At 31.5% G+C, this 72,089-nt stretch overlaps 5 protein-coding genes and 2 long non-coding RNA genes across 8 annotated transcripts; 2 read left to right on the plus strand and 5 right to left on the minus strand.

Moving 5' to 3' along the window:
• Positions 1-20,841: 20,841 nt before the first annotated feature.
• On the plus strand, positions 20,842-21,468 carry LOC112419069 (uncharacterized). Its single transcript, XR_003009096.2, has 2 exons — positions 20,842-20,961; positions 21,233-21,468. It is a non-coding gene; the product is annotated as an uncharacterized lncRNA (long non-coding RNA).
• A 1,229-nt stretch (positions 21,469-22,697) lies between these two features.
• Positions 22,698-27,383, minus strand: LOC25487375 (eukaryotic translation initiation factor 3 subunit E). The gene is made up of 6 exons (XM_013609287.3): positions 26,882-27,383; positions 24,197-24,424; positions 23,990-24,111; positions 23,638-23,857; positions 23,278-23,558; positions 22,698-23,183 (listed from the first exon to the last, which is right to left on the minus strand). The coding sequence occupies exons 1-6, from the start codon at positions 27,242-27,244 to the stop codon at positions 23,084-23,086; spliced, it is 1,314 nt and encodes a 437-aa protein (XP_013464741.1). The 5' UTR covers positions 27,245-27,383; the 3' UTR covers positions 22,698-23,083.
• Positions 27,384-30,883: 3,500 nt separating this feature from the next.
• LOC112419436 (uncharacterized) lies at positions 30,884-31,342 on the plus strand. Its single transcript, XM_024777119.1, has one exon. The coding sequence runs from the start codon at positions 30,884-30,886 to the stop codon at positions 31,340-31,342; it is 459 nt and encodes a 152-aa protein (XP_024632887.1).
• A 624-nt stretch (positions 31,343-31,966) lies between these two features.
• LOC25487376 (protein POOR HOMOLOGOUS SYNAPSIS 1) lies at positions 31,967-35,245 on the minus strand. 2 transcript variants are annotated; one of them, XM_024776115.2, is made up of 9 exons: positions 34,956-35,245; positions 34,708-34,824; positions 33,907-33,972; positions 33,679-33,782; positions 33,467-33,505; positions 33,049-33,254; positions 32,920-32,966; positions 32,708-32,735; positions 31,967-32,371 (listed from the first exon to the last, which is right to left on the minus strand). In XM_024776115.2, exons 1-9 carry the CDS (start codon positions 35,214-35,216, stop codon positions 32,313-32,315), a joined length of 927 nt encoding a protein of 308 aa, XP_024631883.1. In that variant the 5' UTR covers positions 35,217-35,245; the 3' UTR covers positions 31,967-32,312. The 2 variants fall into 2 exon arrangements, with proteins under 2 accessions (XP_024631883.1, XP_013464742.1); XM_013609288.3 differs by lacking the exon at positions 33,467-33,505.
• Positions 35,246-38,193: 2,948 nt separating this feature from the next.
• On the minus strand, positions 38,194-43,063 carry LOC25487377 (uncharacterized). Its single transcript, XR_003009216.2, has 3 exons — positions 42,752-43,063; positions 40,416-41,274; positions 38,194-39,082 (listed from the first exon to the last, which is right to left on the minus strand). It is a non-coding gene; the product is annotated as an uncharacterized lncRNA (long non-coding RNA).
• An 847-nt stretch (positions 43,064-43,910) lies between these two features.
• On the minus strand, positions 43,911-46,253 carry LOC25487379 (uncharacterized). Its single transcript, XM_013609291.3, has 3 exons — positions 46,099-46,253; positions 44,889-45,094; positions 43,911-44,440 (listed from the first exon to the last, which is right to left on the minus strand). The coding sequence occupies exons 1-3, from the start codon at positions 46,186-46,188 to the stop codon at positions 44,176-44,178; spliced, it is 561 nt and encodes a 186-aa protein (XP_013464745.1). The 5' UTR covers positions 46,189-46,253; the 3' UTR covers positions 43,911-44,175.
• A 6,995-nt stretch (positions 46,254-53,248) lies between these two features.
• On the minus strand, positions 53,249-59,261 carry LOC25487381 (COP1-interacting protein 7). The gene is made up of 8 exons (XM_013609293.3): positions 58,848-59,261; positions 58,588-58,764; positions 57,940-58,043; positions 57,598-57,676; positions 57,366-57,518; positions 57,046-57,275; positions 54,797-56,307; positions 53,249-54,654 (listed from the first exon to the last, which is right to left on the minus strand). The coding sequence occupies exons 1-8, from the start codon at positions 58,904-58,906 to the stop codon at positions 53,680-53,682; spliced, it is 3,288 nt and encodes a 1,095-aa protein (XP_013464747.1). The 5' UTR covers positions 58,907-59,261; the 3' UTR covers positions 53,249-53,679.
• Positions 59,262-72,089: the final 12,828 nt, after the last annotated feature.

Genomic DNA, 72,089 nt, shown 5'->3' on the forward strand with positions numbered 1-72,089 from the left:
ATAAATAGTTAAGTGTATTATTGACAAAATAACGGTTAATGTTGCATTAAACTTTGAAAATAATAAATAAAGAGAATCAATTTCTCTACAATAGAAATTGTTGACTTACAAAAGAAATTGTTGACTCGCCTTTTTTATATAAAAAATAACTTATCTTTATTTTAGTTTTTGGAGTCTTAATATTTCTACTCTTAGGAAAAATGAGGTCTTGATAATCTAAAGTTCAAGTGAGTGATAAATAAACTATAAACAAAAATTATTTTCAAAGATTTCAAATTAGCTATTCTTTAAAGTCGAGCTTTCGAATTTTAGGTTTATTTTTCATTGAAAAAGTTTTGGTTTGGTCCTCTCTCTCATTGTACTTTCCTATTTCTATATTAATGTATATTTAGGTCCATAAACACCTTAGCTAACCCCCTTTTTTACTTTAAAAATTGAAGAATGACTTGTTCTTAACTATTAACCACTTAGGATGTCCTGAAAGCTCACAAGATAAAGAAAACCTCAATGTACAACGAACACCGACAAATGTATTATATTGTTTGGTCATCAGGGAAGCCCAAATGATAATCCACATTGGAACAAAAACAATCACATAAATGAGTTGTACATTGCATTTTAACCCATAACCTTAAGACATCGAATTTATGGGTCCTCTCATTTATATATTTCTCAACCTTCACTTTTCTAAACAATGTGAAACTTCTTACTCACCTCACACTTTCCACAACAAATTTCCCCTCAAGTGTGAGTCATTTCATTCATGCTCCCCCTTATACTTGCATTGTCATTGGCAACTCTCAAGCGAACATGCTGCTTGAACACCTTTGACCATGAAGACTTTCGATACAAGGAGTCGATCGAACCCTTCGTTCATCCATTGACGTTGATATCATTGTTGTGTTGTGAGGGGAGTCTGAAGATAATCTACATTGGACCATGAATAATCACACAAATGAGTTCAATAACATATATATAAATTATCTCATTTATATATTATTCAACCTTCACTTTTTTAAATAATATGAGACTTCTAACTCATTTCACATTTGCCACAAATCTTCGCATCATGGAATAGAATTCGAACTTTTATATTTGTAAAATTTGAGGTGAATCCTTACTTGGCGGCCGAACCAACTAACGTTTACCACATATCATATCTTTTTTATATAGATCATATCAACTCTTTATAGTAACATGATACGAGTATCAACTGCCAAAATAAATGATAGGAGTATCAATATAGTGTCATTGAATGCATCATTATGACAAGCATATTCATGGTACATATGCTCATATGAAGTTGAGTAAAAAAAATAAAATTACTTCTATATATTTTTTTAACGGCAAACTAGTATTGCTTAAGGGAGTAAAATGGATACCTCAGTTAAAGGGGCAAACCACAATGGATAATAGTTAACAACAGGTCACTCGAGGTATAGTTGAAATTTCCTTTCTTCATAATTTAATAATTTATCTATTATTATTCATCCGAACTTTAAATTATTAGAGCTCTTTTTTCTGAAAACCGAACCGCTAAGACTCCAAAGTTACTCCCTACAAGTGCAATTTGAAGGAGAAAAATGAAACACTCATAATACATACACACCCACTCCTAGACTTTGCCAACAACCATTTTCACGAAGTAACCTTAATTTAATTCATTAAACCTGACTCATCTAGAAAGAACTGTGTTTGAAAAAACACAATTGCTCTTTAGGCATTTTTTTTTTTTGGTGTCGGGGATTCGAATTATGCATTATCTCTACCAACTGAGTTAAGTTCACGAGGACTGCTCTTTAAGCATCTAATTAATGATTTCTCTCAGACACCCATCAAATGATAATTAACTATATCATTCGACACTTTTAAGATCGATTGAGATACTTTTTAAACCAATTCATCCAATTTAAAAAATATTCTCAAACAATAACTAACTACCGTTTAACTTTCCTTAAAGTCTAAAAAGCAAATATAAAAAAAATAAAAAAAAATATTCATTAATGAGACTCCTAAATAGCCCACAACATTGAGTGCCAAATAAGGATAAGGTCATTCCCCACTATCCTTTTAGGAGCAAAGGAAGCAAAAATGTGAAACAAGGATACCAAATTCCTAGGCTTGGCCAAGTTTACACCCAACCAATTAAACATTGCATACTAAATCCGCATAAAGAAGGTGCACATGCAAAAAATTAAGATGTATCTCCGATTCTTCATTTGCTGAGCACAAAGCACAATGAGCATTATTTGCGTCCAATAATACTCTCCTCCTCAAAGAGGTTACCTCTAGTTGATAATGCCAATCCATAAGTTAATGTATTTCACTAACAAGTCTATTCATATTTATAATTTTATTGTTTTTTAACCAGAATAATTCATGATATTGATTAAACAAAGAAAAAGTTCATATTGAAGATTAAAATTTAATTTGTTCGTAAGTTTTTATTTTTGACTGTATAAGTAAACACTTAGATTAATTAGCATAAATTGTACATTTTGTACTACTTGATTAATTAATTACTTTACAGATCATCATAACATGGACACATATAATGGAAACAAGTGCAAAAAAAATAAAACTTGTACACATGGGGATATATTCTATTTCTTAAGGCATGGTGGAAGACTACTTATTTCCAAATAGCTGACAATTATTCCTTTCCCTCTTCTCTTTTCTTCATTGCTTCCTCATGCTTCTATACTTTTATTTCACCCCTTATTATTATATAAGAATTTTGATCTCTTTTGTTTGTTGTAAGTTCCCAACCAAAATCGTCATGAAGAACCTTCCCTAGTTCAAAAATTACAAAAGAAAAAACAAAACAAAATCAAACACGGTTGGATACTCGTGTTCATGTTTAAGGGGAAACTACAAAATGATAAAGCATGTATGCAATTTAACATAGAAAAATGCTATTCATCCCGACTTAAATTCAAGTATAACAAGAATTTAATTTCTACGTTTAGTGTATAAATATTTTATATATACATTCAACAATATATTGTCACATATTAGCAAAAAAATAGTATATGTCACATATTAGCAGATGGTAACTTAATGGGACTCAACCTTATACGGCTCTTTTGATTGATGAAGAAATGCAATGAGTCTCTTTTCCTATTTTTATTTTTATATTTAAAAACTACTCTCTCTGTCCCGGATTAATTGGTCATTTGCTCATTTTACACATATTAAGAAAAATGTATAAATAAAAGAGGAAAAAAAATGGTTTTAAGTGCTCTTGTTATGTATTAGTGCATTCTTCACCATCATAAATGCAAAGTGGAATATAATATTGAATTGAGAGTGATGAAAGTAACATTAATTAGAGTTATAATTAGAAAAAAATAATAATTAATATTGTATTGAAAAGTGAAATAGATCAGTTATTTTAGAACAATATTTTTTTTACAAAAGACTTTGTTATTATAGGACAGATGAAGTAATAGTTTGAGTTTTACGTTTTATAAGAAAATTTCATTTTTCTTATAAAAAAAGTGCAGAAAAAGTTATATTATCATTTAAGAATATAAAAGTATGACTACTTGATCATCACTTAAATTTATAAGAGTTTATTATTTTCACATAATTGAACGGGGTGTCCTTGAATTCAACATAATCGACCCACTAAATTACAACTCAATAGCATATGGAAACATGTTGTAGAGAGAGAAAAGCATGTCTTGTTTTTATTTGTTTCTTTCTTGCAAATGAAAGCATTGTCCAAAAAGCATTTTGTGATTCTGTCCATTCCATGGTAAATGGTTAGAACGGAAAAATGAAAAGAAAAGATAAAGAATATTATTGTCCTAATAGTGACATATTCTTTGCATATGTCATGCAATGATTGACTTCATCTTGTAAGTTATAGTCAAACTTAACATTGCATGGCTCACACGTTATGTACATGTTTTTATCCTTTAATTTAGTAATTTACCTCTCTTTTTTTCCCTCCTTCTTTTGGGTGGTGCAAAGTGAAGATGACATGGCATTTTTTTTTTTTATAAAAATTAAAATTAAGTCCTAATGAAATCCAGAACATAATTAGCTAGATATAAGGCTTTGAATCTTCAAAGTCACACTTTCCATTTCATTTTTATACATGGAATTTGACCCGCGTTCACCTAAAAAAATGAATGGAATTTGACCACTTGTAAACAAGATATAACAGGCAATATTTTGTGTTTGGGAGAGTAAACCTTAGGTTTTACTTCTGTATTAAAAACATGTTTCCTCAAAACAAGTTGGCATGCTTGTTTTATTTTATTTTTTTATAATGTCTTGCTTGCTTCTAGTCACTAGAAGCATATGATACACTTCTCCAACACACGGTCACGCTAACTGAAGTTTGTCTCAACCAGGCAAGTGATTCAAATTCTGTATAATGGTGTAACTTTTAGTATAAATTGAGTATCTTTGATGCATTTGCATAAATTAATCCTTGTAGTTGGATAAAAGTATAATGAATGACAAAACTCTCCATCGACATTGTAACGTTAATGCATTTGCATTACTAGGGCTATTTCAAACGTTAGCACGTTGGTTAACATGATAGGATAGTGATAAGATATGATAAAGAGCTAGATAAAACTATGACAGTGACATGAAAAACAATTATCATATCATGTGTGTTTGACACACACGTGATAATTGTTGAAAGTGCCTCAAAATTGAAGTTTGAGAATCTGCCAAAATCGTAGCACAATTTTTGGACCAGATTTGGCACTTCCCATTCGGAAAAAATCGTAGCACGATCTGGCAAAATCATAGTATGATTTTAGGCTGATGCAGAAAAACAGAAACATATTTTCAGCGTGAGATTTGTTCCAATTTGTTAGGGATACTTTTACTATAAATATAAACCTTGTATTAGATGAAAATCAGGTAGAGAGTAGAAAAACATGGTTTAGAAACAAACAACAAACTAGGGTTTATAGAGATTTCTTTTGGCAACAAACATTAGGGTTGGGATTGTTTTGATTCACCTTGAACAAAACACTATTATAATTGAGTCTTTTGGTCATGGGAAGTGATTGAGACTTTAGGAAGAATTAGGTTTGAAGACTAATTCTTCTAACCTTTTGATATATCTTTGTAAAGTTACTCATCATTATAGTGGAACGGATGACTGCTCTCTCCCCCAAGATAGATCGGTATTGGAACAAACTGGGTAAACAAATTTCGTGTGTTATCTCTTTCTTTCTCTTGTTGTTTCTTAGTTTTGCTTGTATTATAATTGTTACCCACGTTGATATTGGTTGCTTGATTAATTTGCTTCACACATCAAGTATTTTATTGGTGTGATCTTCAACAAATTCACAACAATAATAAACAAAATAACAACATTATTTACTACTCCATCATTCCTAAAATAACCGACATAGTTGATCAATTCACACGGTTTTAAAAAATGTTTAAATGAAAGAGAAAAAAGAATACTTTTACAAAATGAATGTTACCATGTATTGGGTAATCACATATTTATAGTAACTGCAACGTGAAAGAAGTTGAATTGAGAGTAATGAAAACATTATTAGTTAGATGATACAATTGAAAAAGATAATGTTATTATATTGAAATTGAAATGTGTCATTTATTTTGGGACAAATTTTTATGCAAATATGTCAATTATTTTGGGATAGAGTGAGTACTTTTTTAGGATAAAATTTACAACGTTTTTGTTTTTCACTATGGCATGATACGATATATATCATGTTTAAATCACAACGCTTGTGAAACAATTAGATATAGCTTCTTGAAATTAATTTGTAATATTTTTAAATTTTATAAATAAAAAAAATACAAAATTTCAATCAAATAATTATATATTTTACATAAGTTTAGAAAAAGTTCATTGACACTATTAAATAAACAATTTAATTATTATTTTTTTTAAAAGTCATGGAGAAATAAATAATGATATTATATATGTCAGATAAGCAAAATAAAAATATATGATATATATTGTATTATTATAAATGGCAAAGACACCTTTACAAAAATCATATTTAATTTGTTAAAAAAATGTAATTCAAATTATTGTAATTTTAATAATAATTTTACTTATAAATAATCTAATTTCAATAAATCAGTTATTAATATATATATTTTATTTGATGTAATTTTTTTATATATGTTATTTATATATCTATATTTTATTTGTTTTCAATTTATATATTTTTAACTATATTTTATAGAGATATAGCACTAATATATTTTCTTATCGCATCCTGCTGGATTTTAATTGAGCTCAGACTCATAATAACAACTTTAACTAGAGAAACGTGATATAATCAAATAATTATAAGTTTTAGGAATTATCATATCATATCCATATTATTATAGTGTCTCAATAAACACCGAATATGGTCAATTTTAGGGTTAACTGATTTTATCTTGTCTGATCAACCAAACAACCTTAAATATTTTTTTTTATAAGAAACATGCCTAAACATTTGATTAAGCTATAAGACATGAATTATCTCATTGCTGATTGTTTTTGGATAATTATGGCGTGATTTGAAAGTTACTATGATTAAATTAGTTCAATTTTTTAGTAGTTAATTGAATTCAAAGTAAATAAGCAATGCATTCTTGCATAAAAATTAATTTGGGTGAGCATAAGGAATACATGGTTAAATATCTCGATGAAGAGATTTGTCATTCATTGAAGTTCTATCGGAATATAATGTTAAATCCCTTAACGAAGAGATTTGTCTTTCATCGCAGTTATATCAAACTTAAATAATTAATCTTGTTTTGTTTGTGAAGAAATTAAACTAACCAATCAAAATTGGCATCAGAGATAATCGAATATGAGACCTTGAAGAGGGTCACACTAGCTCCAAAGACCTAAGCGAACACCACCAAACTTAAATAATTAATTTTTACAGTTGTATGTAGAGGATATCCGATAAAAAAACTAAATAAATAATGCCCTCTTCTCTTAGTATAAAAATTAACTTGTAAATTGTTCAGGTAAGATTCTTAGTGGACCCTTTTACTCATTCATTCCTTTTTAAGAAGGTCTAGTATGAAAAGTCACAAAAAAGTTTTTAGAAATCGTGGTTGGGTCTAACAAATTCCACAAAACCGGTTTGTGAGGTGAGGATTGCCCCTACTTATAAACACATTTTCAGGCCATCTCCTATCCGATGTGGGACTCTTAACACACCACCTCACGACCATCACTATTAGGCTTGGTTCGTGGACATAAATGGTGGGTGGCCTGATAGCGGAAACCTGATAGCAAGTGACCCAATAGATCTTGAAGAGACTTTGATATCATCTTAGAAATCGTGGTTGTGCCTAACATAACGCCACAAAACTGGCTTGTGAGGTGAGGATTACCCCCACTTATAAACACATTTTTCGGACCACCTCTTATCCAATGTAAGACTCTCAACTATTAACCTATTAGGTCATTCATGAATGCAGCAAGACATACAAGATGAAGCCAGGAAACATGAGAAGTGAAGTGAAATTTGTACCAAAAAAAAACGACAAGTGAAATATCACCACCAAACTATATACTTCGTACACAGTTTGAGACAAATTGATTTGTACCCTCTTTAGCATTAATTTAGCTTCTTTCATAACGGAATTTCACACGTTTTTTAACCCACCTGTGTTTTCTTATCTTTTGTTAGTTGAAATTGGGTTGCGTCCAACTCGTATGAAAAGATAATTGTACTAAATATAGTTAAATTAATATATAAAAGTTTTTTTTTTTAAAGAAAAAGCTTAGCCATGTGAGTAGCTACAATATTTTCCAGACTTAGCCAATTGTACGGTAATTGTGTGATGTGGGCACTTTGTACTCAAACATTAATTGTTTAAAGAAATTAAATAGAATTAAAATTATGAAATATGATATATAAAGCAACTATTGAACATTGGGGACCAAAAAGAAAACCAATTACTGCAAAATGAAATTTCTCCTTCCTACTTAGGGGGCATGGACCAAGGAGTTGATTTTAGGGTTTATAGGACAGTAGTAGGGTTTCAAACTTCAAATCATCATTTATAAAACATGATTTCTATCCAGAAGTCCTAGCTCAACTGGCAAAATGCCGAAATTGTTAGGCCAGATGCCATGACTGGGGTTCGAACCCCGATACCTCCACTTGTGTGTGTGAGTTTATAATGGCTTTGCCATTTCGTCTATCTACCAAAAAAAAAAACATGATTTCTTATTTTACAAACAAAAGCTTAGTCCAGGAGAAGGAGTTAAAATCTCACAGATGTGATGAGTCAAAGTTTGAATATGCGATCAAGAGAAGTATTTACATTTAAAATTATACACGAATCAAATAAAGTCATTTCAAGTGTAAGAAACTAATAAAAAAAGGTTTTATTTAGTTATTTAATTTTTTGTACTCCCTCCTTTCAAAATACATGTCCAATTTTTACAATGTGCACTATTCATTTGACTTACTTTGATTATACTTTTTAACTAATGTATAAATACAAATATATGTAAGATGTTGTTTTATTTGTCTCGACAAATATTTTCAAAATATTAAATTTTTATAATTTTTTACTTTAGATAATTAAAGATATTAACGATCAAAATTGTGCATTGACATATGTGAAGTAGTTAACTTGGACATGTATTTTGAAACGGATGGAGTATATCATAGTCGTAAAGACTCATTTTTTGAGTCGAATAAGACACCAACTATGACAAAGTTCTTTCTCAAAAATGTTAACATTGTTACATTACTATCAGAGTTGTTAAGTTGAAAAATACTCAAATCATCTGAATCGCACATTGTTAAACAATTACTTCTTCCGAGTTTACCAACGCAGACACACAAAATATTGTACTAAAGTTTTATGTTTTTCTCTTTTCTCAAAGTGAAATAAATGTAACAATCTTAAAAAGGTAAAATCTTAAACTCAAGAGAGAAAGAGTGAATGCAAACTTTTGCAAGTAAAAATTGAATAGATATAGGTTTGAAAATCAATTGTGATAGAGAGAGCCTGGTGGGGGGTGGCAGAGAAGAGATTAAAAACCAAACAAAAGAGTGAAGAGTAGTGTGTGTTGTGGGCAACAGTACAGGACTTAGGTTACTGTTCTCCCACACTCACATGGTGTATCCAGCCCATATTATGTGTTAATGTTAATTGAAGGTGACACCATTTTTGCTTGCTTCAAAATGCTTATGTGTGTGCCTTTTGGGACCGTTTTATATTAATGTCTCCCACTCCTACTATTGTTTTATTATTTTCTTTCTCTACAACCAATGGCATAATTTTCCAGCCAATATATTTTTATAGAGGTTGGTGGATTTGTGGTCCAAATAATAACAAGCATAAATAGCCAAGATCTACTACAAACTTAGACATGTAGTATAGACGTGGGATAGGAGTGCAAATAAGTCAAGTTGTTAGGAACTTATTCTTTTATTTATTTTTATAAATAATAAATTTGTTAAAGAAGTATAACAATTGAAATTCTAACCATATGCTTGTGGAGGCAATAAGTAAATCTTATTGCAACTAGGTTGGCATCACAACCAAAAACACAACAACAATAAATAAAAGCTTTACTAAAAATAAAAAAACAGAAAACATGGATGCATAAAACCAAATGCATGGAAACTATTTAAACATGTAAGAGGATAGGCCAAAACTATTTCTGAAAAAATCATCAAATAAAGTATGGAATGAGATTGACCCGTAGGCCTATCTACGGATCAGAAAAATAAGTAAGTGGGTGTTTGTTCCCACATTAGAATGAATGCAGACGGTAGGTTTCATGTGAAGTTATGATATAAAGCTTCTTTAAATTGCGGCAATTTAGTGTCTGTTTGGATGAGCGGTTGCAAATCATGTTTTACTTACAATCACGGCTCCAATTTTCAGCTTCTTAAAATCATTATAGATTTACATCGAATACAGGACAAATGCGTTTTTGCTTCATCAAACACCACTTCAAACAAGCACTTAAATATTTGAAATTCACGTTATAGTCCAAACAAGACATAAATGTCCCACCAAATAAAAATGGAGAATTGACGGAATTTGGCAATTAAGCCGAGTGAAATTCACTATTGCAAAACTCATAAATTTATTTAATACTATTGTTTTGAAGAAACATAAATTTATTTGATATTAAGCTAAACCATAAATTATTGGGTCTTGCTAACCAATGTCTTAAAGGCAATGATTAAGGAATTCAAAAGTAGAAATTTGATCTTAGAAATGTAAGATGTTACATTTGATCAAATAATAAGTACACTATTTTTTATTAAAAACTTATTTATTTTAATTGCTTAACCAATGTCTTGGAGAACATCAATATGGCTCATAATGGATTGAAATGAGACTTAGGTGTGCGTGAATATAAGAGAGGATGTTAGCTAAAAGTCAAAGAGATTAAAGGAGCAATGAGGAATAAATCTAATAGCCATTGAAATCTATCTCAATACAGTTCAATAACAACAAACTCAACTTATCTTTGATCAAAATTGTCAACCTTTTCCAAACATAACATTTGCAACTTGCACCGCTTTCCTTTTTCCTTTTCTCATTTTTTTTTTTTTTGCTTGAAACTTTGCCAAGAAACATTATAAAGCATGTCAAATTGTTTCCCATATTTATTAAATAATTCATTTGCTACACAATTTCAAAGCTCCTATACTCCCTAAAGCTATAGTGAATATGATTTTTACCTTTAAGAGCCTGCAATGTACTAGGAAAAAAAAGGAGGTATTATATAGATTTAAGGGAGTAAATAATGGGAGTTAATACAAGGTAGGATAATTTGGCAAGTAGCTTAACAAAACAAATAATCCTAAACATTTCTCAACATTGATGTGATCAAGAAGTTCAAAGAGTAATTAGCAATCACAAGTGTAGTCACACAAAGAATGAAGAGCATGGCAAAATGAAATTCAACCGTGATAGGCTCAAAAACTCACAAGGAATAAACACCATTGTTATAAATTAAGCGTACCACTCAAAGAAAATGCTTACACTGAAATAACTATTTTTTCAAATTGAAAAATTTATTTTTTTGGAAAACATTAAAAAAAACACACTAAAACTCCCCAGACTTAAATCAGACATTGTCTTCAATTAATATTACAAATATAATTTGAAGCATACACTATAGTTTGGACAATAAAGATAGACTAGCGAAATCTACCCGAAATTTAAGTGGCCTTTGTGGCCTCCAAGTTTTCTCTTTTGAACACATTTTCTGGATGCATTGGGGATCTTGCACCAACAGGTAACTCAAAGTTTTGAGGAACATATTACACACCATTACATTTGAAAATCGGTAAATCTGAAAAACGAACTTAAAAAAAAAAAAAAAAAAAAAATTTGTGGATTATAGAAATCAATTTTTAGGACGAACATTGAGGGTTTTGGAAAATTGATTTGAATAATCAAAATTTGGCTCAGCAAAAATCGATTTATGAAGTTGAAAAACTAGAAATGTTATCACTGAATATTCATGTGTTAATATAGTGAGCATTTCATAGAGTTAGTGACATGATAGAATTATTAGAGCAAACGACTAGATTAGGTTACATAAATCATGATCTTGTATACTGTGTCAAAAATTATTATATGATGACGATTGTGTGTGATTTCTTGATATGCAATGAGATTATGACGAATTGTGTAAATTTAGGGGGAGTTTGCATAAGAGTTTGGTTTGCAAATAAAGGTAAATAGAACGTAATCAGTATGGTGACGACAATTAGGATTGTCTGAATCACCTCTATGTTCATGTTTTGTAATTAGAGGTCTTAGACAATAACAACTTGATTCCTATATTCACGACAATTTGACAAAATAGGACAAGACCAATTTCTTGGCTCAAGGTTTTGTTTATCTAATATAGAGCCCTAATACCTTATTAGGTGACACTAATATTATCAAAAGTGTGATTGTCCGTTAACCTATTAGCCACACCAATTAATACCATGTGTCTAAATAAATTAATTAACGAACATTATACCTAGTTCATGTTAAAAACCCTAGTGTTAATAGCGAATTGTATCATAAAATTAGTTCAATGTCGATCAAGCAATGAAAAGCAGCAAGCATAAAATATTATTAATAATGAATAAACGTATTTTCGAATTGCATTAATAAAAGACTCGTAGATTACATGTCTCAAATAGTGTCATATAGGTTCATTATCCAATTCCTAATATAACGAGTTTAGGTACTCTAGTTTAAGAATTGATAACCAAAGAAATAAGAAACAATACATGCAGTAGGATGATAAGCCAATAGGCTATGATAAAATTATCAAATGATGTTTATTTAAACGTTGTATAAGAGAATATTTTCCAAAACCCTTGGAGAAAAGGATAATTTACACACAGTATAAGTGAAACATAAAAAAAGATTTAAAAAAAAAAACTTAAACAAATGGGTCCTGAATAACGAAAGAGAAAACGAAAGAAGCTAAGCACGGTGTTGGGATCTGTGTTTATTGCTCTTCGGGCCTGCTAATGCTATCAATGGATTTGCTTGTCCAGATGCTTTGAAAGTGATATCTGAAGCTACTTGAAGATGGCCCCAAAGCTGGCTATTTGACATTGAAATCCAGGTGGGGGCTGCAACTCACTTGTCCATAAATATCATTCCTCCTTCTCTAATTTCTTTTGATACAAAAAACAAAATTAGGTGAGCTGAGCTTAGTTGTTTACATAAGATCATCCATCAATGAGATGTTCAAATCAGTGTGAGTTGAATCAACGATCTTACAAATGAGCGGAGTATTATCAATTGAGCTAAACTTCGTTAAGTTTTCCTTCTCTAATTTTATATGCTATTATATTATAATTCAATTATTACATGATAATTGATATATTTGACTATTTTACAAATAACACGCATTAAAAGAGTGTAAAAATCATAATATTTCATGATCGAAAAAAATTATAATATTTTGGATGGTTTTCGTGTACGATTTCAGATTTTGACGCTGTAGTTTTGCTTGCAAGGATACCATCCCTCCTAAAACACAACATGTTTTAGCAAATGCCCTTTCTAGTATATAAAAGTTAAGTTTGACATTATCACAAGACAAAAGATAATTTTAGGGTGTTTGCAAGCAACACATGCTCGTGATTTTTTCTAGCAATCCCTATTGATGGGTATATGTCACCATTGAAATATCACACTATCCCTAGATATCACCTTATGATTTCACTATTTCATATTGATGAGGTGTGTCATGTTTGTCGTAAAGTGTGTCTGGATACTTTTGGGGAGCATACAACTCATTGTAAGGAGCTTCCAGATTTTAAGTACATACATGACTTTGTCAGGGATGTTCTTTTTGATATATTCAGGCGAGCGGGAGTATCAGTAAAAAAAATAGGCGTTTGTGAAATTCATGATTGACCCACTAGATAGACGATCGATAGTTAGGCCGACCTACGAATGTTATGGTGTACGAAGGTGGTAGAAGGAAAGCATGCATATATAGACTTGACTGAGGTTTCACCGCTTGTGGGAGTAAGGGTCTAGGCTATTATGGTAGGACATGCAACCCTAAAAGCCACGTGCAAGCAAAATGGTAAACATGAGAAAACGTGTTTTGACAATCAACATGATTTTATACAATTTGTATTTGACACTTTTGGCTTCCTAACACCGGAGGTTGTTGACATTCTACAGAGTTCAGAGGGTCGCTCATAGCAATGTCTTGTCCCCTAGGTCCATGAATGTTGTGTTTGCAAATATTAATTTTACAATCTAAAAAGGTCTACCAAGTCATTGATATATACAAAAAGTGTATGCTTGTTAAAATTATAAGTGATGTATGGAAAAGAAAATACGATTTAGTTAACTCCTTACCAACTGAGTTAACTTTCATCGAAGAAGACGTTTGCAATATTAATTCGATAGTATAACTGAAAGTTATATTTTTTGTTTCTTGCAAATATGAATTACTATAATGGAATTTTTTTTGTCGAGATTTATTATTAGTACGGGATGAATTATTATCTTATAGTATTATTTACACCTCCCTCATCAACCAACCAACCACTTGTCCAAAAAAAATTTAAAAAAAAATCAACTAACCAACCAACCCTTATGGCACGACAAAAAAATAAAATACACTCTCTTCTTGATAAAGCTTACAATGTATACAATTCTTACAAGCTGATTTTGATTTTGTAAGATAAAATTGATTATTTAGAGCTAGATTGTGGCTCTTATTTTTAACGAAATTTCAAATTGTATACTACCTCTAGATCTGACTATAAAATTAGCTAATTTAATTGTTTACATTACATTTATCAATATATAAGGTCTGTTTATTTTTCAAAATTGTGTGACAATTATTTAGACTCATATTTTTCACTTAGTTAATGATTGTCTCGAATTTTTAAATAATGAGAGGCATTTTGTAAAAATAATAACTAATTGATAAATATAATAATTTGGAAATTTTTATAAAATTAATCAAAACTAGAACAAGGTATTATAAAGGCCAAATACATTTGTGGATTCTTTAAGTTTGACAAAAACATCAAGCTAGTCCTTTAAGTTTTTTTAAGCTTCAAATAGATCCTTTAAGTTGTTAATTTTATTTTTTTTGTCAAGTAGCATAGTAGCTAGAGAAATTCAACTTAAAGGTGAATAAGTGGGGTGTCCGGGGTTCGAACTCCGACCCTCGCATATAATATGCATTATCCCTTATCCTTTAAGTTGTTAATTTAATACACCTATTTGAAGTTTTTTTAAGTATTTAAGTTTTAAATAGGTCATTAAAAGAGTAATAATGTATTAAATTAACAATTTAAAGAGTCTATGAAACTTAAAAAACATACAAAACTAATCTAATATTTTTGTCTAGCTTAAAAGACCAAAAGATATATTCAACCTAGTATAAAATATGAAAAAATAAAGTTAAGGAATAAAGAGATGACATATATGAGAGAATTTAAGTAGTTTGTTATGCTCTTCAATGTCATGTTTACATTCTTACAAGAGTTATAGGAAACTAATCTAGTAACTTACAAGTCTTTGAGTGGTCTAATATAATGTCATTATACTATTTTAGAAAATTTCATGACATTATGACTCTCAATAAGAAAACATACTCGGATCTATATGAAGTAGATTTTCTTTAGTGTTTTTGGATCAATTTCGGAATTATTTTCGCCTCTCTGTCTTTTTATTTCTTTGTATTCAAGATGGTAAGAATGTTAATCATGAGATAACATAATGTGTGTATTTTTTTCTTATGGCGTGTTAAAATCATAGACTTCAAGATCCTTATGCGTGTTAGTTTTCTAAATAAAAATATGAATGTGAAAATTATAATTGACGTAGAGATCACATTCATAATTCGACAATGATGGGTTATGGAAACATTGAATTCATAATTCATTGCCGAAGCAATATGAATAGAGTTGTATTGGGAAAGAGACCTAACTTATGAACTAACACACCCAGCTAGAAAGATAGGTGTGTATATATATATATATATATATATATATGTTACATTAAAGTAACATGTCATTTGGAAAGCTAAGGGCATGTGTATTGCAGCTGTTGTCAAAGCTAGATAGTAGCTAAGATTAATCAACACGAGGATCTCTCATTTCTCTAGTTTGTTTAAAGCATGCATGTGCGATGTACTATTTCTCCCATTAAATTTACAAGATAGCAAGAGAATAAACAGATGACATAAATGCATGGCTGGCTTCTTTTACGCTAGTATTAGACAAATTAAAATCTCTCTAAACCCAAATATTTTATTTTATTTTGTTGTTCATTTTAATATCAAATATATGCAAAATAAAATTATATGATAAAGTGATCTTTGATTTTAAGATAGATAAGTTCTATATCCTAACTTAATGAAAACTTACGATCTATCCAATGAATATGAACTTAGAAAATTCAACGCTCACAAAAATTATTTATCATCCTTGTTACAAATTTATGAACCATTAGTGAGAAAGGAATAAAGAGACTAAAGTGATAGATAGATATATGATAGAAAGAGTGAAATAGAAAAAAATAAGGTGTTGAATGTATATTAAAAAAAGTTCAAAATATACAAATATAATTGTTCTGATCTTACACTAGCTTAACATTTCATTGCTTTGTATTGGACCTCATCAAATTTGATCCTAGTTATCTAATACATCCTTCGGTCCTTTTTATAAACAAAAAAGTTAAATATTTTAGTCATATATACTATATATAAAGAAAATTGGGGATTTTTTGGGGAATTTAGGACTGACTTTTTTGTTATTCCAATTATACTCTTAAACAAATTTGGTCAATAAATATTAATATATTTGATTCAAAATTTGTATCAAATACATCAACTTATGTTTTGGAGAGATTTTTAAAAAATAGTGTCCATAGCACTTCTCGTATCAAATATATATCACAATATAAGTTTAACCCTAAACAATATTCCCCTTAAAAATCCTCCACAAACCAAAAAATTAATAAACACACCCTAAGAGGTAAACTTATTGTACCCATGAACCACCCCATGCCATGCTGCAAGCAGATTTCTGCATTGTAACAAGCATGAAACTGTCAACACACTGCTATGATAAAAGTGTGACTAACTTAGTGACGTGATACTGTTCGAGAAATTCAGTGCTACTAGGATTTTCATGGCACTCTTTATATATCTCTGAAATTTGCAGCTTTATATATATATGATGATATCATATCACTATAGCCATTCCCACTTATTGAAAAGTAGATGCTCCAAAAAATTTAGGTCAAATACTTCTCTGGTCCTTTAAGTTTCACGTTTATTTCAGATAAGTTCTTTAAGTTTCTAAGGTTTCATATAGATCCTTTAAATTTCGAGTTTGTTTCGGATAGGTCCTTTAAATTTTTAAGGTTTCATATAGGTCCTTTAAGTTTTGAGTTTGTTTGAGATAGGTCATTTCTATCAAATCAACTTTGGTTTAATGGAGGTTGATAGAAATGACCTATCTAAAACAAATTCGAAACTTAAAGAACCTATCTGAAACCTTAGAAATTTTAAGGACCTATCCGAAACAAACTCAAAACTTAAAGTACCTATCTGAAACCTTAGAAACTTAAAGGATCTATCTAAAACAAACATGAAACTTAAATGAGCCGAAGAGATATTTGACCAAAAAATTTTAAGCAAATGTTTGGAGTCTAATTCTACCGTGCATAAATCAATTTTCATTATCCGATGGATAAATTTTGTCTTTAGATCAAACAAGATATTATGAGATTTATTGATTTAACTAGGATAATTTTATTATTTCAACTAGAATAACTCTATCCTAGTTGAACATAAGTCTCATTTTACTATTTGGATAGAATTCAACTAGGATAAACAATGGAATGAATGACATCATTTTTTTATTGTATTTTATGGATTAGGATATCTCAAGTGGGAAAAAAAAAACTACTTGAGAATATAAACCATTAAAATATGAGTATGATATTTTTAGAATATTTAGTTAATGAGAAATGATATTTGTACATCTATTTCTTAACAAATTTTGTGATAACTTTCTCTCTCATATTCATATTATATTTTTACTTTCTCTCTCTCTATTGCTTTGATTTTTGTACCAACACATACTTTTCTTTGTAAAAATATGGTTGTCAACCAAATTGATGTTCAAATAACATTGCTCTTAGTTAATAGTAAATTATAACAGTCTCCCGTCATTCTTATGCATTCTCTCATATAAGTTTTAGGCTTAATTACAATTTTGATCCCCATATTTTTCCCTCTCTGAAATTAAATTCATCCAATTTTGGTTTCTCTTTAAGATTTTTATACTAAAATAATTGTGAGATATCATATTTCAATTGAAGTTTTTGGAGGATTTTCAGGTAATTTCATGATAGTTAATCATTCAACGTCATTTAAAAAATGTCACATCATCATTTTTGACTCCAAACGTATGAGAATGGACTAAAATTGGGTAATTTTAAAATGAAGAGACTAGTTTCCTAAGTGAGTAAAAATAGAGGATCAAAATTGTAATCAAACCTAAATTTTTTTTTTTTTTTTTGTCTAATAGTTTAGTGGTAAAAAATATATCTCAATTATCTTTTCTTTCTTTTCTGGTAATAAAAAATTTAAGGTGAAGAGATCATGTCACTATCCAATACATGAAAGATATATAGACTCAAAGAACGCTTAAAAAAAATTATATTTACCTCACTTTAAAGAAACTAAGCTCAAACTTAAATATGTTTGGGTGAAATGTTGTCTTTTTACTACTTAACTAAATCCTTAGAGTTAGATATCTCAATTATCTTATAAGATTACTATACATATTTAGGTGTGTACTGGATATGTCCTAAATTATATTGAAAACTAGAAATAGTCATTGAGTTCATGAACTAGCAGCTAACGTTTTTTAGTTGCATGCTTGATCTAAAGTAGTCACTAAGCTAAACTAGCTACCAGCACATGACAACAAATAACGAGGGACGGCTAAGTACAAACAATCTATTTAAATTTGGACTTTTGTTTTTCATGTGATTATGATCTGACAAATGGATGGAAATTTGATTAGAATTATGGTTGGGATAAATGAATCAGGACAAATTACTTGTGATTAGAAAATGTAATTGATAGTATTAACTTTTTTCAACGACCTTGGTTGTGAGTGAGTGTTGTTTCCTAGAACGATTGATCGTGTGATGTGAACCTGGATTTAATGCTAGCGGTCTTATATGAGGCCAAAAAACTAAGACTTTTGAAAGTTTATACTTATATTACGATGATTATGATTATGATGATATTTGCAATCAAGTTGAAAGGATATGACAAATCGACAATAACATCACTTTCTTATGAAAATATGGGAAAACTTTCTTATCAATGACATATTATAAATAAGAGTCTTTTTTTTTTTTTTTTTTTTTAAGGAATAAATAAGAGTCTTGTTAACGAGTGCCTTTAAGACACTCATTAAGGATTTCATAAAAAGAAATTAATCAAATAAATTTATTTAAAAAGTTAAATATTTTAATTTCCAATGCATTGAATGCACATATTTCTATAAAATCTTACTATTTTAAACTCGTAGGGTGTGTTCAGTTTGAAAGAGAAGTTCTGAAGAGAGAAATAGGTGAGAGAGAAATAGGTGAGAGAGAATATAGGAAGAGAGAAAGAGGTGAGAAATAGAGTAGATTTGATGGATTGTTTGGTAGAAGTGAAGTATAAGAGAGATACTCCATCCGTTTCAAAATATAAGCAAAATTCATTTTTTAGGTTCATTCATTTAATGATGTATATGGTTCATAATATAGACTACATACATCATTAAATGAATAAACCTAAAAAGTGAATTTTGCTTATATTTTGAAACGGAGGGAGTATCTCTCTTATACTTCATTTGAAATTTCGTTAACATTTCACATAAAAGTTTTTTTTTTCAAAATACTAAATCATTTTATTATTAATTTCTTTTTTACTATTAGAAAAAATCCTTCAATGTATGCATGTCAAAACAATGTTCATTTATGGTTGTGAATATAGTAGAATTTCTCACTTTGAGCACCCATTTTGAAGCATATTGCTAATTCATTCTATATATCTTGTGTAATATATAAGATGGTTCTAAGTATCGTTGATTGACCTCATAAATCAACAAAAGTATTTTTAACGTATTTTGTATTCAATTGTACGCTTTTCAAAAACTTCCAATAAATAAAGTCACACAATCCAAAATTATTCTAAGTCAATTCTTATAAGTCTTATAATTCTTACCAAAAAGAGTATGCATCTATTTGATATAAGTTATATCAAATACGTTCTTATAAGTTTTGCTTCAACCATGTCATCTCATAATCTCCCTCATTTCGCCATAAAAGCTTTCAAAAACCGTTCATTATCATACCTTATGCACCGATCACTTCTCGTCCTCATCAACATCCGGCGTTACATCATAACTATTTTCTTTTATATATAATATATATATCTTGACAATATTATCACTGTAGTGGTACTTTTTTTTGACTTAGTTATCGGTATAGTACTTGTTGGGCGTTGGAATGTAACATCCTAAAACTATGTGACCAATTATAGAGCAATACAAAAAAGTACAATTAAGGTACTGCTTGCATTGATTTTGACAACTAGAAATATGTTATTCATTCATATGAAACGATTACTTCGAGTTTTCTGTTGGGGTTTGTGTTGCATATGGTTCGTTTGAAACAATATCTTATGTTTCAGAGATGCCAACCGAGCGAGCTCTAGCCATAGCATTTGGCAGTTTTCATATTTAGGGTTGAAAAGAATCCAATCCTACTACCAATAAATAACTACGGTACATAGGTTCTAATATGGGTCCAATCCTATATGAATTTTGTTTTTCACTTTATATTTCCACTTTTTGATTTATTTGTTTATGGGAAACACATGACCTACTTATTTTAGATTTTTTTTTAAGCAAAGTAGAATATATATTAAATAAAAAGAAAGAGATGCAAAGATTGAAGGACATGAAACCTAACCTAGGAATAACTCAAACAAGAATACAACTTGATAAATCATTTCTAGTGGATCAACTCTAATCTATTCTAACAAAAATTAACTAATCATAGACGCAACTCAAAGAACCTGCTTACGGGCATAAAACTAGGTTAAAAAAAAAAGAATTTAAATTAGAGTCCTAATTGAACATTTTAGGTAATACTATTTTATATTGTTTTTTTGAGCAAACTATTTTATATTGTTAGTTTATACAAAAGATTTTTTTAATATAATTTAAACATATTTATTTTTTGATCCGATACCTTTCTTTAATTTGTTCTTTCCAGTATGATACAATACCTTTCTTTTTGTTAGAATAAGCTTTATGATTTAGAAAAATATATTATGGTGTATTTGATCTATTTAGTCGATCTTGTTTAATGAAAACTTGATTGTTGCTATTGTTATTTTTTATGGAAGGAACTTCGAGGGGAAAAAAATTATGATCGCAGACATAGGTTTGTAATTCAGCCAGCTCCAATCTTTTCAATTTTTTCTTTGAGTTAGCAATGACCATTTGCATGTTTAACACAAAACTGTTTTTGAGAAAGAAAGAAAAAAAAAAATTATACTTTGGCAGTATAGCTACATTGATTTTCATGAAATCTTCAATAATTTTTTTTTTCATTTATAAAAAAAATTATTTAAATCCATTAGTCATTCATTATTTCAATTTTAATGAGCAGTTTAATTTTCATTTCTGAATTACTATCATTTTATTTTTCCCAGCTGATATGAAACCGTTAATCATGTTAGCTTTGGTGGTGGTGATCCAAAACAAAGACAGAAATTATCAGCATTCTGGACTAGGTCTGTCCAGGAGCAGAAAATGTCGTTGACCCAATAACATATTGATTGTAATATTCCTGGTCTATCATGTAACATTATTGATGTAAAATTAGCTTCTTTAAAAAAAAAGTTGTATTTATTCAGTAATAAAATCAGCTTTGTATTAAGTTATGCTATGTTAAAAACTACTATAATTTTATCTCGCAAGCACAACGCATATGATAAAAGAAATCTATGAGAATATTAGATATGTTATGGTGCGGAATGGAACTTGTAATTTTTCACTTTTCAGTACTTAATGTGTGTCGGTGTCATTGTTGATAGACTCTTTGAAAAATAATTATAATTTTTCTATTGTGTGCTAAATTTACATTCATTATGAACTATGAAGCCAGAAAAAAAAAATGCAATATTAAACGAGTATATTCGACCATGTCAACTTATAACTGTAGATAATAGAAATAGCTAGAAGACGTTGAAGAAATCTAATTGAAAAAGTAGTTAAGAATAAATTCAATGTGTGACATGAACATGATGTCCTGCAACTGAATAGTTGAATCAATAGTTAAGATCATCTATGTTTTCTTTTTCTTTTAAGCATAAATTTGGGTGCCACGTCAATGGATTGTGTTACCTCGGCATAAATTTGAAAGAACATTGGGAGGGGAATATCAAATTATAAATGGAGAAAATAAAGAGATCAAAATCATTTGAAAATATAGGGACTAAAATTGCACGATATTTAAAATGTCAAAAGTGAATCTAACTTTTTAACGTTGGTTGTTTTACAAGGGATATGAATCAGTTTATCCGTAGGTTGGGTAACAGTGGAGGTAGGGTCGCGCTTTTGGTGGTAGGGTTTGAGAAGAAAAATGGTTTGTTGGGCTGGACCAAAAGCAAATTCCAAGGTGCATGTTAACGCTGCCCAATACTAAAGTCGTTTCTCTGCATCGAGCAAGACTTGAGTGACCACAAACCAAAATCTATAAAATGATACGGATATGAGTGTGTGCAAGTGATTTATATTTGTGGTTGTAACCAACTAAGAATTATCTCTCTGCATCATTTGAAACCATGACACTGCATCCTTCTCATTGTGCACCGTGGCAATGGTGAGCATTTCGTGTTGCATAATATGCAAAAATTGCTCTAATTTGAAGATCTACTTCAACATATTGGTACCATCTAAACGTGGAAAGTCAAATTTTATGTTTCTGACTTGAAAGTGTTGGCTACTACCGGAAGATTGGGATAAGCTAAACCACCTGAAAGGGTGTGACGAACTGCATTGATCCCAGCAGATCTAACCCTCTTTGTAAGATACAGGATGTCGTTATGATAGTCACTGCCATGAATACATGAGTTATCTCTTATCTGCCATAGTTAATGCAACAAGGTACTCAAATGATTCAAAAAAAAAAAAATCACTCGATTGTCAAAAGACATTGTACAGTTTAAGAATCTATTACAAAATTTTAGGACTTAATTCTTATGGCTGCAAGCCTTTTCATGTTATGATAATTGCAAGTACAGGAATGTAAGAGGTAAGTACACCCAGCGAAGTACATAAAGTATGCAAGGCAAGGAGAAGAGAGATGGTTTTCACCAAAACATTCCACACCAATCATTCATTGGTATCCTTTTATGTTGCCTCCTCTCGTGTGCCCCTCCTCACAAAATAAAATTTGGGATCCTTTGCTAGCTCTCGATTATTGATTCATTCCTCCAATTTGTTATTTTGCTTTTTGTGCCTGCTGGATTATCTTCAATCATCACATCTACCTAGGCAGTTTAATGAGCTGCTGGAGCTTGTGCATGTTCCAGAATTTGAGTGACCAACTTGTAAGTACGACTGTTAAGGGCTTTGGTATGCTCTATCAGCTGCTCATACCTGAACATGAAACATTTCAAAGATTAAGGGTCTTAGATCTGAAGGGAAAAAACAAAACAGTAGTAATAGTGGTTGGTTATTAACGCCAACTTACACATTTGGATGATTATGTTCCATGATAACCGTTCCAGTTTGAGAGTCAATTTTGGCATCAAGCTTTGAGCCACGGATGAGATTCACAATCCATCTCTCAGCCTCCTCGTAATTCAAATTTAGCTTCTCAGCAAGTACTCCCATGTCAATGCGTTCGTGTATCCTGCAGTATGTCTCAAAAATAAAAAGCCTAGCATTTTCAAGGAACTCATCCCTTAATGGTACAGTTGAGAAGTTGCTTTCTTCCACTCGTTTACCAAGGAAGGGATCATTGAGAATTACCTGCATGAATTTTTACAAATAGTAAGCATGTTATGATAATCAACATATATATTAGCTAGACAACAGAAAGGGCACTTACTTCTTCACACTCCCTCATCTTCTTTTGTGCGCCATCAAAGTCATAGTTCACATAAACACACGCCAAAAACTCAGTGATGGGGTCCTTAAATGAATGCTGCTCTTGTTGAATAACTTTTAGAAAATCTTTGAATTGAGGCCTCTTGCGCTTGTTGACAATAAATGCTGTGGCCAAGTATCGCAAAAGGTGCGGAGCGCCAGTTTGGATTGCGTTAAGATACCTAGAAATGATATCACATGTTATTAGACAAAGCAACATTTAAAATACAAAACCTAGAGGGAGGAAATATTTGTGTTCTGATTAAAAGCAAACGAGGGGCAAGGGAAAGGGAAGATGAGTCGACAATGCATACTTGTCCTGGTTAAACAGATCAATTATCAGAGTTCTTCCATTGTCATGGTTGAAAAAGATGAACAGACTCCAATGCATTAACCATATTCTGCTGTGCACCTGATTCATAGGTGATGAAAAATTCTGCAACAAAGTTCACCAATAGTAAGTTTATATTGATATCAGCAGCATTATGAGGAAAAGTAGTGTAACTGAATAGATAAACAACCTTTGAGTCAATCATTTCCTTCAACCGATTGAGCTCTTCAAGAGCAATATCCCAGTTTTGCATCAATACTTCAGCTGCCAGCTTTCCCCATAATGCACTCAAACTCCTTTCACTATTTGTGCATAATGCTCTGTACTGATAAAGATAGTCAGCAGCACCAGAGTAGTTTCCACATTCAAACTGAAATTTGCCATATTGGTATAATGCCTCTATTTGTGCAGGACCAATCTATTATAACAGAATCATCTTAACAAGTCAGAACTCAAATATAATAAATAATACTCAAACTTCCAAAAGAAAAACAACAGAAAATAAAATAAAAAATAGAGCATATTAGGGGCATTTGAAAGAAGTTAGTTAGGCCTATCTTATGACATAAGTACTTGTGCAAATCTTTGGAAAAGCTTATCAGTGTTGTCAATTGTGGATCGCAGAAAACAGCGGTTTATTCCAATTCCGTTTCATTGCAGCGCTATATCCTCTATATGACAACACTTTGTACTAAATAGCATATAGTGGAACAATAGTGATTTGTTAAAATTCTGCTACGCTACAGCTACTTTATGACAACACAGTGGCTTATAAAAGTAGCTTATGATGTCCATTAACTGTTTTGAGCTTATTTCATAAGCTCAAGAAGATACTTTACAGAAGCAGTTTGTTTATTCATGCCTTATGTGGAGTCTAATCAAATCTTCGATTAAAGAAACAACTTATACAATGCATAAACTCTTATATGTTAATACGATTTTTTAAATAAGCACATAGTTAAATAGTTTGTCAAACACCCGCATACTATAACATCACTCGCTACCCTTTGGGAGTTTAAATCACATAGCGGTCCAAACTTACTAATATTTGCCAGAAAAAAACTTATATTTTTAGCTAAATTACAATTCTCAAGATTACAATCCTAGTCTACAAATAAGACCCGACAACCAAAAAGAAAACACCACAGTACATGCATGGGAACCTGTTATTTCTGAATTCTGATTATCAAATACTTTTTGGGTTGTGTTCCGATTTATTATCCTTGTTCAATCCTAAACCAAATGGATCATTTCTTTTTCTGATATATGAAGTATTCCATTTGAGTAAGTCAATTCTTAGAAAATATTCAATCAAACCATTTCTACTTCCTTCAAAACCGGAAGCGGGGGCCTCCTCAATAGAAGAACTTTTTTTGCCTTGATCCCAATTCAAGACTAAACAAGTTCGAACTAATTGAATCCTTGTGTTGGAAATTCCCCGAATGGATTTTCCATTTCCAATTTCCATAAAGAATATCATTGACAACTTTTAGTTCCACACAATCCCTTTTCTTGAATAGATCTTGGGGAAATTTTTTACAAAATGGATATTGTCTAGTATTTCATATAAAATTACAGGTTGAACCAAAACAAAATACTTTTTATTTTAGCATCAAATTTGACGGTTAACTTAACGCAATTCAAATATATGGTTATTACACACAAGAGATGGTTAATGAATATAACAATGTGTAGCAACTCATTAATCATTTATTAAACACATTTTTGAATAACGTTAACCATGTTTTTAGGTGTTCAAATATACATGATATTTATAATAACCATCCAAATACTGTTCAAATATAAAATTTTCAGGTTTATAATATGCATATGTTATATCTAGATATCATGGTCAATGAAATCTAAAATTGTGATCAGTTGTGTTATATCGGCGGTTTAAAAGTTGTGACACCTAACCTAATTATATTCAATAACCACTTACTGAGCATGATTAACCAAGCATTTGATTTGTGTTAATCGTACCTAAATTTTTCTCGAATTTTTAAGTCAAAATATCATATATCTTGTTATTTTTATTCACAACAAACTAATCCAAAAATAATTAAATAAAACATCCAAACACTGGTAATCACAAACATGCTGGGGAACCAACAAAATAATCACCGATGAAGCACCAAACACAAACACAAACACAAACACAAACACAAGCACAAGCACAAGCACAAGCACAAGCACGATGACACATACAACAATAACAGCAAAGTCTTATCCCACTAAATGAACAAATTACTTCATAATGTTCTATCATAAACCATATTACTTTCCAACTCATTAATCTCTAGATATTTCTTAATAGTTTCTTTCTCTTACAGTTTTTCTAGGTCTACCTCTGCCTCAGTGCTCCGATCAGATCTATTTTCCTTACTACAACATGTACAAGTCTTCCTCTCTACATCCCCAAACCACATAAATTGAAAAAATGAATTAATTGAATGTAGGGTCTGTTTGGTAAGAATAACTTTGAGCTTTTATAGTTTATGTCTTATAAGCTCATTAGACTAAAAAAGACCCATTTGGTAACCTCCACTTTGTCACAAGCTTATAGCTTGTTTTTATCAGTGTTCTTTGATAAGCTAATTCAAGTAGCTTATCATAATTTATCTCAATTTTAACCTTGTAATCTTAATTGAATTTTTGTTAATATGCATTAAATATATCACTTCAATATCATTTCATATTTATAAAGCTAATTCAGTCGCTAATTATACCAAACACTACAAATTCAACCAGCTAGCTTGTCAGCTATTCGGTATTTTTTGCCAAACAGAGCCGTAATCACATGTAGGTGCAGCGCTACTACAAAGATAACAAAAGAGTAAATAAATCTATGAATTCAGTGAAATTATAACAAAACCTGATATTTATCATTAAGCAACTGAAGATTATAATGTTTATCAGCCTTCAATTCCTGAACAGCAGAAGCATTCTGCAGAAACGCCACAAGAGGGGCAGCGGCATCTTCAAGAGACTTGAGACGAGCAACAACGTCAGCCCTACGTTCAATCATATCTTGAGGAACATCTTCAGTTTGGTAAAGTGTTTTGTGAATGTCCATAGCGTAATCAACCATGTTTGTGTTGTTGAGAAGATCGATCTTGGCTTTGAGGATGTGGTTGTCGTTGTATAATTGCCGTTCTTGGAGGAATTCCAAGAGAGGGAAGACTAAATGGCGGTCGAGATTTGGTGCTATGCGTGGTGTTAGATCGTATTCCGCCATTGAAGATGTGGTGGAAGGAGGTGAGTGAAAACGGTGGTGTTCTTGGTTTTAGGGTTTCGAAAAGCTTTCTGAGTGAGATTTTGTTTTTGTTGACACAAGCGAAACGGTGAATGGGGGAACTTTTTTGTTGGCGAATCAAAATGGCCACTTATTTCCCTTTTTCTTTTCTTTTAACAAAATGAATAATAATAATTTATCCTTACAAAATCCATTTTTATAATAATAATAATAATAATAATAATAATACGTCTGGATAAATGATGGATGACCTAAGTCAATAACATTTGATATCATGCTGAAATTTGAGCTTATCTCATTTTTACAAAATTGATTTTTGTGATGATTACATTTCTCTATAAATCTTTGTCAAGAGTCATCTTTATCTAATGTGGAACATGAATTTTTTCTAATACATTCCCTCACGTTCAACACTATTGGGATTGGTGCATGTATAGATAAAGGGTAGTTTGAATCGATTGACCTTAATACCATGTTGAAATTTGGTTATATCTCATTCGTACATATTCGACTTTTAAGGTGGGAGATTATCTCCCTTTATAAATTCTTATAATGAGATATATCTATCCCATGTGAGACTTAGTTTTTCAATATATAATCTATGGATTTTTTATACTAAAAATTAGATTTTCATTTGTTCAACTCGGTAGATTATATTGAAAACAACACAAATTTTTTAATGAGTCAAAGTCTGTCTATCAATATCAGTAGAACAACATCACAACAATACAAGAAAATAAAACTATGAAACACTCGGACAACAAAATTACAAAAAAAAAAAAAAAAAACTATGTCAATGACACTTTTTTTACTAAAAAAAATGAATTCATTCATTCATTCAAATTGATAGAAATTCATAAAAAATAAAAAAAAAATAAAAAATTCAAAAATCACTACAATCAAACATGATGAATATGTAAACAAACTCACAACTTTCGGTTTAATAGCATATAACGACCAAATGGCTTCAAATATGATAACATTAAAGTGCTCATAATACTTGTGCCTTCGAATTCGTAACACTGAAGGCGTCAAAATCATTAATTGAATTTGCACTAAATCGAAGTTAATATGTTGAGATGAACCAAGCTGACATTGTAACGAGATGGGAAAACAAAATAATGTCGCATTAATACGACAAACAAACCAAACGTCTCGCTAAGAAAACGAAATCAAAAGAGAAAGCTTAATATATGTGAAAATCGCTTAAATAAAAGGGAAGGAAAAAAACGATCAGAGGGTGATTTTCAGACTAAGGTTGAAAAAGATTTGAGTGGAGTCGAACTCGAAAGAGCTTGACTCGACTCTATAAGAATTAGTTTATTTTGAAACTCAACTCAAGTTTGATACAAACCTTATTTTTTAACTAGAAATCGACTTGTTTAAAGTTCACGAACATTTCATGTCGGCTCTTTGTGTTCAATTTTTTTCTTCACATTTTTAACCTTTTAATCTAGGGTTGGCTAAAATCCAACGGATGACCATCACATTTGAATGCAATGAATCTTTTTTGCATGTTTTGTCTAAGAGTGTAGGATTGGATGAGTCATACTTATACCTCGTATCATAACTATGGTGTCATGCATGTATAATGCTATTATTTCCTATTTTTTAGTTTAGTTTCTTTCATTAAAAAAACACTTTATAGACATTTAATAAGTTATTTTCATAAACTCTCCCATACCCATAAACAATAACATAAACCTATATATCCCTTCAAAAATAACATAAGTCTATATTGTAAATACCCGCCTTTTAAAAATGATGTGTGATCCCTTGAGCATTACTCAATTGATAGAAATATCATATTTTATATGTAGGATTGAGGTTTGAATCCCAAATTCTTCACTTATTCTCATTAAGAAATGACCGAAAAAAAAAAAACTCTTATTGAATTGAATTGAATTTGGGGTTATATTGTCTCAATTCTTCACAAATCCCTCTAGAGGTGGAGTATAACATTTTTCAACAACGAAGAGACAGAATGTTTTTCACCTTCCAAAACGTCATTGAACAATGGTAATGTTTTCTTTGTAAAATGAATATGGATTTTCACAATAGTAATAAATTCTAATTTCTAATGGGGTGAAAATTTCCTATGCATGAGAACCGATATTGAGTATTTTAATTTTGAAATTTGGCCTATCATTGTCCTCACTCATCACCGTTAAAAATATATATAAAAAAAAAACTGACCCAGCCACACGTTAAAAAACAGGTTGCATATCACAAATAGTACAGATCACGAGTTTCATAATGCAAAAAAATATCATATAACCAAATGTCAGTCTTGTAACCAAAAAATAATGCAAGATATCATTCTATATATATATATATATATATATATATATATATATATATATATATATATATATATATATATATATATATATATATATATATATCAACGGATTCGTTGACACCAAATATCATCCGTTAGTTATTTTAATCCAAAGGCCCATAATTAATCCGTGTTTCTTTTTCTTGTGTATCATTTCTCTCACTCACACACAATTATTGTTCTAGTGATTGAAAAACTCAAAATCGAAAACATGGAGCAATGATACTCGTAATTCATTCCTGGGAAAATTGTTTTTCTCTTCCCCATACCTATGAATATTATTATTCTTGTCTGTATCTCCTTCCGTCTTATTTAACTCATATGTATTGCAACACATGAAGGAAATTTATGTCAAGCTTATTATAACAGTTACAATTTGATGAGTTTCCTTCAAAAATAAATTACAATTGGATGAGTTTGCTTTTAAATGTTTGGATATAAACAAAATGAATGTATGGTTTTGGTAGAATAGAAAACTCCATTACAATTTTATTCTGATTACGGAATAAAAAAAGTAATCCAACAAAGTCACTGCAAGTTTGGGAATGGCTTTGAATTGGTCAATTAGCATGTAGGACAAGAGATCATAGAGGGAATTTCATTTAACAACTAATATTTCCAATTCATTCTAAACAATAATATCTTGGAAGTATTTTAATTATTCAACTATGGGGTATTTCAATTTTGCAGACAAGAGAATAAGGAGAATTATGATAGGATTATGTTTCCAATTTAGGTTTTGTAATCATTAAAAATAATAATAGTGTGTGATTGAATAAAAGGATACACAATAAATAAAAATGTGACACTATTATTCTTTGTCTATATATATATGACAAAGAACACCCCCAAAATAAAAATTGTAAGAAGCAATGAATTAATCATCATCGGCTTCCTTAGTTTTCTTTGTTCCCGAATGGTAGTTAGCTACCGTTGGGGTTAAATGTGTAATTTCCATGTGTTTTCAAGCAAAATCTGAAATGGGAACAGCCGAACAGCAATGTTTTCGTTAAGTTTTCTTAAATACTTGAGCAATAAGATAGGTCCAAATAAACTGGAAATAAGCTTCTACACGCGCACCTCTATCAGCTCACAATAAAACTCTCAGTCTTGGATTTGGATTTGGCATAAATTGTTTTACACCTTCCAAATATCAATGGAAAATGGAAGGAAAAGGATCTTTCAATGAATGTTGATCCAAGCAATTATTCTAAGTATGAGGGGTACCAATCTTGAAGAACTGAATGTTTTGAACCTTTCATCCAAGCATTACCATCACCATGAATAACAAGGAAGATTTTAAGGTGTTCAGACTTTTTAGATTGAATGGCAAACCCAGGAATGCCAGCAGCATAATGGACGTTCTTTGGCAGCCTCCTCTACCTGGCCGTGTTAAAGCAAACACCGATGGTTCTGCTTTGGAATCACCTACCGCTGCAGCCATAAGAATTTTATTCAGAGACCACCATGCTAACTACTTGCGAGGATCGTCTCAAAACATAGGCTATCAAAGCTCTTCTTTTGCAGAATTTCAAGCTGTTTTGAAAGCTTTAGAGATCGCTAAACATCAGAATTGGAAACACTTGTTGATCGAGTCAGATTCAATGAATGTGGTGCTAGCTTCTAAGAACACAGCTTCTGTTCCTTGGAGACTAAGGAACAGCTGGGCTAATCTTTCTGTCGTGGAGGAAGGAAGCAGAGTGATATTCACTCAAATATGTAGAGAAGGGAACATATGAGAAACAAAACACACACACACACTCACTCACTCAAATTTAGGCCTACCCTTTAATTTTCTGATTTTAGACTTGGCCTTCTAATTTTTAAAATTTTGAACTGAAAAATGATGGTTGCTCAATGGGACAACCCAACTGGGGGCATTAACAAATATTTTCGAGGAGGTTGTCTTCAACCTCTAGTCCTGGTCTCGCTCGCTCGGTTTGCAGGAGAATGAGTTTACACGACTTAGTTCACTTGTAGCCTATATTTTTGCCTTCTGTGCAGTTTCAAAGGCCATTCTTTGCTCTCTAATATACTCCAGTGTGTGTAGTGTAGTGGTGTACGATGGCAGACCACGACTGCAGAAAGGAGTGTTTAAGCTTTTCCATTTATCTAACATCCTCCACTGCCTCTTCAAACAACTAATCTAAGGCAAATTTGTAGGAACCTAGGTAAACCTAGTGAAAGAAGGCACACTATTATATAATTATACTCTGACTCAACCATTATTTTTTAGACTTTAGTTGAGATGAGAATAACTTGGACTATGTACTGATTGATTTTATGAATGAATTTTACGGTAATAGAAAAACATAGATTGACTAGGCTCCATATCATCTCGTAACAAGTGGAAAAAAGTTCAATGCAAAGAATTTTGTACTGGATTGAATTGAATTTTTTGAGATTGTTGTATTAACAAAAAGATTTTGTAAACAGAAACCATTTGATATTTGACTTCATTAGCTAAACACTGACTAATACCATAATCAGGTAACCCTTCTTTTCTCTTGGAATTGTAATTCATAATGTGCTGAAACAGTAAAAGAAGCAAAGACTAAGTTTAGCTATTGATTAGGCCGTGTGCTAGGGAATGGAAGAATCAACATAAATCCGTTCAAAATTTGCGGCAGAATGTTTAAGGTCACCATGGTTCAGTAGCACAGAGGGATGCTGAGTTGTTCGGTGTGTCATTTCCAATGCCCTGGACTACTAGAGGGACATATCACCCCCAATTTCGCTGATAACTTTCTCCACCTTGACCAGCATATCTAACAACATCAAAATGGTACATCAGTATTTTGGACTTCAAATTTAAGTAGACCATCGCCATACAATATTAAGAAAACAAATGTATGTAGCATGCACATGCATCTAATAATGCGCATGCATCAGAAGTGTGATTAAAAACTTTTACCTATACATACAAGGAACATAAAAAGTACAGGATGCATACAAAACTTTATATTCAGACCAAAGAAGATTAATGATTTTTTACTCATGTTCCACTCTAGAATGGAAGTGAAAAAAAGACAAGAACTAAATAAATAAAATGGTGCGTCATGTTTAATCAATGTAAGAGAGAGAAGCAATAAGAAACGTGCTACCTTGGAAGGAAGAATCTTCCATGTATTTCTGCATCAAAGGAAAAGAATATCAGGAGTAACAAATAATCAGTTAATAAGATGTACTTCTCAAATATTCACAACTTAGAGAAAGCTTATATATCATGATGAGCATCATATCAATGTTATGTGGTGATTAAAGCATCAGATTGTAACATAACATCTAATCAAAATGCGAAATCCAAAATTTGTACCGCTATTTGGGACTTGAGATCATTCTCCTCTGTAACAGTTGGTTGAGCTGCAAGATATTATTGTATTCAGATGAAATATGATGTGGTAGAAATCAGAACAAATAGTTTAAAGCAAAAAAGTTCGCCAACCAGGATTGAGACCAGAGTAATCCATCAGGAATGACGCAAAACTGGGTGGCAAGGCTGGAAGGATGCTTTCAAAGTTGTGAACAGGAGCTGTTTCCTTGTTTTGGCTTCCTAACCCTGAAGGTTGCACGCCTTCATTATTCATACATATTGGTATTTGTGGAATGTAAGTGTCAGCCGGAGTCATAAAACTCAGTTCCTCAGAAGGTCTACAAGCACAAACACAGCAAGGCTCAGTATATGTGTCAAATCTTCATCACAATTAAATCCACTGATACTTCAATATACGTAATGAGGGATTTGGCTCCTCCACTAAAGTGGGAAAATCAATGGTTGATAATCCAACACACTCTTGATTTGTTATGCATATGTATATAAACATCAACTATTGATTTGTTCTTAAATGGTTGGTATTGCTCACTTTTGAGGAGTCGGATCCGGTACTAAGAGGCTATATTTACTACGCATAAAAGTAGGAAGAAAAGACAGGATGAAAACAGAAAACAGGTCAGTGAATGGTAATGTATGAAAAATAGAAACTGAATGACAATTAAATAAATGTTCAATATATCAGATTCACATCCTTCCAGTACTCCAACAAAATCTAACCAATTACACAAAGCTTTTTTATACCTGTAAGAGTGCTTGTTTGTTGACATAAATTCTGACTGAGATGAAATTTCTGAACCAAAGTCAATATTTAAAGGTTCTGGCTCCTTGTTATCTTTTAGGATCTCCTGGGAAGGAACACAATCATAAAAAATCAACAAGCAAATACTATGGTTTTATAAGTGAAGAAATTGCAACCCCTTGTTCTATAGTTTTTAGTTGTGATTTATTACTATGATAAGCATCTTTTACCTTCAAAGCACCAATGAATGATTGTGTTTCATAGATTGATGGAAACCTCATAGCAAACTTTTGAATCTGCAAAAAAGAAAAAGTAGCATCACAATTATCATACTATGTCTGAACAAGGTAGTGTCTGTGTGCAACTAAATTTATTGTTCGCTTAATAAATTAATCATGCCTCACCCTAACAACACTGTTATTACGTTCGCTCAAAATTACATTAACAAATGCACGAATCAACACTGTATTGTTACAAGTCGCGATGGAATAGCAATTACCAAAATCAAATGCATGAACGGATAAAGTTAGAAAGACAAATACCTAACATATTGCTATGAAGTCCAAAGCAAAAAAGTACTCTAACGAACGAATTCAATGGACTAACTTCTTAAGTCACGTTAAAATATAGTAAATATAGTTAAGTTGGTCATTCAAAAATATGAGTTGCTCCAACACAATAGAACTTCTTCAGTTAAATCAGTCCTCACATTTTAGTTCAAAATTGCAGTCCACAATCCCGATTGTTTCAACTAGGTTTTAGCAGTATCGCAATGGTAACGTAATTGTAATTGCGGCCAAATTGACTGTTTTATTCATATTTTAACATAATAACAAAATTTGCAGCTTGACTCAAACCGCACATTACATCAAAATATGAAATGTACACCCAGAACTAATTTATGTTAAAAATACATATTAAAAATTGAAAAAAAAATTACGAACTAATCTGATTATTTAATCGGTGAAAATCACTTTGGATATATCAATTAACAAATTAAGCACGCAGAAAAAAAAGAAAAAAAAACTTACCTCGCCTCTCGAATCTCTGTAACTAACAAGCACAGTTCTAATTCCCCTAGCAGGAAATCCAGGATCACACGATACTTGAGGCCACGAGAAATTCAGCTTCGAAACATAGTGTTCTTCCTGTAAAAGAAATTTCACCGAAAACACTGAATCAAGCTTCGTCACTTCCGATAATGAAAATTCAGTTGCATCGATTAAGTAATAGCATAAAACAGAAATGAAATCGAAAAAGGAAAAGTGATCGGAGTTACGAGGAGTTTAGCGTTGAAGGCAACGGTGAGAACGACGTCGGAGAAGTTGAGATCGGAGGAGAATCGGAGGAAAGCGGAGGTGGAGGAGGAGATCCATGTGCCACGTGGAGGACGGTTACGGATGCGAACAGGGAGAGGGTGAAGATCGGAGGAAGAAGAAGAAGAAGTGATTGAAGAATGAGGAAAAGGAATGAATCGTGCGAACGAAATTTCCCACTCGTCACTCAGTGAGTTTGATCTTACTGCAACTGTTCCCGCCATTTGTTTGAATTATCTCTTTTCTTCTTTTCTCTCGCAAAAAAAAGTGAAACCACGCTTTGTAATTTATGGCCGAAATTATCTCTGAGATGACGTGCACAAAAAATAATATTTTTTCAAAATAAATTAGAGTTTAATTTTTATATCACGTGTCCGCAAATTCTCGAATGAAGATTACACATTATTAGTTTTTGTTGATTCGTTGTGTTATTTTTATTTTTTTGGTTTTGTATTGGTTTTCGATCCACCAAAGGTAGATGACTAATTCGGCTCGTGCGCAGCGGCATGCGCACTGGCTAAACGTTATTTCCTCTGGGAATCGAACCCGGTATTCCCTGATCTTGCTACTAGAGCCCAAACAACTTGGTTTGATTCGTTGTGTTATGTTGCTGGAGAGAACTCTAGTTTCGTGCTACGAATTGGTTGTTTCTCCACTATGTTAAAGATTTTTTTTAATACTATATACATTCTATATATAATGTATAGCATTTGAATAATTGATTAATGTGTTCCACACATCCAAAACTATTGTTAAACTTATCTTTAATAGAGAAATGTTAACTAATGTCTTCGGGATACTGATTAAGGACTTTAAATAGTAACTTTTTATAAAAAGTTGTGCAATCAGTACATTGGAAATTGAAAACTTTCATATTTTAAACGAATAATTATTTAATTTAACATCCTTAAAGAGTGTCTCAAGTGCACTCGTTAACAAGACTCTCTTTAATATTACATGTGGAAAATTGCAACTACTGAAATAATTTTATATGTTATATTATCAACAAACTGATACAATGAGAGATAAAAATGGTTAAATGGTTTTTTAGTTATATAGAGAGTGACATTTTTGTTGACATGTAAATAAAAAATCAATTAAAATTTCTAGAATATAAAAAGCACATAACATTTTTGATATATATTTTATACCTTCAAAAATAAAATAGTATATATTTAAGGAGAATGTTTGAGGCATTGGTTAAACAACCAAAACAAGTAACTACTCCCTCCATTCTAAAATATAAGCAAAAAAATCTCATTTTCTTTGTCTCAAAATATAAGCAAAAAAGACCAACTTTTATGCTATTTTTATGTTTTTTCAAACAAATCATCTTTTCTAATGTAAAATTAAATGCAAGTTGCATTTAATTTGTTCTCCTTTTTATTTTCTCCATAATTTTTAACCAATGAGAATTATTTTTACATCTTTCCATGAAATTTATTCCAAGAAAAACACAAAAAATTATATCTCAAATCACTAAATATTAGTTTTCTTAATAAGTGTGAATTAGTGTTTTTTGCTTATAAATTAGGACGGAGGGAGTATTTTATAAAAAGTGATGTAATTATTACTTAATCAAAAGTCAAAATTTATATTTTCAAGACAAATTTTTCATTTATAAATTCCTAAACATTGCTCTGAGGGCACCGGTTAGCAAGACCCTATATTTAATTAGGGAAATGTTAACCGGAGCACTGGTTAGGAAATTATAAAAGAAAATATTGTCTTGGAAATTGTGTATTCTACTTTTTAAAAGTTAAAAAAGTATTCTTTTCGATATAAAACTTGACTTTTCTTTCTATTTTTAGTTCCTTAACTAGGGTTTCAGGGGCACTGGTTAACAAGATCCATTTAATTATATCCTAGATGTATTGCGTACACTGCAATAAATTTTTGGGTTCGTCTCTGGATGTCATTGTTAGTCTGGGGATCTATTCCCCTATTAGTTATCGGGTTCATTCGCTAATCATCAAAGTTTGGGTCTTTTTGAGTCGTATTTGGTTTGGTTCTCTGAACGTTCTCACCACTGCATTTTTTTTGCAATTTAGTTTCGTTTTTGTATGCGGGTTCGTTGTGTTGTGCTTGCAGTGGAAGCTCGTTTGATTCAATTTCTTACTTGTTAGGATTGATTCCACGAAAAAAATTTATTTTGTTGTTCGAAGAACATAAAAATTACAGCCCAAAAATTTTGAGGTTGAAAAATACGTAAAAATCAAAACACTACGGTTTGTTGGTTCTTTAACCAATAAATTGAAGTAAAAAAGTCCAAAAATTCAAATCAACTTTTTTTATTTTTAAGATGAGTATGATTATTAGTAACAGGTTGGTTAATGATTATCGTAAGGATGACCAAGTTTGTGAAGCCAAAGTAGTGTTTAGGAGGACGATGGATTGAAATTTAAAGTTGGATTTCTATCGCTATAATACGAAAGTGAACCCTAAAAGGCCAGTAAACCTATCATTTTCCAGCAGAACTTGGTTCTTATCAGTAATAATGACCAAGTTATCAAATCAATGAATTTCATTTCTAATTTTAAAGTTATAAATATTAATCAGATTGATTGAAATCACCCCCTTATTATGTTTCTCAAAAATTTGGAAGAACAGGTGTGGCAAAACAATCTGCTTGGTTTACTCTGCAATATGCTTGTCTTTAGTTTGATGCATATTAAACCTATCATGTATATTTTTTTTTTTGAAAAGGAAACCGAAACATGCAATATTTTTCATCATGAAGCACACATAATAAGTGACAAAAACTCTAGCCAGTACCCCTGAACATCTCATGTCCAAGCTAAGCTAAAATAGATAAAAAAAACACATCAACCAACTCAAAGCATCACCCCTGCAAAAGTTCCCCATTAGAAAAGCTTATAGGTAAACCAACCAATACACCTCTATTTCAACATTTATCATAAAGTTGATATGGGGATTGCATAGTGTAAGCAAGAAATGATACTTATTAAATGTGCACTTCTTTATATGCTTGGTTGTACCTGTCGTTTTTTATCCACGGTTCTAGATTATAAACATCTGCATTAAAGGGTAAAGCAGGTAAAGAAGTCATCCTTTTTGCCATGATGACCAAAAAACTAACTGAACCTACTGTATAAAGATGCCGTAAAGCCTTTCTAATATATTCAACACATCTAATATCTGACAATGCATATCTTAAAATAAACTATGGAGCAAATGAAATCAATAGCAAGTGGAGGAATATAAATTAACTCATAATAACTAGTATAAAATTAAAATATCTTCATCCAAAGGATTTGATTCTAAGCTAGCAATAAGTACAAAGGAATCATCCAACAAAATAGTTAAACTATCTATTGAAAACACAATTAAGGAACCATTAATAGTCATCACACTACTTGCACGACCTAACATAAATTCAAAATACAAACAATTGTTGCATAGAAGCTTAATGTGGAAGAGGACGGGGAAAAACCAAGCTCTTCATATGTTCATCAGCATACCAAATTTGGTTGTCAAGAAGTTCAATATGTTCAGCTCTATCATCTCTCCTATTATACATACTAATATCATCAAAAGCTCCTTTGCTAGCCAGCAACATGACATTTCCATTTTCAGAGAGACAAACCGGAAACAACCAATCAACTAAATTGAGATTCACACAAATACCCAATTGAACATAGCTAACATTCACCAATCGAGTCCAAGACTCTTGAACTCCAAACTCTCTCATTTCTCACAAAACAAGATGGGTTCTCATGTGGACATAATAAAGGCACAGACGATCCCTCAAAACAACAAGAGTTGGTTCATCTTTGGGTACAACAAAACCATCAGGTAACATCATATACTTACACGCCTCCATCCGCATATCAAACGATAAAATCACTAATTGGTTGATGGTAACATTTTTCCATTTATACATATGACAATTTATGTTGTGACGTGCTAACCAATTAACACTACCATTCACGAATTGTCCAACGAGAGTGCCTCCAAGTAGAATTGGAAAATCAGGGCAAGCAATAGTCTTTCTCCAACAACTATCTCCCATGCAATGAACCCTCCCCTCCCATTTCTGTGTTGTACAATCCCAAAACACAACCACCACCTATCATATATTAAATAGAAAAATTAATCCGAAGATAGTAACTGTATGTGCTTAAACTAATGCATTAAATCACTTTTTCACAACACCAATGTGCAATAATTTATTAATTTTATGTTCCATTATGTGTCCCACTTTCTTTATAACTTAAATAGGGGGATAAAACTTCTGGTAAAGAAACATCTAAAACAACAACAGTACAACATAAATCCAATCCAGACAATCAACTCCATACATAACCAATAAACATATCAACAACAAGCATAACAGTGAAAACACATATTTAAACAGGAAAACATGCAATACAATAACACTACAGAATCAACTAGTATTCTAAGGTGGTACACATAATTGACTACATGTAGTTTCATATATGTATTAGTCTCCATAGTTACTTACTAATTAGGTAGCATTTCTGTTATTGAGTTATTGACTGATTCTGTTTATTGATATCGCAAATACGTCTCTCTCTCTCTCTCTCTCTCTCTCTCTCTCTCTCTCTCTCACATTTGAATCATATGGTGTCAGAACTCTTCATTTGATTTAGCAAGATGACCCCTCTATGACTGATTATTTTACCAAGATTTGAATCATTTGTGATGAAATTGATAACTCTATATCTGAATTACACTTGTGCACTTAAGTACTCTTCCGGTGCTCATTCTAGTGTTTCGGAGAGAAAGGCATAAGATCAAATGCAATTTCTCCATGGGCTGAATGATCAGTATAGCAATGTCTAACATACGGAAGACAAATCCTCAACCACAAATGGTTAAAATGTTTTCCTATGTCGTACAGCATGACTTGGAATTCAAAGCTAATGCAATCAGTTTTTTCTTCTACAGCAACAGCTTTTTATACCTAAGCTATTGAACATGATTGTTCACTTAAAGTTGTGCAAGAGGAAATACAACTGTTAGAAGCTATTAATCTAACCATATATAGGTTCTAACTGGTCTTCCTCCTCATAAGTCTGTAATTATATGTAGTGTTGTCAATCACAGAAAATAGCAGTTTGACCAAATTCCGCTATGCCACAGTGCTATATAGCGCAGCTATATCCTAATTGATGTTATAGTGAGATAATTTCAACAATTTTTTTACTTAATTGTCTTGTTTCATGCTTTGAATTACTTTGTTGCTGAATTAATCTCTTTTAATTGTTTCATGAAAACAAATTGTTTCATGAAAACAATTAAGGTTGATTCATGCAAATCTCATAGGAAGTATCTTAATTATTTATATCGTTTGTTACTTGAAATTGATCATTGATAATTACTTCTAAACTAACACATAATGTATCATCGTAAATAATAACTAGTAGTTGATCTTTTACCTTGTATGTATAAGTAAAATCATCATAGCCGAATCCAAGGTTTACCTGGTCCAGCTTTACTTTCTTAGGAGGCATGATACTCAAATTTGGTGAATCTTTGGATCTTAAACGTAAAGTAGGGTTCCAGAACTGAGTACAAATTTTTGTGTTTCCATGTTTTTTTTTCCTTTTTACTGATCAAACAGACCAAGCCATTGATAGAGCCTATTGTATAATAATCATTGTTGTCGTTAAAACGACGACACTCGTCTTCTTCAACAACAGACGATGGGTGTTCGATTAAATGACGCACTATGTATGGAGCTACGACCCAAATTTCTTCATCGTCATCATCGACATCACGTAAGGTAAGTAGGGTGTGTGGATTTTTAGGTGATCTTTGAAGGTGAAGTTTTGCAAATTTTGGGTCGGAAATGATTGATTGGTAGTGTTTAGAAACACATTTGAATCTCACGACGGGCTTCAACGGAAGCCATGATATGATTTCCACACTGAGATCAGGAAGAAGAACGGGAAGAGACATTGTGAGATCACCTAACGAGAAGCTTCAGCAAAACATTCCTCTACATATTTTGTTGGGGAAATGTAAAAAAAAAATTCCTTCATGGAGAGAAATGAAAGAGGAAGTGGAAACTGACAGAACCGAGAGAGGTGAGATTACGGAATTAGGGTTTTGTTTGTGAGAAAGTGTAACGACCAAGGTTTTTAAAATTGAAATCCTCTGATAAAATACTCTACATGACAGAAATAACATGAAATTCCATTATAGGACTTAAAAAGGAAAAGAATTTAAAATACACTAAGATCCTAAGACTTGACACTATGATCCAGCTCAAATGGACTCCAAAACGGCTTATACCTGAAAAGGAAATAATTGAATAGGGTGAGATATCAACATCTCAGTGAGTTCCTAAAGTCGGGATAAAACATAGTATGCCACATAAGAAGTATAACTAATGATCAACTCTAGAAGATTATGATCATAACAACAAAATACTTTACTTTAATAACAATATAATAATCTAACTTTTTGGTTAACCTTACATATTGTATACTAACATCACTTGCCTTAGTCGATATACTTTAATATAACTAGACTATACTGAGCACAATTGTGTCTAATCAATCATTTAGATGTGGATAATCTTAATTCTTAAGTGATCGATTTTTTCAATGTAGTTTGCTATAAACTAGCCTTTGTAAGTGACCCCCACTTACCTAAATACATTGAAACTGACACCTAAGGGTTTCCTTTGGCTCAGAGGAAAGATCCTTAGCCTGGCCCTGCCCACACAGCTTGTATAAGTACTTAGTTGCATATACTGCAACCACTAATAATATAAATACAATGGTTTACTTAGTTATACATTATACAACTAGAAAATACTATAAGCCGATTAGCATTCATTAGTTTTTACTGCACAATGCAAGGCCTTACCTCATTTGTGATTCTGATCTAGATCAAGTTTCATGATCAACTTCTAAACTAATAACAAGTTAATAACTATTCTTGTGCCCCAACGTTCATCGTATAATTCTATTACAATGAATTCATTAAAGACCTTGTGTGCATAAAGTTCTACCAAACCAATCTCAAAATTCAGTTTTACTATAGTCATAACTCAACTTTGCATATTTAATTAGCATAGCAAACGAGGTCCGAATTGAGCAAATGAACATTCCCTGGAAAGCTTGGAATGTACAGATTATTATTTTGGGTTAATAGGTCTTTACCCTCTGTAATATAGGTCATTTTCGGTTTTCCCCGGAATTGTCCTATATTAAAGGGGTAAAGACCTGTTAACCCTATTATTTTTGTTTTGTGGTTTTAGTAACCAATTAGTTCAGTTTAACTAAAGAATATGCATGGGTACAAAAATAGGACAGAAATGTTTCTCTAACTTGCAACCAGAACTTCTCCTACTCTAATTAATGAAATTCCACGATTCTTGAGCCTATTCTGTAGATATTTTTGTCTACTTTACAATGGTATTAAGTTTCACTTAAAAATGATTTCGGTAAATTACTAACAGGGTATACAAACTACAAATTGCAGAATTTCAATCTATTCTTTCTTTCACTTACTCAATTGATTCTACATCTACATAAACATTATTAATGTGATATAACAAACAATATAAAAGTAATATTCACAAATAAGATTAACTTTAACATCCTTGCCAAATTCAATCAAATGCAAACACATCAATTCAACATGCATTAACATAAAATCTTATAATTTTTATGCATGAAACATGTTCTATTATTAGTAAGCTACAATTCCAATTTGTCAAAACCGTAAATCATGCATGAGGAATGAGGGAAGAGGAACCCACCTTTGTTTTTAGAATGTTGATCCAATTAACCTTCCTTGCTCCTAGCTTGCTCAATCTTCAATTTCCCAATCTTCATGATGTGGAAGCTTGTAATGCGTGTGATGAGAAGAGGAAGAGGAAGTGGAAAAATCTGATTCTCACACTTGCTTAGGCCTATTTATAGGGTGTCAATGTCAATTTACTTTTTTACACTCATTAAGCATTGTAAAACCTATTTTACCCTTTCATAGTTTTAATTCCTTTTATTTCTTAAACCATTGATATCCCTTAACACATACAGAGACACTAATAATGAAGTGCTAATTGGTATTCTTGGTGTTTTATTTCTGAAAGGAAAAGTGATAATGGAAGGTTAGTGAAATGTTTCATTTCATGACCAATGGTGTTCTCACTTCACTCACAATTCTATATTGGCTTGCTGGTTCTAAGCTTGTACCATCCATCTTACCAATACTTAGAAATGCTTACCCTTAAAATCCAAGTTAATATTTGTCATATCAGTAAAATAAAAAAACAAAGAATTGTTCTAAAATAAGTAAATTGCATTTTTTTTATCCAATAGTTTGATGACCAGAATTTTATTCTTTAAAGTGAATGTGAATAAATGAATTTTTTTGGATTCTATGCTCACATGAACAATTACATTTTGTGGTAAATCAATTAATAACTTTTTTTCTTCATTAGATGGCAAGTCCAAATCACTAAATTAAATTTGTTATAATTAATCTCTTATTAAAATAAAGAAATCTCGAATAAAAATCTTATAGTTCTTCATCAACATTTATCATCTTCATGTAACAAAAAGCTAAAAAAAAAAAAAAAAAAAAAAAAAAAAAAAAAAAAATCAATTACAAATTCTACTTAGGAGGATTGTCTCTAAACATATGCTATCAAAGCTCTTCTTTTGCTGAATTTCAAGCTGTATTGAAAGCATTAGAGATCGCTAAACATCATAACTGGAAACACTTGTGGATTGAGACAGAGTCGATGAATGTGGTGCTAGCTTCTAGAACACAGCTTTGGTTCCTTGGAGACTAAGGAACAACTATGTCAATCTTAATCTTGGGGAGGAAGGTAGCAGAGTGATATTCACCCATGCTATTGATTTAATGATGAAACTATAAAATTTGTCCATTTGATAAAAAAAAAAAGTGTCTAATGATGCAACAAAACATTCTCTCATTGATATTGATTTAATGATATTTATATGACAAAGAACACCCAAAAATGTAAGAGGTAATGAATCCAATCATCATCAATTCCAAACACAATAGGTAACAACAACAGCAACAACAAAAATTACTAACATACAGCTTATACATTCTACTATTGGAACTACATTGTAAATACAAGAAATGCAATGAGTTCCAGATATAGTCACATCTAAGGCAATGAGGTTTCTGTGAAATGATTAACTAACAAGCTCATTTGTAGGTTCCCATGCCAACACCAGTCTCACCTCCTCCAAGATATGGTTGGAAACTTTCCCTTGCACTCGAGTAGTTGATATAGTAGAATTTCGAAACGATGGAAGTGAAGAAAACGAAAGCAGCACCAGCAGCAAAAACTCCCTTCCTTACTGTTTCACAAGAAGGAGGATCACTCACAAAGAGGGTTCTGTACTTTGTGTGATAAGCATTTTCAACTGATCCAGCCAACAAACACACCTCCGCTATGATGAAAAACACCCTGAAAGATAGAATTGCGAAACAATTGTTGTCAGTTCAATAATATAAAAAATTAGCAATAAATGATCAATTTACTTTGAGTAAATCATCATTTTAGTCCTCAAAATTGTAAGGCTCGAGCAATTTACTCGCTCAAGTTTACGAAATAGCAAAGTAGTCCCTCAAATTAAAGAACGTCAATCAATTTTGTCATTCCATATCGAGTTAAATAGTCTTTTGCTGCACCAAGACAATCATAAAACCTTTAAACTTGTGGTGTTAAATTCGAAAAAATGACTAGATTGACTTATGTTGTTCAATTAAAGGGATAAAATTGCTATTTTGCAAATTTGAGGAAATAAGTTGACCGACTCTTCTTTGGTATATCATATATGAGGATTAAAAAGTCAATCAGCTTTGCAAGATGTAAAAATATGTGAATTTTCTAGATTATGTTAAGACTTATATACCAGCAGACTATGAAAAGAACAATTGCACAGGCCCTTGAGCCTCCGGGCTTTAAAGGCTTCCCACAACAGAAGCATCGACTCACGACCATTATGACGATTTGACTAATCATAAGGAATAGAAATGCTACAACACCATAGCCGGTTGCTCTATCCGAGTCATAGACGCAATAGTTATAGTTTTGTTCCTTGTCTGGAACAATCTTAGCCTGTCAAATGAAAACAAAGATAATGTTAAGCGCGACGTAGATAATTTGTAAGAGATTATAAGTTTAAAGCTCAATGCCATAAATGCACCAAGGAGGCAAGTAGCCACTTTATTTCTTCAATCTGAACAATTATATGATCATACATCTCACAAATGAGTCATACATATATTAAGGATTCGTCACTTCAATAGCGAGATACATCGACCAAGACTGTAAAAACCTCGACTACATAGTTCTATAAGAATCACAAGTTGACATATGATTGATAACTAGTGATAAGTTCAAAATTGAGCAAAGGAATAAGCAAGTACATGCAGAAAGAGAAAATGAGAGATCTAATGTTTCAAAATACACACAACCACAGCTTTAAAAAAATGTTAGCAACCAAAATCTAGGTTGTGACATCAAGGATTTTAATGTCTCCACAATTGAGGTCGCAGTTGACTAGGATTCTCTGCAATGTCAAAACTTGCAGACACAATTATAACCGCAATTTAAAATCTTGCAAACAACATTTCATATTGTTTACAGATCTAGATCTCTAATTGCTAACACAAAATAAATCACAAACCTATTACACTAAAACTGAAATTCTTGACCAAAGGTAGAAAAGTTCAAGATTTGGCATTTCTTGGAATGCAAAAAGCCAAGGAACAAAGTCACATAAACTTCATAAATCATACTTACTACAATGAGTCAAATTGAAGCCTTTAAACCAACAACAAATGATAAACCCAAAATTAAATTTCCAAACTTTAATTCATATAAACAAAAACAGAAGATTAAAGATTCAAACTTCATCCACATTTTGACAAATTATCAGCAATCAAACGTAATAAAAAAAAAACAGAAAAAAAATGCTCTTATCACTGTCAATAATTCTACAATTCATCAAAAACCCATGATAAAAAACAAATTTTGACACAAACCCAGATTTTTATTTATGATTAAGAGATGAAAAGTAATAAAATTTAAGAAGAAGTGAATACTCATTAATTACTTACAGTGCTTCTTCTTTGTTCAGCAGCAACGGCAAGACCAAAAGCAATCACGTCAAAAACGAAGACAATGATGAGCAACAATTTGGAAGCCATTGAATGTGAATTGAAGAAGATGAGAAGAGAATGTAACTGGATCTATGTGCTTTATTGCAGTGTATTGTGTTCAATGGCGTTTCTATGCAGCTATAAGGTGCATTTCTGAGTGAACAATAAGGTAAGTGGTAATAAATAAATAATTTTTGGAAATAAAAAATAGATATGTAGAAAAAGACGTGGAAACTAATTGTTTGTATCTGAAAATATGTATTTTACCAGCTACCACATTGATTACTCACCTAATTATAGGATTTTTCTTTTTTACTTAGAGAATAAGCATAATGCAAAAAGAGTTTTTTTTTTTAAGGAAATAATGAAAAAAGAGTTATTACTGTATTTGATACTTTTCTATAATTTTTTTTTTATAGTGCCACACCGTTTTCACTAATGTAAGTGTAAGGTGGTGCATTTTTATTTGACCACACTATCAATATACATAAAATTATAAATAAATAGGTGATTTTACAAAAAAATTTCAAGAGGCTAAAATGATTTATACCAAAAATAAAAAAAAGTCTTTTCTAACATAAGGTGTACATAGGACATATAAACAATGTCGAAACAATATTTACAAGAGGAAAAACTGTACAAGAAGCAACAAAAAAGAAATAACTATCAGCCTATGTTCAAAATGGTGAACAGACTAACCCACCAACCATGGTAATTGAAAGGAAGAGTAGCAAATTTTTCCTTCAACCACCTAAATGCGAGCGACTTAATCTTATCAACCATCTGACTTATCGAGCATTCTTTATCGTTAAAATGCATGTTATTTCTTTCTTTCCAGATCAATGAAACATTTTTTTGTCAGACTAATGCATAACACATGATCGAATTTTGATATATTTTTTAAGGTGACCACTAAAACTCTCTATTTGAATATCAAAACTCTATTTTTTAAATCAAAAGGATAAGAAAAAAATCAACAATATTTATCTTCTAATATTAAAATCTGTCCAAAAAAAATCTTGTTATAGTAAATAACATGAACATGGTTAATAGTATTATTTGGGGGAGTTAATCCTTGAATTGGGTTATGAGATTTGGTAGAGTAGAGTCGGTGGAAAAGGGAAAGTAGGTTGAGGAATTGAAGGATGGATGGTGCAGATTAGTAGTAATTTTGTAGGGATATGAAATATGGAGTTGTCGGTGACTGGTTAGTGAGGGCATCAAATTGAAGCAATGTCACACTGAAGGAAAGATTTATGGGTTCATTGGAAAAATGTGAAGCTTCCCAAGTGAATCATCTTTTTAAGGAATCGTTTTCTTCTTTTTTTAGGCACAAATCTTCCTTCTTCTATAATCCACTAGTAGCTAATTTTTTTTTCTTTAATCTAGTTGTAGCTAATTTTTGTACACAATTTACATGAATTATATCATTATACTAAATTATTATTATTTTCTCCTTTTTATGTAAATTCTATTTGAAGAAATAACCAATAATTACCTGCCAGTTGCATAAAGTAGGTGCCAAGAGCCAACGGTCGTTTTTTCAACAAAAAAAAAAATAGAAAAGAAAAAAGAGCCAACGTACGTTTGGTTCGGTTGAAAAAGGATTAACTAAAATTTCTCAAGGATTGAAATTTGAGTTTCTCTAACGTCGATATAAAGATCTGGTTGATGAATAATATATGTAAGTATATTTATGAGCATTCTTTTTCTAGAGACTTTCTCTATAAGATTCAACTGATTTAAACATTTTTCACATATGTTGTAAAGATACTACTTGTGTGGGATATGTTGTTAGCTAGGTTATGTTTTGCAAGTGTTAAGTTTGATCTATTTTAAAAATGTTAGGCTTAAGCAGAACTATTTAATATAATCCTATTTTTATGGTTTGACGTAATCTTTTTAAAAGTTTGAACGTCTATTTAAAAATATCAAGATTTTTATAAAACAAAAAAAATTACTATATCAGTCATTACTTGAGTAGTACTTTTGTAAATTAACTAACTAATATATTAATGAGATTAAACTCTATTTCTTTTACAATACAATAAATATTCAAAAGATTATTGTAGGTCAGCATGTTTAAATATAAAAAATTGTTAAAATTTATTATTTATAAAAATGTATAAAATTTAATAATATAATAATAATAATAAATATTTTGCGTATTTGTTAGAAAAAATAAAAATACATATCTCCTCAAGTAGAACAATCAGTATGATCTTTTTAGTAAAATAAACTTCATGATCTTAAAATGTTTTATTCGTATCTATTGGAAAAGAACTCGATATAAATATACGATAGGTTAACCATAAATTCATGTGACTTTGTGACGGTCTAATCTAATCCACTCCCACGTTTGCATCATGTTCTACACCCGTTGTACGCCCTATCTAATGAGGACACTCTAATTCAAATATTTGTTTTCTCAGTGACACTAGTTAATGTTGCAAGATGATTCAAAATTGGTGTTTTGGTAATCGTGATACGATTTTCAAGGCAATAAGTGGGTGTGTTTCTGAAAGCTAAATTGTGACACGATTTTTTGATAAGGGTGCAGTACAATACTGTGTACGAGACTTATCGTGACACGATTATGGTACACGATTATTCCTGGATCCGAACATTATATAAGCATCCTTTGACTCATTTGTTAGAAGAAGAAAAAGCTTGGTGAATTTCATGGAAACCAAAGGAGAGAACTTTTAGAGTATTTAGATACTAAAGGTTGAAGGTCTTTGGGTGAGGTTCAAAGTTTCAAGATGTGAATCTTGGAGAATCAAAAGAGGAGGCTCTTGGGAAAAGGGTTGGTGCCTTTTGAGGAGAGATTCACGAGGTTGGAAAACATATGAGTAGAGAGTCATTTGTTAGCTACTTAGGCGAGTCTTATAAAACCAAAAGAGAAGATCCTTAGGGAAATCAAAGCAAGGGTTAATTATCTTTTGGGGGTTAGATTCTAGAGTTGGGACATAACCGTAAAACATCTTGGGAGAGTGAAAATAATTGAGTGTCTTGTACATGAGAGGAGATTGAGAAAATGGTAAAAATTAGGGTTTGTTCTTTGTGAGCTTGTTGAAGCTAATTTCCTGTAACCCTTTTGTATTTCTTTGTAAAGAACTCATTGATAGCGGATTGGAGAGATCAATCTCTCCTCCAGAGTAGGTCATTGTTGGACCGAACTGGGTAAACATTTATTGGTGTTGTTGTCTTTTCTCTACTCTCTTTATCTTGTTTATTCTTTAGTTTAATTGTGATTTTGCTATGCACTTGGCTTATAGATTAGGCCTAGATTGTTGTTGTTGCTCGTAGTTATTTTTGTTATTGGTTGTCATTGATTCTTACTCCACGAATCTAAATTTCATTGATATGAGATTTGGATTTTGACCGAATTCACAACACTTAAGTAAAAAAAATTACATAAACAATAACACTTTTGAACGTTTGACTACACAAGCTCTAAAATATTTTTATTATATTTGTTTTCTTAATTAATATTTCAGTTATTAGCAACTTTTTTAATATTTAGAGTAAGTGAAGTGTAAAAGAATTATTAATATTTATGTAAAATATAAAAGTATATTCTAATATTTAAATTAAATTATCACTTCATATGAAGCATGAGTCCTTTTTCTTCCTATATTGTTTCGATGAAAAGAAGAAACACATGTACAAAGAAAAAAGAACAGAAGAAAGAAACACATGAGTGGAACCTTGCTTTCATGCTGGCATTTTTCATGCCTGTTTTACTGTCTGTCTCTAGCTGTTTGGTTGACTTCTTATCTTTTCATTTAAAAATATTATTAGATTGAACGGGTGAGATTTGAGGCTCTTAGGTAATTATGTGAATCCAACTAATTAAATTCTCACTTCACATCACTGGACCGATCCTAATGTTTATTTAGGAATAAATATTCTGTTTTGTATACGTATGAGCTGGTGTCAATATATTTGAATATATTGAAATTTCAATAATATATTGAATTTCCTAAAAAAATAAAATAAAAAATTGAATGTGACTTTTGCTACTAATATCATTAGATTAAACGGGTTATAGAAGATAACACTAAAAAAAACGGTTTACAGACGACACATGATCTTTTTGATAGTAGAAGACACATGATCAAATTATGAGCATTTTTTAGTTACCAATTACATTAATTAATATTATCGAAAAAAATTATGAATTACTTTCGGTGGGGTCATTGTAGAACCACCTAACTCGGTATTAACCTGATGAGTTCGGAGAAGTTGTTAGTGCACAAGGTTTAGGGGGTGTATGGGTTTTAATGACCTCTTCGCTTTCAACTTGACTATGTTGGATAAACAGGGTTGGAACTTTCTTACGGAACCTGACTCTTTTGTCGCTCGTATTTTTAAAGCACGATATTTTTCCTCCCATACCTATCTCACGACACCGTTTGACCACAATCCTATCTATGTGTGGCGCAACATTCTACGCGCTCGGTTTATCGTTTTTGGAGGTGCTCGATGGAGTGTTGGTTCCGAATTTTCTATTTCTATTTTGAATGACCCTTGGTTATCTAACGGGGAGTGTATTGATGAAAGTATTGTGGAGCTCATTTTTTCGGTATGTTGCCATTAATAATTTGATGAATCTATACAACAAGAGCTGAAATGTAAGAGGTAGTTCGCCAGGTTTTTAGCGTTGATATAGCTGCTAAGATTCTTAACATGCCACTTATTGCTCAGGTCCAAGATGACCGTTTAATCTGGAAAGCGGAAAAGAATGGTCGTTATACTGTGTGCGGTGCTTATCGACTCTGTATTGACGAGCTCATTGATTCTTCTCATCTCCGTCGTACGAGTTCTTGATCAAGAATTTGGAAGCTTAAGGTTCCTCCTAAAGTTAAAAATTTAGTGTGGCGCATATATCGGGGCTGCCTACCGACTCGTGTTCGTGTCCTTGACAAATGAGTCCAATGTCCTACACATTGTCTTAGTTGTAACTCGAACCATGAGGATCTTGCTCACTTAATTTTTTATTATCCTTTTGTTCTCCATGTTTGGCATATGACAGGTATTTTGGGAGCTATTCAACATGTTATTCAATCTACTACTTCGACAGCTGAAACTATCCTTTTGTTATTAAATATGTTGTCCGCCAAACAAAACCAACAGTTGGTAGCAACATTATGGAGCCTTTTGAAGCATCGTAATCTACAAGTTTGGGATGATGTCACGTAGGTAAGTGACATGGTCGTTGAGCGTGCAAAGAATTTGGTCGACGATTGGCATCTTGCAAACGCCTCTAGCATAGCTGCTCCCGCAATTCAGCCGCAAGCGCATCAACCTCATGGTGGGGAACATTCGGTCGCATCTTTGGATACAACTAGCAGTACGGCAGCTGCGGCTTCCAATTGCTGCAATCGTCTTTTGTCAGGTAGGTATAAGTGTAACATCGATGTTGCATTCTCATTTAGTCTTAACTGAACCAGAATTGGCATTTGTGTTCAGGATTGTGAAGGTGTTTGTCTTGGCAAAAGTTGTCAGTTTTCCATGTATTTACCCGGTTTGTGTTGGTGAAGCATTTGGGTTACATAGTGCTATGTAGTGGTTGAGTGATATGCAATTTGACAATGTTGATTTTGAAATCGATTTCAAGATTACTTGTAACACTTTTCTTTCTACTCGAGACTACATTTCTGAATTTGAGTGCATTATTTCTTCTTGTCGATCTCTATTCAACTCTTTTTTTTTTTTTTACCAACTCTAGAGTGAAGTTTGCCAGGCAACAAGCAAATGCGGTTGTTCATGTGCTTGCAGAAGAAGTCACGTTTCTAGCTAGTCCCGTTGTTTATTTTAACATACCCAATCGTATTGAATATCTTATTATTAATGAAATGCTCTAAACATATTTCTTTAAAAAGAATATTTCTCACTTGTGACAATGCTTGATACATCGGTGTTGTTCGTTAAAACATTATGGATGGTTGATAAATTAGTTTATATTAGATGAATTTATAGCTAACATATGGTTGATATCAGATAAAAAATATGATTTAATTTGTAGTTTTTAGTAAAATTAGCAGTTGAACTAACTTACAAATATGAAATGACGGTTAATAAACGAGTTTTTTTTTTTCTCTTAACCCTTTAATAAGTATATAAACTAGTTTGATTATTGTACTTGCCAAACAATAAAGTGATTGTTTATTCGTTTAACTATTTTTCTTTTCTTTTTTCTCTTAACCCTTTAATTTCTTTAACTACGACCAATGGTTGTTACTTTTTATTTAATCATCAACAACAAGTTGCATTGCCATGAATGTATAATTATGCATTTTTTACAAGATATATTTGTAATCAAAATTGGCATGCAATATTATCACAATGGCCCCTAGAGCTCTAACTATGTTAAGACCTCAATATGCAACGATTTTCTGAATCAGGCCAAGAAATCAACTCTATTTCAAAAGAAATCATTCCTAAGAAAAATAAAATATATCCCATAAATGAAAAACCATGCAGAGAAAGACAAATATAAGCTAAAACTCTATCAGGATTCTTAGTCAAACCATCATAATTACACCTTATCTAGTAAGCAAGAGGAGGAGACCAACACACTTCATTGAGGTTTACAAGAAACTGGAAAAACTTCAGGATAACATTTTCTGAATAGATGAAGAAGCAGAGACATTCATATTTACCAAATTATTTCTTAACTATAGTGGATGATTATGCAAAACTCATTCTGCCAATGCAAGTTTGTGAGAACTATTAAAATTTAATTTGATAATAATGTTTTTTTTTAAAAATAAAAATATGTAATGTAATGCAAGTGTCTTCTCACATGGTTTTCTGATATATGTAGGACATGCTATAGAATGAACTTTGTTGGTTTCAACTTTTTATGTTTTTTTACGACAAGGACAATAATCACAACATGTTATGTTTTAACTTGTAAAATTATATTAAAAAAAATCAGTTTAGTTTTCTGTTACATAGTAGTAGTACATAATCGCCAACTTGGTTTTAGTTTGTCTTCTTTCATGTGTTTCCAACGAAAAAAACATTGTATACAAATCTTTAACAGCAGAAAACAATAAAAAGCAATTCAAAACCAATTAAAGCTAAACAAACGAGAAAATGGATAAAAAATAAACTCATTGATGCAAAACACAATTCCAAAATTACTACTCACAGACACTACCTTGAACATTGTGAAAGAATATCAACATGAAAGCAAACATCACAACTTTCAATATGATTTACAATACAACAAAACATGGAAAATGTATTATACTTGGTATCCTTCCTTAGTATGATAGCAATTCCAATCCACATGATCTTATTCTTATAATGTGTGAGAAGCTCGAAACTATCTACAATCGATCCACATGATTACCATGTCACATGAATGAGTGTGTTCAATAAAAACAAATAATTCAATGTGCCAAACACTTACTACTGAGCTAAGAATGGACAAAGTAAATTCTCTTTTGAAATATCGAATAACCAAAAGCATGGATGAAGAGAACTCATAACTTCCATGAAAAAGTATCAATCCACAAAGGTTCTTCAACTCCTTCTTCCAAAGAAGATAAGTTTACGGAATCCTTTCGCCACTTTTGAAGAGTCCACCTCATCATTTATCCATTTCTTCCTGTTGTGGATTGATTCTTGCATTGCTTGGTTACTCGGCGGAGGAGTAGAGATTTGAATCTCTGAGACTTTAGGTGAGGTAGCATTGCTTTCTTCTATTTCCTGATTCACCTTTGAATTCACAGCAGTATATATTAATGGTTTGTTAGGTATTGCAGCTGTAGAATTTGTGATCATGTCAGTATTATGTCGAGGTTGGTTATTATCACCATGAAGTGAAGGTAACTTGTATGATACTTCTTCATTTCTAGACTGACTTCCTCTCATTGCATGATCATGATTTGACAAAGACGAGTCTGTGCGAAGTTGGCCAATATTTTCATGCATGATTTCTCTTTCTGAAGTCAAATGTCTTAAATGTTTCTCCGGTGATGCCTTGGTCAATACTCCAATGTCTTTCAAACCATGATTATTGTTGCTTTGTTCAACAGCTTCTGTTGCATCAGGTTTGACAGGCAACCCTACTGAGGTTTTGATTTCATTCTTAGTCTTTGTGCCACTCTTGGAAAGAACTTTCCCTTTTGTTTTATGTGCGTCTTCTTTATGATTTGAAGATTTCACTTCTTTTTGGAGCTGCTTCTTCTGCAAAGGTACCAGCTTATTTGCCTTCAAGGAAGGCTTCTTGGTTGGACCTGAATTTACTTGACTAGGTGAAACCTTCTGCTGAGTTACTCGGGCAGTTGCAAGGCGATCGATGGTGGAACTCCTAAGGACTGGTTTGTTGTGTTTCTTAGTCTCTCCATTAGATGGATGAATCTTAGGATTCCCTTTCCTTGCAGAAGTCAAAGAAGTCTTAGCTTCTGTTCCAGTCTTCTTCAACGCACTTCTTTCCGCAATTCTTTTCTGTCGCTGCATCATTAGCTCTTCTCTTCTCTTTCTATTTTCTTCTTCCTATTAATTGAAAATAAAGGTCAACAAATAATTTTCTCAATTATCCTATGAATTTGCAAATGAAAGCTATAGATGATATTAAGGAAAGACAAAGTCAATATATATATGGTCGAGAATGGACTGTTGTTACTTGTTAGTTTACCTTTTCCGATTTGCTCTTCGTAGCCGTAGATCTGCTTCCCGGCAATGTTCTACTTCTTGACATGATATCAGATTTGGTTTTAGATGCATTTGGAGCCTTCGATTTTGCCTCTTTACTTGAAACTTTGCCAGATTTCACTTCAGTATTTTTCTTATCGGCACCTTCATGATTAGATACATGATTTCTTTCGGTTTTAGCGTCCGAAATCTTTTTGTTCGCTTCATATAAAGAGATGTTGTTTTCATTATCCATTTCCATTCTCCAAGGTGCTCCATTCTGCTGTACAGCTGAATCACGATCGAGAACCATCAGGAGATCATCTGGTTCATGGGAAATTAAGGCATCAGTCTTCTTGTGTGAACCTTCTTGTGTGCCGTTTGTGAATTCAGCTGCACCGATAACGTCTGAAACCAAACTTATATCAGGAGCTGTTTGAGAATTAAATTGATATTGCGATGGTCGATCTTGAATCATGAAAGAGTCGTCAGCTAAAATGCCTTTCTTGTTTTTCTCTACAGGTAAATAATCTCTAGCTGAAGATGACACATAATAGCTACCCGATTCATTGTTTCTCTGAGATAACAACAATTCCTCGTTGGTAATTTTCTTTGTCTGCATGAATGTAGATCCATCCTTCCCTTCGTTGAAATATTCAACACGAAGGGAATCATTTGAAACTACTCGAGTTTTAGTGACGCCTTCTTCATGGTGGTTAAACTCATTTGACCTTCCATTCTCATACTTCTTGGTCATAGTATATTCTTCCTGAAACCTCATTGGCTGTTTTTCTATATCATGAGTAGAATCATCATCGTCTATCAAAAGAAGATTCTGGAAAGCATCCCAGTTGTTATCACCTTTTATGCCGATGGAATCAGCATTCCTTGAACCATTTAGCATGTCATGGGGCTTTGCGCTATGTTGTTTCTTATGCTGACGAGAGGTTGGCCTGTTTCTTTTCTCCAGTGACGCAACAGCTTCCTCTACCTTGTGTTTCAAGGAATTTCCATTGATAAATTCTTCCTCATTCGACAAACTCCCTTCAGTGATACTACCTTTTTCTCCGTCTCCCTTGGAAGTTATATAGTTTATGTTACGGATAACTACTTTCCTTGACGACTTCTTTCCATGTTTCTTGTTGCTTCGCTTTGAATTGTCATCTGAATCACTCTCATAAGTAGACTCAGAGGATGCAGTTGACTCGTCTTCTTCAGAGTGATCCAATACCTGAGATTTCTTGTTTTTCTTCTTCTTTTTCTTATGAGAATCCATTTCTTGGTCATGAACAATGTGAGAGCGATCCCCGTTTGGAGGCCATTGCATATTCCCAGGATAATACGGAGACGGAACCTGCATACCAGGATACATGTATCCTTGGTATGGAGGCGTTTGTTGAAATGCATGACCCTGAAAATTGTGAATGTACTGTGGATGATGGTTCGGCCATGACCTCAGCATTTGAGCCCTTCCATCGGATGATGGTGTTTGAACTGATGCTGGCAAGCTATAATCTGCAATTTTCAAAATCAATAAGAGTAACAAACTTCTGGAGCTAACTGTACAAGATATTGATGCAGGAGGGTTTTATTGGTAATTTAGTAGTATCTATTATTTAGCCAAATCTTAGTAATTTTCTAGAACTTTCTATTATTATTTTGTTTTATTTTATTTCGGCCCACGGGTTTGTTATTTCTTTCACTATATAAGGAGAACCAATTTAGCCTAAGAGGCACACTTTTTCATTCAATAAAATTATTCGAGATTTTCTCTCAATTTCTGGTGGATTCCGGAAACCCTTATTTTGATAGGTTTGTCGTTTGCAACCCTATTTTCACAAGTTTGTCGCTTGCAAACTTGTATTTTTCTATCTAGGTTTAGCGCTTGCTAACCTACACTTCCGTACTGCGTCAGATATCTAAGTTGTTTGATAGACTTTGTTTCAGAAAATTAGTCACACATAAACTTTTTCATAGCTAATTTACTGGCAAGTGGACAGTCCAGTATTTAGGCACACGTTGTATTCAGTAAATCCTATGCTTGAAATAATAGAAAGGTACTGCATCCGCTGTGCAGTCAGAGACGTATGCACAATTGGTCGAGTGCAAAAGCCTCATGGGAAGGAAATGATATCCTAACTATATGATATATTTTATCTCATATTACAAGTTTACAAGAAATGATTGTTCTATTTTGTAGGAACACTTTTGCTCAGGAAAAAACCAACATACTGAATCCACTTAGTAGTTTACCTTGGCCAATGTCGAAACTTGCATGGCTTGGGGTTGAATCAGAAACTGAGGCATCACCAGTGCCATTTATTTTACTTCCCGAGTCATCTTCACCTGCAAGTATGATACCAGATGTCCTTAAGTAAGGCAATACGGGTTGCGAAGACACCTGCATGGCTGCAATCTCATCCATCCACAGCTTGTCCTCATTCTTTTGTTTGCATAGCTCTAAGAAATTTAAGCATGCTTCCCTACACATGACATGAAATTATATCAAATAAAAAAAAAATGTACTGTTTTAACGGATCAATGTTACTATTTTCCAATATATGCTCACAGACCTTAAACGTGAAGCTCCAAAAGCGTCGGCGAAACAAATAAGATCATCCATGGATTCTGGATAAAATCCAGCAACTAAAGCACGGGCGTAGGCCATTGCTTGTTCTTTGCAAAGCATAGCTTTACGATTGTCTAAAACACGTTGAAGGCGAACCCTACAATAAAACATAGATAAAAAATTATCAGATTATATTGTAGATACTTCCTGAAGAGTACAAAGATGTTGGCATATACCTTGAGTTCTCTTCATTTCCATCTTGATTGGAGGAAATAGTTGACCTTTTGACACGCCCCTCGGCATATGACACATTTCCTGTTAATCACATAGTATTGTTTTTCATTCACAGATAATATTGTGACCTACAAAGATACTATTTGCTAATTTACTCTCACATTAAGATATTTGTCATGTCTATTAGTAAAACTTCCGTGTAAAATTGGACGGATGTGGGAATAAATAGCGGAAAATAGATGTGTGAAATTCCTCCACGTTTACCACAAGGAAGTTTAATTAAGAGCAATGATGAACGAAATAAAGGCAGAGACACCAGTATGATTATGAGATCCCGTCCATACCTTCTGCTTCATTTGATTGACTTGAACCTTCAATCTGCACAATCTCCTTTTCTATGGTCACAAACCTCTCTATAACTTCTGGAGTGCTTACAAATCTAACAAACCTATGTAAACAAACCAAAACAAACACACATCACTAGTCTTATAGTATTAATCTATTTTTTTTATATAACAACTCACACCATAGTTTTAAATTGTAGCGACAATATAAAGGATGTTGAGACAGCCAAAACCGCAACGCAATAGTAGTCGCATGGGCAACGCTTTCATGCAACTTTTCGCAATGTCAAGGATCATGACATAATTGTCACCGCAATTTAATTAAAACCTTGATCCGCCCTGGTAACTAAAAGAGGATTAATCCTTGGTGAGATAAAAAAAACTCACATTTTTCTACATTGAGAACACTTTTCAAGGATTTAATTTATATTCGTGTAAAAGTAAATCCATTCACACTATCAATCAATCATAACCGTCAAATCATTGAAAATATTTGACTTTAACCATAACTATTTTTAAAGTCACTCATATTAGTGATTGTGATTTGTCGACTACGATCAAAATGTATGAAAATTTAAGTTCACTTTCAATCCAATCTATCAAAAACCAATAATTGTTACAAAAACCAAAAGAGAACAAGAAAAAAACCTTTGCAGGGTGGCTTTGGTGAACCATGGAGCATATGTAGATTCAGGACATAAAGTGATGGAATAGCCACCTTTTGAAATCTGATCTTTGGCACATTTAAGATGAGAAACAAACGGTTCTAACAGCCCAGAAGCTAGTCTTTCACTAACACCACTAGCAACAATCATCAAGTCACATCTTCAAAATAGAAACACACAATGTCAAAACCAACAAAAAACAAAAACAACCTTTTTTATTTTTGTAAAGTTAAGGAAAAGAACCTTGTTCTTGTTGGGGTGAGTTGAAAAAGAGCATGATCAAGATAAGAACTTGGATCCATAGCTAGAGTTAGAGTATTGTTGAAAGCTCAAACTTAAAAGGAATATTACCAAACTTCATCTACAATCTATAATGCTTCACATGGTGATGAAATTGAATACATAAAGAAAGAGGTTTATTAATTTGTTGAGTATTAAAAGTGGGTCCAATCCAACAGAACATAATGTCTTAGTGTGTTTCTTGTATTATTATATCTTAGCTTTCATAGACATATACACATGTTTTTTGGAAAGAGAATTTAGATGTAACTAATAATCCAATTCAATTCAATTCAATGAAACACAAATCCAAATCTAAGAATGTGTTGGGTGTGGTTGGGAGGTCCATTTTCATATGCTTGTTAACTTGTCATCCAAGAGAGTTTTGCTTTAGGTTGTCGGTGTCATTCACAAGTAAAGAGTGAGAGAGTAAATGAGCAGCAAAGAATAATCACACACTTGTTGCTTTCAGTGTGACATTTGTCAGTGCCAACCACTCTAATAATAAGTATACAAATAGATAGTCTCATGTCAAATTTCTTCAAACAAGTTATACTTCAAAAATTTGTGTATCTTATTTGAGATTCTTGTTAGATCTATTTTTTCATATTTTGATTTTGATTCATTGTCTTTAAAATGTTTAACTTTTTTCAATTATGTATTTAGTGGCTGGATTTTGATAGTTGAATTTATGATATGACACTATCTAGGTGAATTATCATCTATGACATACAAACACTTTTTTTTTTTTTTTTTTTTTTACAAACATACAAACACTCTTTGATTAGCCGTGTCTTTGTATCGTACACATGTCAGTGTCCAACATTTGTGCGACACTCATACAACATACGTCCGATAACTCAGAAAGTGTCCTACAAAATTATTTTTATTATATTCTTACACAATTTTAACACTCTTTAAACACATGATCATAGACTTTTTAGACATAATATTTTATTTGAATCATAGTTTGGTCGAACTAGAATGTACGTTTTTTTAGAATGAAAAATGTTATTAATTAGTTGTTAGATTAATATTATTTTTTTCTTCATTCGGGTTTGAACTCAATACCTCAAAATTTTTATCCCTTAGCTTAAACCAGTTAAGCTAACTAACCCCTCGAGAATGTACCAGGGTTGAACCATGTTGAATTGTTGTTAGTTCGACCATTTATTTTTTGTTTTTTACTTTTCAAAAATATTTTACTACTTTATTTATATAGTGTTTGATAAAATTGGTAGTTGAATTAACTAATAAATATAAAACGACATAAAAATATATCTGTAATTAATATTTAATTTTTTAAAATTAAGATAACAAATATAAAATTGAAAGAAAAAATGTATACTTGAAGTAAGTTATCAAAACACGATGTAAGCCCATGAGCAAAAAAGTTGTTACCAAACAAATCTATTTTTATTATATAAGCTCATAAGTTATCCGTTTTTTCTTTTGAAAAAGGTTATAAGTTATCTATTATAAGCTTGATTGTTCGCCTTGCCAAAAAGAACCTTGACTGAAGTGAAAATGAAAACAAGAAATATGTGAGAAGTAAATATATACCCTAATATTTTACTCCTTCCTTTCCTTTTTAAGCGTCCTTCTAATGCGGATTTTTCGTTCCTATGTAACAATCATTTTGGTATTTTTAAGGATATGATTTGTCAATTATACAATTTATTAATTACTCTTATATTTTTCAATAAAACTAATTAATGTTATATATTTGGAAAACTTCAAGTGTCGTTCTAGTGTGGATTTTTCGTTCCTATGTAACAATCATTTTAGTATTTTTAAGGGTATAATTTGTCAATTATATCATTTGTCAATTACTCTTATCTTTTTCAATAAAACTAATTAATATTATATATTTGAAAAACTGAAGTTTGTTTTTTTAAACTAATTGCTTGTTTCTTGTTATCTTACAATTTAAACAAAATTTTGTTACCTATAACAATGGTTCCATAAATAGCTAAAATTCTATAAATAAGATAAGTAGTAATTGTTAAAAATTTAAAGTGCAAAGTTAAAGAACTAGACCTGAGAGAAAAATAAAATAAACGACTCCATGAATGTTCAAAAGGAAGAAAGAGTAGAAGACTCGTTAGAACGACTGATGCGAGGTAAAGTGGAAAATAGTTGAAGACTCGTTTGACAAGATAGAAGAACAATATTTAGAAAATTAACAATTGTTTGTTATGAGAGAAAAAACGTGCAAAAGAAATATGAATTTATTAGAGAAAAATATGGTAAGTAATAAGGGAGCTTCTACGGTGCAGTCATGAAACTGACTTTTCTGAAAAAGTTAATTTTAATTTTAATGTTTGATTCATTTTTAAATTGTTGATTACTGATTAATGATCAATAGTAATTCATCTAGTAATGCTTGCAACATCTCAGACTTACAGATACTATTTTATCGTTGACATCTTTAACATGCAAACAAAGTTGCTGATATCATGTGGGTGTTACACTTTGTGGGGTGTTACACTTAAAACAAGGTAGGATAAAATTAGATTAAGTGTATTCCTGTTAATCTAATGAATTGATGATACTAAGAGGACTGAACTTTTGATGCCACTGTACAAACAGTTGGGTGTTACTCACAACACTTTTGATGTTATAGTGTTAACTTAACTAGAAAAGTCATTTTAATGACTTCACCATAGAATTTTTCAAGTAACAAATGTTTGCTATGAGAGAAATATAATATATTAAATTTATTAGAAAGAGAAAGCCTGTGCAAAAAAATAGGAACATGGGTGAATTAAAATGAGAGTATAATACAAAGAAAAGGTGCAAAAATACACTTTGCTATTTTTGTATTAATATTCTAAAACGACACTTAAAAAGGAACGGATGGAGTGTGTCAGGATGGTTTATACGAAAATGTCACAACTTTGATCTAATTGTAAAAGAGTTACACGAGAGGAATGAAACACTATCACAATTATGAGAAGCCAATAAGTACATGAGATAATGTACAACAAAAATGATTGGCATCTAAAAAACTAGCTTGTTGTTTGTCTGTTTTTTATTTATGTGCAATTAATCTTTGATGTATAAAAATGATTTTTTTTTTTTTTTGCTTAAACGGAAACGATTATATCATATTGCAGCGCCTGAAAATGCTCCTCGTCAAAGAGGTAAAGAGAAACAGACGGAGGGGGACCAACTTTGTTTTACATATGAATCCCTCCATCCGGATGCTCCTCCTCAAATATTATAACAATTCATCATGCAAAAAATTAGAATTTTAAATAATATGAATCAAATAAAGTTTTTTTTGAAAGAAAACTTTATTGTATGTATATTATTCATCTATTTTTTTCCACGTGTAACATTAAACTTCAGTCAAATTTGACCCTATACATCTTCCAAGCCACGACATATCCTCTAACCAAACAACTTCACTAATGACTAATGTTAGAATGCGTATGAACTACATGCAATATAATAGACCTACACCAACATTTTACACACAATACCAATATCATAAACAGCTGCTTGTTGCTATCTGTGGATTGAAATTATTGGAGTCAATAAATTAGAACAAGCTAGCTGTCAATAAGATTGTGCTTTTGATACAAACAAATGTACATCTCCACAACAAGGGAAACCGACAAATAGTAGTAAGATAATCAAAGCCCACCAATTATGATGACAGAACAAGTTATGGGAAAAAATGTTGTGTTCTTACACTTTTTAAAAAGGACTTTCCAGATGAGGATATATAAATAGTTTTACTTTTATTAATTTCTCCTAATAACTAAACAATTATCAAATTAAATAAAGAAAAAGAATTCTCTATTTTGTATATCACTTTTTAGAAAATTGTTGTATACACATGTTGAAGGGCTGAGAAACACTAGTAAAAGACCGAAATACCCCTTCAGTAATTAACTGCTGAGAAAAATGGTACCGGTTGCAGTTAATTACCGAGGAAAACTTCGGCACTGAATTATCGAGGAACTTAAAGTCTGAAATTAAATAAGGAAATACACCTAAGTTTTTCCTTAATTAAATTTAATTCTTTAATAAGGAAATATTTGTAATTAATTTCATTGATGTCTATCATTATTCAAAGTAATAAAAAGTATTTTTTTTTTAAAGGTAATAAAAAAATATTATTAATCTTGACCAATATATATTCTTAATATTTATTCTTTTTTTTCTTAATATTTATTCTTAATAGTGCTAAGATTTGACTCATATGTAGTGCATTTTCACTGTATAATTAGCCATTCCTTATGCACAACACTACTATTTATCATACATTATATACTTCTATCTAGTTTTGTATATCTTATGGTATAAAATGTTGGTAAAGGACAAAAAAATAATAATCTATGGGACGTAAATCAAACCGGTACTACTTGTTGCGTGGAAAAATAAATCCATAATGCAATAGTGAGCCTATAAATTCTGTAAAATAGCTGGAATAATAACATTAATTTAATTTAATCAATTGTGTTTTTTTTGTTTAATTTGGAAAATAAGGATTTGACTTGTAGTGCATTTAATTTAATTTAATCAATTGTGTCGTTTTTGTTTAATTGGAAAATTAAGATTTCACTTATATGTAGTGCATTTAATTTAATTTAATCAATTGTGTCGTTTTTGTTTAATTGAAAACTTAGAATTTGACTCATGTAGCCCTGTATCATGCAGTCGTTAATCTCAGTCGTTTGATTGAGATCAGATGGTTTGTATTCGTCCGGTTTAAGTTCCTCAGCAATTAACTGTCGAAGTTATCCTCGGTAGTTAACGTCAGCTAGTACTATTTTCCTTGGCAGTTAATTACCGAAAGGATATTTCAGTCTTTTACTAGTGTTTCTCAGCCCTTTACATGTGTATACAGCAATGAAGTGGGGATGGATTAGGATAAAATTTTGCGTGCAGAGAGTTAGTTAAAGACAATAACATTGGCACTCGTGTGAGTCTGGTTGAATAATCACAGATATTAATATGTATAACAATTAGGAAAAAGTTAAAGAAATTTGCAATCATGGCTTTGGTGATAATCCATGTCTTTTCAACTTAATGTTGGTTAATATGTTGCTTTCCAACAAAAATCAAATACATTTATCGTGGATGTTAGCATACACCTTATTGTCATTTGATTTGATGGTTGTTAGATAATTTATTTTTTCTTATAAAATTAGTTATAAATCCGTGCGAAGCACGGGTTCAATAACGTATTCGAAAAGAAAAAAAAATCGAAAGAAGATATGTTAAAATGACGGAACATTGTGATTCATCATAAAATATGTATGGGCTGATTAAGAGAGCATATAATCAGTTTATGAGATTAGTAATTGACATAATATTTAGATGAAAACAATTGAAACCAATAAATGAACCAATGATGTGTGAATTTACATATTATCCAAAATTGTAAAAAAGAGTGTTGTTGTTATAGAGTTGCCAAAAAATGTTTTTTTTTTTTTAAAGCATACCAAAAAATGATTGATACCCATATTTACATCAAATGAAATCAAGCAAAGAAGTAGCATCGGTGAGTGAAGATAATCTAGTCTAGGATTAGAGTTAAGGTGATTCGTTGAAAGTGCGGATTATGAACACCAAATCTTTATTTGGAAACGACTTGAACATGCATATTTTTAGGTGGCTTCTCTAGATCAAAAATTAACTTATCACATACCTCTAACATATGTTCTCGGCAAAATTTGAATCATTGGCCACCTTAAGTATTTTTTGTAACTTGCTCTTTTTGTCGTTATCAAGCGCTCATACCTTTTTTAAGCTTGTTTGTCGATGATTGTGATTGTTTTCCATGTTCCTTTTAAAAATGTCATTGATATCTCATTTGAGAAGTGCTAGGTACAAAACAAATTGCAGTGTTAATTAGAAGTTATATATATGTACATTTCTAAAACATTTACCAAAGCATTATAAAGATTTGCTGTAGGAAAAGAGCATGTTTTATTTTGTTCAAGAGATTAGGAAAACAACATTATAACTAACATGATACTAATTGGAACCAATGAATGAACCAACAATGTGCAGATTAACGTTACATAATAGTTAGGTTTATAAAAGAGATTACAAGTTTCATAGACTAACCAAAAAGGGATTTTTGCCAATATTTACATCAGAAAAAAATGAAAAGAACAAATGACATCCCAAAGTCAAGATAGTTTACGACTATAGTCCAAAGCGATTCGTCAAAATAGTAGAAGTTCAAATAGTTCAACAGCAAAGATCTACTTTGGAACAACTCGAATTTGCAAGTTCTTCTGTGACTTTTCGAGATCAAGGATGAGTTTACCACCTTCTTCCATCACTCGTTCTCTGTAGAAATTGAACCATTGCCCACCCAAGTAATTTTCATAGCTTGCTTTATTGGCGGTAATGAGGTGACAGTTATACTGTCTCTGTGTCTGGTCATCAATGAAAGTGATTGTTTTGCGCTTTCCTTTCAGAATTGTTCTTGACACCTCGTTTGGGAAATGCTAAACAGGGAAATAACTGCAATATTAGTCTAGTACATATTTACATGGATAAGATGTATGCGAATATAGTTACATATAATTTATTAAATAAAGGTACCATAACTGATTTTAAACTAAAGAAAATGTAGCATGACTTCTAATTTATCTTCCTATAAAGTCTAGATAAATGCATGCATGTACATTATATGTACTCCGTTGACCAATTAACATTGTTGAAACAAATGGAAATTAAGCATCACTTCCGCATGTGCATATATAGCTAGCACCATTTGACATTGATGTCTTCAAAAATTTGGTGCAACTCTCATAATACAATCCAAACTGGTTAGGATTGAATTTAATTGTTTTCCAAATAGTGATGTTGTATGTTTCCTAACACAAATTATGCACATGAAATAAAGAATAATGCAATATGTATTTTTAATTTGTGCGTAAAAAAACTCAAAGCATGTTTGACTAAGTTTATAAATTCAGCAATTGGCCTAACCTGAGACAGTTTGTAAAAATCGTTGTACGAAGTACGTTGAGAAGAAGTCGAACTCTGACTTAAGTTCTAACTGAAGCTTTGACTCTGAGCTTGAGAAATGTTAAGGTCACGACAACAATTCAAGAAACATGGTCAAAAAACAATAAAATCGGATTGTGAAATAATAAGTTACTCTAGCACTGTTTTGTGAAATCATAATGCAAACTTACTAAGTCTTAAACTTATCAACAATCGGATGATGTAGGTTGATGCTCAACCTCGAACCTGACCAATTGTTACATATATTTGGGTTACCATTGACTACAAAATGGAAGCATCTGAAGTTTATAGCACTGGGTCAAACGGTATCTTAATCTACCACAACGACAGTGTAGAAGCAACTGAATTTGGGAGAAAAAAATTAGAAAATAGTTAAAAATAAAAAATTGGAAAATAGTCAAACGTTTATAAAAATATGAAAATTGGAAAATAGTTAAAAAAATTGGTGAGGTAGCACTCAACTAAGCAACATTAAAAAAAATTATATGCATTAGCGTAACAAAAAACAGACAGACTGACATAAAATATTACTTTAAACGTTAATGTTTGTGTATATATTCGCGAGGTTTAAGAAAGGAAATAAAAATATTTGATATCATTAAATGACAGCGTGAATAAAAATATTTGTGAGGTTGTGATGATTAAACAATATTGAAATTAAAATAATTGATAGTGTGTTTGACCTAACTTCTCCTTAAAAATGTAGAGAAGTTGGAAAAAAGCCGGGTCAAACGATACCTTAATCTCTCACAACGACAATGTAGAAGCAACTGAATTTGGGTGAAAAAATTAAAAAATAGCTATAAAATAAAAATTGGAAAATAGTTAAAAGTTATTAAAAATATAAAAATTATAAAAGTTATTAAAATTAAAAAAAATATAAAATAATTAAAAAAATTGGTGAGGGGCAAAATGGAAAATGCACCCTAAAAATGATGAGGTGCACTAACCACATCCCATCAATAGAAAATTACAAGAATGCCCCTCATAGGGCCAAAATGGTAAAATCATAGGCATTTATCTTTATAATATAGTTAGTAAGTAGACAAAATTAATATATTTCATTTAAGATCATGCGAGTATTATAATGTGGAATACTTCAAGCAATAAAAGATAGGGTTAATTAAATTTTTGGTCCCTATAAATATCTGCAGTTTTGTTTTTAGTCCCTATTAAAATAAATCACACTTTTTAGTCCCTACAAAATTTTCCGTTAATGTTTTTAATCCCTGTTAATTTAAAATTTGTTTAATTATGCTTAAACTTCTAAATTTTTGAAAGATTTTTTACTGATATGTTCATAACATCGTAAGACACTCTTTTATAAAATCTTTTAGTTTTTTTAACATGTAATGAATTAAATATGAATTTTTCTAAAAGCCAAATTTTCAAGATTATATTAATGGAAATTTGGACCTAATAATAAAATTTTGAGCTACTTTTTTGCGGAGGAACTTTGTGTAATGTTCTAAATAAGTATGTAAAAAATATGTTGAAAATTTAAAATTTTAAGCACAATTAAGCAAATTTTAATTTTACATAGACTAAAAGTATGTGTTTGTCCCTCTTAAATTAAAATTTGTTTAATTGTACTTAAACTTTTATATTTTTAAATGATTTTTAACGGACATGTTAAGAACATTATAATAATCTCTTTCATAAAAAATTAGAATATTTTAACATGTAATGAATTAAATATAATTTTTTTAAACGCCAAAAATTCAAAATAAACCTAACGAAAATTTGGACTTAAAAATAAAATTTTGAGCTAACTTATTGCTATTGCGGAGGAACGTTTTATAATGTTTTCAACAAGTTTGTAAAAAATCATTAAAAAATTTAAAAGTTTAAGCATAATTAAACAACATTTAATTTAACAGGGACTAAAAACGCTAACGGAAAATTTTGTAAGTACTAAAAAGTGTGATTTGTTCGTATAAAGACTAAAAACAAAATTACAGATATTTATAGGAACTAAAAATTTAATTAACCCTAAAAAATATAATGTGGAATATGGAAAGAAAAAAATTGGAGGTAGCTAAGAACTTTTTGTTTTGCTTTTTGAGAGATAGCTAAGAACTTAGTTCCGTAGCAAATTTTAAAATCAACTAAAATTGGTTATTTTCTATGTCTCGTTGAATGCTATATCATGTATAGAACATTGGTGGAGAATATTCATTAGGTCATAATATAGCATTCATTTAGTTGGGATACATTGGTCACTTGACCTATATCAGATTATATGAATTTGAATATGAACATTTCGATCTTCATCAAACGATTATCAATGTTTTGACTTCTAAAATGCAGGAAATTTATAATTCTGTAATAAGCTATGGAATAAAAATAGTTTTACACCCTTAATGTCTACATCCCTTTACACCACTCTAAAAAAATTCAATTAACCAAATATATGGTTTGTATGACCACATTTAGAAGTTGAAAAATGTGGTCACGCAATTAAAATGTGCGTAACCACTATTTTTCCACTTAGTTAACCAAATATATTCTGAAAAAATAGTGGTCACGCAACTTAAAAAATGTGTTCATACATACCATATATTTGGTTAACTAAAATTTTTCAGAGTGGTACAAAAGAGTGTACATATTAAGGGTGTCAACCTTTTTTTTTTGAAGGGGTTAGGGTGTCAACCTATCATCTATCATTGCTATAATGTATGGGGGTTGTATAATGAAAGAAAGAGTAAAGTTTGAGTGAAATAATAGGAGCTGGCCAGTTTTGTTTGTGCACTATGAACAAAGGTCATATGTTGGGAAATTATATCCTATACCCCTACATTTAAAGAATTGCTTTTGACACATGTTATAAGGCTGAGAAATACCAGTAAAAGATGAAAATCTCCCCTCGGCAGTTAACTACCGAAATAATGAACCGGCTGCAGTTAACTATCGAAATTCCTTCGGCAGTTAAGTGCCGAGGTATTTTATTTTATTTATTTTTCCTTTTTTCGTCGGTAGTTAACTGCAGCCGGTTCATTATTTCGGTAGTTAACTGCTGAGGAGGCATTTTCGTCTTTTACTGGTGTTTCTCAGCCTTATAACATGTGTCAAAAACAATTCTCATACATTTATACTCTCACCCATACATTGTATTTGAACTGTCTATTTTACCCTTCTTTTAACACCATTTTTCTGAAATGCCTTCCCCGTCATGTTCACCCCCTCGTCTTCCTGTTTGAAAGCATCAACGTCTTCCTGTCCAAAATCATCAGCTTTTCACAATAGCAAGTATTCTGATCGAGATCTTGTTCAATTTTTTCTTTGCGTTTTGATCTATATTCATGAAGATTTGTTTCGAATTTGAGATGAAGTTTCCAGAAAACACAAATACCATGTTTTCCGAATTTTGGTTTCAGAAAACGCAAATACAATTATTACGGAGGTGTTTGATTTGTTTGGAATCAATTTAATACTCACTAAGATTTGCTTGTATTAGGGAGTACAAGTATACTATTACAGAAGGCAAGAGGTTTACGGAAGTATATTATTTTGTGTTCCTTAAATCAATTCAATTATGCATAAAATCAATTCAATTGCATTAGGGATTTAACGATGGGTTCCACGGCATGAAGAATGATTAATAAAATTCTGGAATCGTGTTTTCTTTTCCTGAAAATACAAACATGGATTTGTGGCCATGTAGGGGTGAACTCATATATTGAAAGTGAGGGTGAAAAATAAATGTAAAAACTTAAATGATAAAAGGGATAATATTGGAATTTTTGGTAATTTGTAGGGGTGAACGTATGGATGTATGGGTATAGGGTAAAATTTCCTATATGTTGAACCCAATATGAATAGATCCAATTCAATAAACTACTTGAACTTTCACATGAGTGTTTCTTTTCCCACCCTTCAACCTTCTTCCGCACCCTATTTGGGATTATAAATCCAAGAACCATATGGTTTTGAAGGTTTTTTTAACGTGTTTTACGTCTTTCGAATCATATAATCTAAAATTTGTAGGGCGCATGGGAAAGTGGTATGGTGAGAAATATTTCTTTTACCAAAACCCTCCTAGAAAGTTTATGGTGGTAAATTGAAAATATTTAGTTGTTAAATATTGAAAAACATTTCTTTTAAAAAATATTTATTGAATTAGCGAATTATTTTTTCCAAAAAAAGGAATATATTTTTGAATTTAATCGTACTTCTTATTATATATTTTAAATCTTATTTTGTGTTTGGATAATTTCCAATGTCAATGATAGGGTTTGGACGATCAAAAGAATACCAACAACTTTATCAATTATGAGTTACAAGTCTCTTCTTCGACATCAGGATTGTTGTTTCCACGTGAGTGAAAGATGTTATTCCTTATTCATCATTCAATTGGTAAGGGTAAAAGTGGGTAAGAATGAATCGACCGGTGTGGAAGAGAAGAGCAACAATAGCGGTTTGGTATGTGAGGGCAGCAGTGAAACAGTAGTGAGGAGAGGAGAGGGGGCGGTGAGAGGAAGAGGGTAGATGCTATGTTTGATCGACAACGGCGATAGGAGGCATAACGGTGAGGAAGATGAACAGGGTGGCCATGGCGGCGAAGGTGAATACTTATACGAGAGAAGAAGAGAGGAAGAGGGTGGTTTATGAGTTTTAATTTTTTTTATTGAAAAAATAAATGTTTTGTTTATTTTAAAATATGAACCATTGAATTCTTTTTTGCCACATGTCATTCATTTAAGACCCTAAATGAACTAAATGGAGCATGTGGTAAATGGAACATACCTGGACTCCATGGACATTATATAGTGAGGGCCGAGTAGATATTAAATTTATATTATGAAATTAATCATATGTCATAACAATGGTTTCTTATCCCCGTGAGCTTAACTCAGTTAGTAGGGATATTGCATATTATATGTAGGGGCCGATGTTCGAACCCCAGACACTCCACTTCTCACAATTAAATTGTGTGAGCTCTAGCCTAGTGGCTACTTGACCAAAAAAAAAAAACCAATGGTTTCTTATTGGATAAGATTGTTTTTTTTTTTATTTTTTTTTTTACAATATAAGTACATGCCAATTAAACTCGTATTTACATTATTTTTTAGAATACAAGCAAATGCTCTGATGCATAAAGGAAAAGAAAAACTACATAGCTACTAGACAAGGTAAGTATCACCTCAAAAATCAACACCCAAAATCCGGGCCGGCCCAACACATATCGAGGCTCAAGGCGAAATCTAAAATGAGGCCTTTTAAGTTATTATTAGTTTGTTAAAAAAGAAAGTTATTAATTGTATTTGTTTTACAAAAGTAATATTTTAATTCCAAAATTTCACTTTTCTAACTTTTTTCTGGATGCAAAATTATTCGTTAAATTATTGTAATTGATTTTGTCTAACAATTCTTTTTCAATCGACAACAAAACAAATTCATTTAATCTTTGTGGACACATCGTTGATCTTAAATAAGATATTATTAAGTTTAAATTTGAATTTTATTTTCGAAAGACGCAACGATTATATGAATTGTTGGCATTATTCTATAAACAATATACACATTTGAAAATGAATTAAGTTTTTTAATATAATTAAGTATTAAGTATATTCTCATTGAAACTCCAATTTTGCCACTATTGATACTAAAAAGAAACTCATATGATCCAATTGTATACCAAATTCGAGATATTTTTACTCCTAGACATACTAAGCCTTGTATACTCCAAATTTCTACCCCCAAGGTTTTTCGCAAAACCACATATCCAAACATCATTATCACCCCTGATCAATCCTCCACAACATACAAGCTAGTTGCTACCTTAGATGCTTCATCTGTATTCAAATAAAACCAATCAGTTGGAGGTTTTATCCATCCAATGTATCTTTTAGTCTTGGTAATCTTGATCGTACCACAACCAAATTACAACGATTGTTGGCAAACACTTAGAGATGGTCATGTTGTGAATTCGTTGAGAAAACCACACCAATAAAAACTTGATGCGTGGATCAAATTAATACCAAGTAATCAAATCAAGCGGGTAGCAAATAATCCAAACAAAAAACAGCAAGAGGTAAAAGGAAGAGAGAGAGAAAGAACACAAGATATTTGTTTACGCAGTTCGGTCTAATGATGACCTAGTCTGGGGGAGAGAGCAGCTCTCCGATCCACTATAATGATATGAGTTTCTTTACAAAGAGATAATGAGTTTCAAGAATCAGTCTTCAAACCTAATTCTACCCA

The sequence above is a fragment of the Medicago truncatula genome, chromosome 2 (assembly GCF_003473485.1).
Source record: "Medicago truncatula cultivar Jemalong A17 chromosome 2, MtrunA17r5.0-ANR, whole genome shotgun sequence".
In the NCBI taxonomy this organism is placed as follows: Eukaryota; Viridiplantae; Streptophyta; class Magnoliopsida; order Fabales; family Fabaceae; genus Medicago; species Medicago truncatula.

Excerpts from the sequence above, each read along its gene's own strand:
- LOC25487375 (XM_013609287.3), bottom strand. The coding sequence starts at position 27,244 with ATGGCGGAATACGATCTAACACCACGCATAGCACCAAATCTCGACCGC. Across the intron at positions 24,112-24,196 it reads AGGAAATGATTGACTCAAAG|AATTTTTCATCACCTATGAA; the intron begins GTTGTTTATCTA and ends ACTTTGTTGCAG. Across the intron at positions 23,184-23,277 it reads GAACATAATCATCCAAATGT|GTATGAGCAGCTGATAGAGC; the intron begins GTAAGTTGGCGT and ends TTTCATGTTCAG.
- LOC112419436 (XM_024777119.1), top strand. The coding sequence starts at position 30,884 with ATGAATAACAAGGAAGATTTTAAGGTGTTCAGACTTTTTAGATTGAAT.
- LOC25487376 (XM_024776115.2), bottom strand. The coding sequence starts at position 35,216 with ATGGCGGGAACAGTTGCAGTAAGATCAAACTCACTGAGTGACGAGTGG. Across the intron at positions 33,783-33,906 it reads CATTCATTGGTGCTTTGAAG|GAGATCCTAAAAGATAACAA; the intron begins GTAAAAGATGCT and ends GTTCCTTCCCAG. Across the intron at positions 33,255-33,466 it reads CCGGATCCGACTCCTCAAAA|ACCTTCTGAGGAACTGAGTT; the intron begins GTGAGCAATACC and ends TTGTGCTTGTAG.
- LOC25487379 (XM_013609291.3), bottom strand. The coding sequence starts at position 46,188 with ATGGCTTCCAAATTGTTGCTCATCATTGTCTTCGTTTTTGACGTGATT. Across the intron at positions 45,095-46,098 it reads CTGAACAAAGAAGAAGCACT|GCTAAGATTGTTCCAGACAA; the intron begins GTAAGTAATTAA and ends TTCATTTGACAG. Across the intron at positions 44,441-44,888 it reads GTTCTTTTCATAGTCTGCTG|GGTGTTTTTCATCATAGCGG; the intron begins GTATATAAGTCT and ends TCTATCTTTCAG.
- LOC25487381 (XM_013609293.3), bottom strand. The coding sequence starts at position 58,906 with ATGGATCCAAGTTCTTATCTTGATCATGCTCTTTTTCAACTCACCCCA. Across the intron at positions 58,044-58,587 it reads ACCAAAGCCACCCTGCAAAG|GTTTGTTAGATTTGTAAGCA; the intron begins GTTTTTTTCTTG and ends TTGTTTACATAG. Across the intron at positions 56,308-57,045 it reads AAGTTTCGACATTGGCCAAG|ATTATAGCTTGCCAGCATCA; the intron begins GTAAACTACTAA and ends TGAAAATTGCAG.